At 41.9% G+C, this 72089-nt stretch overlaps 1 protein-coding gene and 1 non-coding gene across 3 annotated transcripts; both read left to right on the top strand.

Annotated features, from left to right (window-relative positions):
* The first annotated feature begins 24118 nt into the window (after window positions 1-24118).
* Trnas-aga (transfer RNA serine (anticodon AGA)) lies at window positions 24119-24200 on the top strand. Its single transcript has one exon. It is a non-coding gene; the product is annotated as a tRNA-Ser (tRNA).
* A 380-nt stretch (window positions 24201-24580) lies between these two features.
* Cfap418 (cilia and flagella associated protein 418) lies at window positions 24581-48551 on the top strand. 2 transcript variants are annotated; one of them, XM_003479915.5, is made up of 6 exons: window positions 24581-24821; window positions 29356-29440; window positions 32654-32718; window positions 33266-33331; window positions 40270-40365; window positions 45402-48551. In XM_003479915.5, exons 1-6 carry the CDS (start codon window positions 24658-24660, stop codon window positions 45553-45555), a joined length of 630 nt encoding a protein of 209 aa, XP_003479963.1. In that variant the 5' UTR covers window positions 24581-24657; the 3' UTR covers window positions 45556-48551. The 2 variants fall into 2 exon arrangements, with proteins under 2 accessions (XP_003479963.1, XP_005008290.1); XM_005008233.4 differs by having other exon boundaries at window positions 24591-24821; window positions 32651-32718.
* The last annotated feature ends 23538 nt before the right edge of the window (window positions 48552-72089 follow it).

Raw genomic sequence — 72089 nt, 5'->3', positions numbered from 1 at the left:
TTAAGGGCAATAAACTGTTAAAGTAATTAATGCTGTGAAAGTTACAGGATTGAATCAGATGCAAAAGCAAGATCAAGAGTTTGGACAGAACTATACAGGGTTGAGGGAAGCATACTCACAGGAGGTAAGAAGTAAGAATCAAGATATAATCGGCTAATTCATCTCATATTTGTTGGACATCTACAGTATGCTGGACTCTGTGCTGGCAGAATTAAACAAGACAACCAGGGCATGTTGAAACAGTGTGAAAAACAAAACCTCCCAATCTAATCAAAAAGACTCACATGTTGTTAGGGCCATAGAGGTAAACAGGAGGTAACCGCACAACAGTATCAATAAAGTATGAAAAAGGTAAAAGAAACTCTAATCTCCTCTATTTTATCATAACAACATAAACTGATAGTGTGTTCAGGAATAAATTTTTCTTAAAAATAATTCAAGTAGTGGTGAGAGAGTTCTGCACCTTGATTGTATTAGTGGTAAAATTGCACAGAACTATACACACACACACACACACACACACACACACACACAAATGCATTTAAAACTGGTGGATCCTTTAGGTCTTCAGAGTGTACCACTATTAATGTCCTGACTTGGTGGTGTGGTCTAGCTCTAACGAGGTAAGGTGTTGTCACTGGCAGAAACTGAGTGAAGGGTACAGAGAATCCTTCTGGACTACTTTTGTAACTTCCTGTGAATATAGAGTTAATGTGAAAATAAAAAGGTATTTTTAGAAAAAAAACTTAAGAGTAAGGTAAGTTATTGTAATTTATCCACTCAGGACAGATAGTGGCCTGATTCTAGGACCACTGTCAGACACAGCCCTAGAAGGAAGAGGGATAATCATCCAGCAACCTCAGCACCCTAGAAACCAAGCCTCCTCCCCGGAATATCCACACCAGAAGCACACATAAAAAGTCATGGCAAATACTAAACTCCAGCTCAGGAAATTCCTCTGGAGTGGCTCCTCGTAGCCTGCTTAGACCCTTCTCATACCTCACACACAGTTCTCAGTTCTCTTAGCTTCTCATTTTGGTTCCCTTGTTGCTTACTGCCCAGGTTAGAGCTCATCAGACTCTTGGAACTGACCTGAGACTTCATGATGCAAGGTTTGGGCATCTTCCCTGGGCTCCAAGTACTTACGTATCCCTGAAAAGTTAGGCTGAGACCATGTGACCTGGAGCCCAGTAAGAGCCCCCATTGCTGATAAAAGATCACAGTTTCAGAGGTTTCAGTGCACGGTAAGCTGGCTCCAACACAGGGACATCACAGAGCTGGGCCTTGGCAGAGGAGTGCTGCGCACCTCATGGTGACTGAAAGTGGGTCAAGTGCCAGAGAGCAAGGGACCAGGGCCACATATAGTGCCCAAATTCACACCCCCATCATCCACCCAGACACCCCCAGAAATGTGCTTTACCAGTTCCTTAGGTGGCTCTCAGGCCAATCAAATTGACAAAGCAGCTTATCTCATTTCAGGTGGGTTTGCTCATAGAAAGACAGTGACCAGGGGCTGGGGATTTAGCTCAGCGGCATAAGTGCCTGCCTTGCAAGCAGGCAGTCGTGAGTTCGATCCCTGGTACTGATAAAAAGGAAAAAGACAAAAAAAAAAAAAAAAAGAAAGAAAGAAAGAAAGACAGTGACCAGAGAAAATAAACCCATGATTATTATCATAGTTATTACATAGCTCATGGTGAATTAATCAATTTCCACTCTGGTTTTGGCATACATTATGTCAATCTCTCCATAGAATATACAAGCTACAACTCCAGGGCCAGGCTGCCTGGTTTAGATCCTGGCTCTACCCTCCTTAAATCTAAGACTTCAGTTACTGCCGTTTACTTGTGATGGCCCTTGACAAAAACCTGTCTCTGAAGCCCTCTCTGTTTGCCCATCTGTAAAGTGAGCATAATAACAAACCTGTCTCACAGGACTGTTAAGCGAATTAACTGAACTAATATATCTAAAACACAGAGAAATATCTGAATGCAGTAAGGGTCATATACTATCACTGCCTGGAAATTATAAATTTTGAAGCCAGTAAAGCTAAGTGGAAGACCCTGTACTTAACAAGAAGTGGGTCAGCGTTAAGCACTGCCCCCCTCACCAACCCAAACTGAGAAATAAGTAGCTTCAGACCAGTAGGTGGTCTACAAGGTGATAAGTAAGAGACAGTGCTGTTTTCCCCTTCAACTTCAAAACCATCTGGAAAGTGATTCAAGATAGAAAAATAACCTGGTCATCCAAACATGTTCTGCTGCACTGATAACACATGGAATAAAAACTGCAAAAGCAATCCATGCCTGGGTGCCTTTGGACATCTGCACAGCCCAGTGCAGAGGCTGCTTGGTCTGGGGTCTGGGAGATTTATTCTTCTGTCTTTGGGGCTCATTTGAGACAGGAAGAATAACTACAAATCCTGCAACAGACTAGGTTCCAACAATCGACATGAATTCTGCTTAGTGAATGTAGATTACAAATCTTTAAAAAGACTTCCAGACTTCTAGATAAATTACCTATTATAAACTGCTTAGAATGAAGAGATTTCTGAATCTATCAGCCCAGATTTTCCGCTTTACTAGAAAATATTTCTCCTCTAAATGCCTGCGTTATGTTGATTTTGTGGAGATTATTACACTGATTAGTAAACCTCTGGAACACTGTATGTGTCACTGCTTAATGCTGAAAATCTGCTGAACTATTAGGATATAGGATAGAACATATTAGAATTTTAAAAGAAAAAAAGCCAGGCACAGTAGCACACATTGAGGCAGGAAAATCACTGGGAGTTCAAGGCCAACCTGGGCCATACAATGAGTTCAAGGCCAGCCTAAACTGTATATTTAAAAAAAGGATCACAAGCAAGCACTACATTGCACAGACTTAAAATGACTATTTTAGGCTCCATCTTGGTGGTAACGGATCAACTAACTCTTCAAGCAAAGATGACTTTAGTCATCTTTAGGTACTAAAAAAGTACCTTTAGTACCTTTAGGTACAAAAAAATCAGTGATTTTATTCAATTAACTTTCTAGTTCAGTGAAGGATTCAGTTAACTTTATGTTCAATCAAAAGTGTTAAACATGGTTTGCTACAATCACAGCTTTCATGTATTGCTCACTTGCCCCCAAAAAATGGCATTTTAGCCAATGAAAGACACAAAAATTAGAGACTGGTTATCCCATTCATAAATCACCAAGTACAAATCACAATTTAGGAAAAAGATAAGAATACCAAGCTATAGCACCTGCCAATATCATTATAATTATGATTTCCTCAAAATGTAAAACTGGCTAAATTGCATGAGCAAAAAATACCCTGAAGGCCAAGCACAGCCCAATTAACAAGGACCCAAGTGCGCTAAATCAAAGCAAGTAATGGAAGTTATTAAAGCAGGGACACCTGGAGGGTGCTGATTCCTAATGATTGGTTTAATTCAGCTGACAAAGTGATTTGCAGTTGTTTCTCCAGAGTGACACAAACTTTGCCAAACATCTCTTCTGTTTTCCTTGGAGAGGGGCGGATTCCAAAGGCAAAATCTTTCATCCATTCTATGTATAAATGTCAGAAATTGACAAGATAAAATAAGAGATATAGAAGAACAAATGCAGCCTAACAGAACTCTTCTAACTCCAGTTCATGGACTGTTCTGCTATGGTTGATATATTGTGTCCACTTGAGAAATTCAGAAGTTTAAGTAAGTGATTCTGCAGGGAGCCAGCATCCTTCCTTTGTAAATATCCTCATCCTGTACAAGAGCAGGCCACAGAGATTTTGTGAGTGCTACATCTGCCTTGGGGGTTGGGGGGGTGAGTTGCATACAAAATAAGGGAGAAAAGTAGGTTTGTTCTCCCCCTTTTTTGTTCTGGCTGCTTTTTTGCTGACTGCTGCCTTGAAGTGCTTTGGACCCAACTGATAATGACTGAAACCTCCACAAACAGTAAGATAAATAAACCTTTCCTTCCTTCATTTTGGGTATGGGGTATTTTATCCCAGCAACAAGAGAAAAGTAACCAAGATGTGTTCTTAGTTTGAGGGTTTGGAGAATTGAGCTAGATCACAGAAGTGCCTAATAAAAAGGATCATTGTTTGTTGAGAGCTTCCTATGAACTCTTCTAAAGTCTTCTCATGGGAAAACCGTATTACTGAGCTTTTGTTGAATCATTGAACGGAGCTGTCTCTAATCTCACTGTATGAATGTCCACTTTATATGCTTTAATTTTATAATTTGGACAACTGTTTCCAAGATGACAATATGTAACATATTAACTAGTGATTTCTTACTGTATATTTTTTCTTGAAATTGTTTACTTGTACCATTTTACTGCTTTGTTTTTTATTTCCTTTCTTTTTTCTCTTTAAATAAAAATAAATAAATAAAGTCTTCTGTGCCTTGACTCACTTAACTCTCAGCAGACAGGCTTTATCAGCTCCATTTTACAGATGATGAAACTGAGATGCAAAGAGAATAGGTAATTTGCCTAAAATCCACAGTGATTAAGTGGTGGAGCTGCCATATTCCTCCATATCATTAGAATATACTTGGATACTCATTACGAGACCAAACAGAAAAACTTTGCTTAAATAAGGCGATACAGGGCCAAATGATAAGCAAGGAAGCCCATAGGGTCCCCTTCAGCACAGAAGTGCCTCCAACGACAGTATCAGAATAGGGTGGTACCTGCAGATAGTAGAGCATTTGACCTGTGGTACAAACCCACTGACATCATTTTGTTTGTTTGTTTGTTTTCATTTGTTCTCTTGTGGTAAGAACTCTTAACATGCTCTACTCTTTTAACAGCCTTTATGTGTACCATACATTATTGTTAGCTATAAGTTCAATGTTATGCCACAAATCTTAAAGCTTATTCATCTTGCTGAACTAAACTTCCCTGCCTGTTGACTAGTAACTCCCCATTTCCCTTTTTCCCCAGGCCCTGGAATCTACCATTCTATTCTTTAACTATAGGATTTGACTATTCTAGATGTCTTTCATCAGTGGAATTCCATAGTAATTATTTATCTTTCTGTGTCTTGCTTATTTCACTTAGCATAATGTCCCCAAGGTTTATCTGTGTTGCTAAAATTGTACAATTTCCTTGTCCATTCAGGGTGAGCAGTAGTCCATTGCATGTCAACACTACATTCTTTTACCCATTCAGCTCAGGATGGACACTCAGATTATTTCCACATCTTAGTGCTCCAGTGAACATGGGGGTGTAGCTGTCTCTTCAATGTCCTGATTTTAACTATTTTGGATAAGTACCCAGACATAGGACTGCTGGATAATATAGTAGCTCTATTTTTAATTTTTTGAGGCATCTTCTTACCATCCTTCTCAGCAGCTTACCACTTTGTATTCCCACTGACGATGTGGAGTGGTTCCAGTTTGTCCCTGTTCTCCAGACTTGTTACTTTACGTTTTTTAATAACACCCACCTTGACAAGTAGGAGACTTCTGTTTTTTGTTTGTTTCACTTTGTTTTTGTTTTGTTAACATCCTGAGCATTTTATGAGGTGATATCATTGCCTTTCCTGGTGATTAGTGACACTGTCACTGTTTTACAGAACTTGTTAATCCGTATGTCTTGTTTGGAGACTTACATCACATATAAGCAACTGACTCTAAGTGAATTAAAAATTCAAATCTTTAGCCTGAAATTGCAAAACTCCTTAGATGAAAACACGGGAGAAAAAGCTTGATGATATTGAAATGATTTCATAGATATGATACCAAAAGAAAGTCTACAAAAATGACCAAATGGGATTACATCAGACTAAAAGTCTTTTGAACAGGAAAAAATATAATCACGGAAATGAAAAGCAAGCTAAGGAATGGGAGAGAATATTTGTAAACTACGTATCTAATATGAGGCTGATCTGCGATTCAGTAGTGGAAAAATAAAGTAAACACCTATTTAATTGTGGGCTGAGGGACTGGGTGTAGCTCAGGGGTAGAGCACTTGCCTGTCGGGCACAAGGGCCTGTTTGATCCCCAGCACTAAAGAGAAAAATAAAAGACAAAGAATTTAAATAGACATTTCTCCAATGACTTCTTTATGACTGGGAAGGAGAGAAATCAATGCTGTGAACAAACACTTGCCATTCTCTTTTTTATGAGCCTTGGCACAGCCTTTTCAGGCTGACCACATCCATGGGGGTTCCATGCCTACAAGGCACAGCAAATACTAAAGCTGGCAGCGTTATAAGAAAGATTAGAAATCACTATTGAAGTGCCACTCCCTGTGACTGAAACCCTGCCAAACCCTGAGAACTATCCAAGAGCTTCTAGCATGTAAGCATCCCAACCCCAGAGCAAACGGGGTGAGGGGAGGCAGCCACCTCTGCTGCTTCTGAGAGATGTGGAAGGAGGTGAGGATGACAAACCCTCCAGAAAGAAAACATTGTGTGGGAAATATTTCACAGGAAAAAAATCATCATGATGGAAAGATAGAGCCACCTGAAAAGTAGAAGTTATTATTAGTTAGAAATAAAACAGTCTGGCAGCAGAGATCCAGCGACACAGTATGTGTTTCATGGAATTGTCAAAACTGGGCAGAGATCAGAAAAAGAACCAGAAGAGATAAGTGGAGTTATTTCAAAAAAAAAAAAAAAAAGAACAAATGTATCTTTAAAAATCATTAGCTGCAGTTTAAAACAGCTGGAATCTAAGATTGTGTTTGCAAAGGAAATTGACTGGAAAACCAGAGAAGTATCCTCTGCCTACTTTCGTCCTCCTTGGAGCTAAGGAAGAGAGTGGTGTTTTTGTCCCTTATCCCAGGAAGCGATGTCCTGAGCAGGAAAGGGCAGCACCATTCAAGCCATCTGGGCTTTCAAGGAAAGCAGAGCATCATCAAGGCAGGCCAGCTGTTTCTGACTGTTTGGAAAAGCTCCGACAAACCCCACAGAACTTTTTAAATGATGAAGCACTCTGAACACGCCAAAGAAAAGTATCCCATTGGGGTGGAATTGGAGGGTATTTTCCATTTTTACTTACAGTGATTCAAACCCTGATGGATGCCATACAAACATGAGGAAGCAGAGGGGGGCAGGGAGTCCTGATGGAACTCGTGTTGCAACATATGGAACAAGTTATTGAAGAAAGTGGTTCTAACAGGGTTTGTAAAAGTTGAGGAGGGGCATTATACTTCTTCAGAGACAGAGAAGATTGAGGGTGTGGTGAAAAAATAGCAAAACTGGATTAAGATAAACCAAAACAGAGGAGAAATATTGGGCCAAATGAACTTTGACCTTCCCTAAAATGATTTATGTACTTATGAAGAGCTGAACCGGACTTGATTTCTGGGAGTGAAGTTTTCTGGTGAACTTGCACAGATCCATCATTTCTTCAATTCTGGGCAAAGCTACACTTTTGTAGGTAAAGTCAATGTTGACTTTCATAGTTGTAGGGTTTAGTATTTAAGTGGGACAAATCACTGCTATGTCCTGGACTTGAGCACCTCATGCTGAGTGAGATAGAAGGGGCACACGAGGGAGAGGAGGGCACACGAGGGAGAGGAGGGCACACGAGGGAGAGGAGGGCACGGGGGAAGGAAGAAGGAGAAAGAAAAGGAAAAGAAAGAGAGAAATCTAAAGAAGGAAGCAGCTCACTTTTTGTGATGCTCTAGTCTGTTGTTTTTGTTCTAGAAAAGAATAGTTGCTGGTTTATTTATGACATGTAAGTGTAAAAAGTTAAATGACTCAACTGTGACTGAAGGCCCTATGAGAATCCAATCAAGTCCACCACATGGTTTTCATATACTGTAGGCTATGGAGACCCAGGCAGCACAGAGATATTAGCACACCAGAGAGCTAGAAGTCAGGGTACCTGTCACACAGGAAAGCAGGTGCTAGCGTTTTCAGGAGATGAAATACAAGACTGGAAAACTTTCCTGGGTTGTAGGTAGTGGGTAGTGGAAAAAGACAGACTTGCCAAGTCCAAGCTCCAAAGACCTAGCTGAAATTTAACCACAGAAGCTTTACTAAGAGTGGAGAAACTAAGGAAAGGTCATTAAATCAAGTAGTTTTTTCTCCAGAATATTTAAAAATAAAATAGAAAGAATAAGATATATATCAGGATAAGATATCTGACTTGGTCGTTTTCTTTGTTACTGGGGCAAAATACATGGCATGCTCAACCTAAAGCAGGGGAGGTTTATTTTGGCTTCTATTTTAGTTTTGGTCCTTTCATGGTCAGTTGGCTCCAGGCAGAAGTGGCATAGTGGACAGGCCTGAGCAAAAGAAAGTTGCTCGTCTCATGGCAGTCAGGCAGCAGAGGAAGAAAAAAGGGTACAGGGAGCAAATATACAACCTTCTACGTCACACCCCCAATGACTTGCCTCATTCAAACAGATCCACTCCCAAAAGCAAGTCAGCTATTCCACCCCCAGTCACCTTCCAAATCCATAAAGCTTTGAGGGGCATTTTAGATCTAAATCATAACTTTCTGTCTCAGACCCCCAAAAGGCTCACGTTCATCCCTTTATGCAAAATGTGTGTGATCCATCTCAAAGAGTCACCAGTACCCTAACACTTCTGGCATTGCTGAAAAGTCAAAGTCCAAAGTCTCCTTTGAGACATAAAGCAAATTCTTATCTATCGATGAGCCCCCTTAAATATCAAAAGGAAGTTATGACATTTCCAATATACAATGGCATAGGGTAGACATGTTCATTCCAAAAAGGAGGAAGAGGATAGAAAGGAATTGGATGGAAGCAAGGATGAAACCCAATAGGATAAATATTAAATCCATGTCCAGCATACCATGAAAGTTAAAGCCAAATTTTATCACCAACGACTTGGGCAGCCTTGCCCTTATAGGGTTACTAATGGTTGCAGCTCTCATGGCTTGTCTTTTGAGCTGGCCTTCCTCACTCCTTGCAATTTTTCTCAAATATTCCATGTTCTAGCCTTCTCCAACTTTCTGGGGTCTCTACTATACTTCAGGCTTCACTCTCACATCTTCACAGTCTGCCCTCTCAGAGGCCCTTGGACTGGCCTCCTAAGGCTTCTTCTGAAATCTGGATGGAAGTCTCTCTGACCCCATAATGCTTACATTCTGCATGCCATGAAACCAGCACTACATGTATGACGTCAATGTCCTTACCATCTCTAGTACTAGGCAAGCCTTCTGGGGCCTCCAGAGAGCTGCAAGTGCCTGGATGGCTGAGCACTGTGAAATAAATCTCAGGAAACCAATTTTCTAGATGGCCTTTCTTGAACATAACGTCCTTGGGTTCTCTTCTCAAAATAAAGTGTTTCATTTTTGTACCCTTGAGCCTGTGAAGGTGGAGTCCTGCTGATTCCTCAGTACACCCTCAAAGCATCTTTTCTGCAGAGCTACTTTTAATGGCTTGTCTTTAATGCTAATCTTTTCAGCAACCAAAGTCTCCTCCACCAAACTTTTACAAGATCTTCCTTTCTAGGGAAACTGAAACTTTTAAAGTGAATCAGCTGCACCTTTTGTTCTTGATTGTCAATGTAGGGTAGGCTAAAAGCCCCTAACAGAACTCATGGCATAGCCTGAATTTTGGATTGCCTTGATATTTCCTCAGCCAGATTAATTAGTCTGTTGTCTTTCCTTAATCTCAGTCATCTGCTAAGTTGCATGACCAATATATGAACAAACTTTCTGTCATAGAATAACACATGGCCTAGAATCTAAATGCCAATAAAGTCCTTGCTCTCAACTGAAACCTCCTGAGCCTGACCTTTCCTGACTGCATTTCTATCAACATTCTGTTCTAATATCTGACAAGCATTTCTCATCAAGCTCATGTTATAGCAGTCTAGGACTTCTCTAGCTGGGATCTCCAAACCTTTCCAAATTTCTCCTACAAACCAGTTCCAAAGGCTTCTGAACTACATGATCAGGTACAGTCCAAGCATCAACTCCACTTTTCTGGTACTAAAATCTGTTTTAGTTACTTTGCTTGTATCTAGCACAGAATACCCAACACTTGCAACTTATAGGAGTAGAAGTTTTTTTGACTCACATTTTAGAAGTTCTTGCATGGTATGCTGGTTTCAGGAAAAAGCAACATGGTGGAAGAGCCTGGGCAGAAAGAAGTTCCTTACCTTAAGGCAGCCAAAAAGCAGAAGGAGAAAAAAAGGACATGGAATAGGAAATACACCCTTCCAGGTCACACCCTGTGAACTGCCGCTTCTGACCAAACTCCACCTCCTAACAGCAAGTCACCTATTCCACCCCATAATCCAGTCACCTTCCAAACACATGAGGCTTTCTGTTTCATTTCAGATCTAAACCATAACAATACAAAATAGATTATACTAGATTATACTAGAAGAGTGAGTAAAGTTTCATGGGAGTACACATACTCATCTCAATTCTTTAATAAAATACATGTCTTAACCATGACTCAGAAATGTTTGAAGCCACTGACAAGGGAAGATTGCAGAGGAAATAGGAAGAGGATATGAAATTAACAAAAGTTAGTTATTTAGCAAACAATAGTTATATCCCCTCTGTTGAATAATGGAAGCCCAAAGAAATGAAATAATGTTCTTAATGTTCTAGAGTTCGTGACAGTGTAGAAATGTATTATCACACCATTGAAGGTTCTTTCTTCCCTGCATTATAAGGTAAAGTGGATGAGAGAAGACGCAAAGAATAAAATTCTACAGACAAACCTGTTTCACTTCTTGTCTGGGTTGGAATTATTATCTCTAAAGTGGGCCACAGATTTATAATTAGAATTCTCCATTCTACCACCACCTAACAATGAGACCTTGGATAGTTATTTAGGGTTTATAACCCCTGAGTTTTTCCTCTTTAATTTAGTACCATACACTTAGAGAGGATCTTGTGGAGGGCTCCCAATATCTGTTACCCATACTTCTTTCCTAACAAAGTACTGACTTGTTTGTTCATCCTTTGCCTCATACAACCCAATAGAAATTGACTCCATTCTCCAGAGATAAGTCTAATCACCTATGCTAAAAATAGTACTCCTACTCTTCCTGGCTACTAACTGGTTAAGGAACCAGCCAACCATTGTCAGTTAATCCCTGTAGGAAGGAAACATTACCTGGACTAACCAGGAGAGGAGAAAGACTTAGAATTGAGACAGTTATATCCTTCTGTATTGTTTAACACAATCTGAATTACATTTTGTATTGCTTCCTGCTGATTGAATAACAATGGAGCAGGGGTGAAGTGAAGACTAAATCAGATGATCTAAATACATTTTGCAAACAACAGACAATTTATATGAATGAGAGCCTTTTTCCAAACTCATAAAGTCCCAACTAACCTAGATGGAAGAGAGTTTTAGGAATCATCCTTAACTGTTGTAAGCTTCTTTTCCTCTCTGCTGGGACACATTTGCCTTCTCTCTTGGCCTCTGAGCAGGGATTACATTCTGTACAACCTTGCACATTATCAACACTTAATAAATGTAAAATAATGTTGTGTTAACTAACAAATTGCCACCAGATGTTCTTAAGGCTTTGAAACTTTCAGGTTAAACTGATTGTACAAATACTAGTTTAATTATTACATCATCTATCTCAGGAATGGTGAGCATCTGTCTTATGACTGATGCCTCAAGTTAGTCCGCTGCTGCTGTACCGTCTGAAATTAAATGCTCAATATGTGGTCCCTAAGGACAGATCTCGGGAAGAGCCAACATTCAGCTTTTCTATACATCATCATCTTGAGTTATTTTGTTCAAAGGCAAAACTCAACATCCAAAAAAGATGTCAAACAAGATGTCAAAAAAAAATTCTGGCTGAAGTGAAGTTTAAGAAGTACTCCCAGCAAGTACAGCTTGGGTAGACAAGCAATGAAAAGCATTATCCATAAGTAGTTAATGAGGAATAAGATGACAAGGCTATTTAGAAGAGCCAAAAGGAACCACTCATTCCTACAAAGGGCACCGGGAAAGGAACCAAATCCTTGCATCCTCAGAGTAAGTGCCTGCTACCCATTGGGACTGGAATTACCTGAGGAGGGTTTGGGGTATTTGGGGGGGTTGTTTGGTTTGATTTTTTTGTAGCACCAAATGCCTAGGCCAATCCTCATCCCCAATTAAATCAGAATTCTCAAAGGAAGAACTTACTCTATTAATCCTAGACCAACAGTATTAACATGACTGAGGAACCTGTTACAGGTGCAAGATCCCCAGCCTCCACTCAAGTCCCCCTGAATTAGGATTTGCTCCCAGTGATTCTTAGATCCATTACATTTGGAGAAATGCAAGCTTAAAGGTTAAAGAAACTTATTTTTCCTCACATGACAGTGTCAGGAGGAGCAGTCCAGGATAACAAGCAAGTCCTGCTACACAAAGTCATTCAGATATCTAGGTTCCTTCCTTTGTGTTGCTCTGTCTCCCCCAGGACATTGCTAGCATCTCAGAGCCCAATGACTATGGGGTTCCATCCAGTAATGGGGGAGGAAAGCATGGAAGAGATTCTTCTGTCATCCGAGGCCTAATCCCAGAAATGCCACACAATGTTTCTCCTCTGAATGCAGTCACATCTAATGCAAAGGAGGTCAGGAATGTAGTCTAGTCACATGTTTAGGGCGTGAACATGTTAGGACAGAACAACATGGATAGACAGTAGTTTTAATGCCAGCCATATAATATCTGCCCAATAAATGATAGCTCTTTGTGTCTTTTTGTTTGTTTGTTTGTTTGTTTTGTTTTGTTTTTTAACTGGGAATCGAACTCAGGACCTTGCACTTACTAGGCAGGTCCTACTATTGAATTGCTGCCAAACAGCTCTTTGTTTTAACCCAAAAGTATATTTCACCAGCTCAAAGTATAAATAGTGTTCCCTTTATCTTATTTTTCTTTGAATTGCTTGAGGCCCAAAGACCTTACAAGGAGGAACTCTAATGTTTCTTCCTTGAGGCCTTTCACAATACTCTATCCTCACAAACCCCAATATCCAGGGACTTTCTTATTCATAAAAAGTTAATACTACCAAATGCCAGATAAGAGAAATAATCAGAAAGGACAACAGACCCACGGGCACCATTGCTTTGATAGTCACCTCAAGCATATTAAACACTGGCCCAACCCTGCCCACTAGCGGTCTATCTTCCTTATGGAACACTTGCTGTTCACAGGTCACAGTTACACTTTGGAAGAGTTCAGCCATTTGCTAGGAAGGAATTAACCCTTCCCCATGAGATCTAGACTTGATCCTGGCACTGAATCCAGATCACAAAAAGACATTCCCAACGATTCTAGGCCCTTTAGTATTCTTTCCAGAAAACTAGTTCAGCCCACCTCAATACACCAGTGTCTAATGACATTAACCCTCAAAAGAGAAGAGTCAAAAGATTTTATCCCTTTCCTCCCAGAGGCCACTGGCAAAATTTCCCAACAGGGGCTGTCTAAACCACAGGCCACGGTGAGGGGGCCACCTTTGTCAGACATAAACAAAAATCCCCTTGCTGGTGCTCCCAGAGGAGTGACAGCCCTACATTTTTACAACTAAGTGATGCATGCAGTATCAGTCACTTCCTATTATGAGAAACTCCTCCAACACTGCTGCTGGATATTAAAGAGGCAGGCACCACTTTTTAAAATGTCATCTCACCACCCGTTCTCAATCACGTCTAATGTCTCTTCAAGGCAAGTATCATTATCTCTGTTTACCATCCTAGCAATGGAAAGTTTAAGAGACTTTCCAGTCTCCAGTATAACCCATTCTGAGAACGGTAGGCTTTATAACACTAAAAAACTTAGTGGCTAATGAAGACATTTAAAGTATATCAATTCCCACCAAACACCTCTTTCGTGCTACTTACTAGTCTTTTTTTTTTTTTTTTTTTTTTTTTGTCTTGTCTTTTTCGTTTTTTACCAGGACCGGGGATCGAACTCATGACTGCCTGCTTGTAAGGCAGGCGCTTATGCCGCTGAGCTAAATCCCCAGCCCCTCATTCTTTAGACTTAGTCATCATCCTAGCTTCCAGTTTTCCCTAGTTTTGAACATTAGATAAATGAAATCACACAGTATTTACTCTTCTGTACTTTCATTTCACTTTATGTTTGTGAGTTTCAACCATGATATTACATGTATAATTTTTTCATATTCATTGTAGTTTAGTATTATGTAAATATATAAGCAATTTAAGTTTTCTACTTTCAAAGGGCATTTGGAGAGCTTCAGATTTGGAGATGTTATAAATCCTATTACAATAAATAGTCTAATATCTGTCCTTTTAAAAATATATACTCGGCTGGGGATTTAGCTCAGCGGCATAAGCACTTTCCTTGCAAGTGTGCAGTCATGAGTTCGATCCCTGGTACCAATAAAAATGAAAAAGACAAAAAAAAAAAAAATATATATATATATATATATATATACTCATACCTGTTGGATATATGCCTAGGGTAGAAAAACTGGTCATAGTATGTGTATTTTTTCTCACTGATAGGTTCTGACAAGGTACTGTTTGAATGTTTTGCATGTACCAACTCATTTAATCCCCTTAGTAGTCTTATAGTAGAAATACTATCATTAGCCTTCATTTTTACAGACAAGGGAATAGAGGAACAGAGAGACTAAGTAGCAAACCAGCCAATAAATGAACAGGGTTTTACACTCGAGAAGACTATGCCCAAAGCCTGCCTCATAACCACCACCCTATAGTCTTAAACCAGGTTTTATTCTACAACTATACCATTCTTTTTGCTAACTCATTTCTCTTGTTATGCACTGAAACAAGAAATAGTGTACAAACACACACACACACACACGCACACGTACAAGAATTAACAGTGTCCCCACACATGCAGTTGTACACATATATACTTAACAATTGTGAAAACGACAATTACTAACCCTTCAAAGATTGCAGCTGTTCTGAGAGATACCAACAGACCGCCTCTACAGATTCCACAAAATAGATGTCAGTGATACAAAATCAGCTCAGCTTAACCAAGGATTATTTTTATTTATTTATTTCCAGAAGAATTAAAAATATATGAGATGAGGTTTGGAGAAGCCGGTGTGAGAAGCACCAGGATCCTATCCTCCCACCTAACAACTCTAACCTGGCACAATGTCTGCCTTAACTGTTTGGAACTCTTGGCATCCACTAAGGCTAACAACTTCCAGGGAAGGCCTGGGTGGTGAAGCATGGGTAATTTTGGTCAGTTTCAGCTGTTAGCACAAGAGTAGCTGCCTCCCCACACAGCCGCAGCCTGCCAGCAGGCACCTGTGCCTGGAGCCTAGGTGCACAAAAAGGCCCCATTGTCCACATGTTGGGAATCTGTGCTCTGATTGCTGATTACTGACTCTAGTCAGAGAGGCACAGACAAGAGGTGCATAGTCATGGTTGGTGCAGCCACCCACGGTGTTACGGGTCCCACTCCTCTCAGGCAGAAGTGACTCCTGGAGGATCAAAGGAATGGCACCCTTTTCTTTTCATCTCTTTTTCCCTTTTGGAGTTACATACCAAAGATGAAGATATTCAAAACAACACTATATACAGGAGAACAAGTCAGTGTCTCCTGAGAATCAGCCATGCTGGAACTTGGGGGACCAACCAAGAGAGCAAAGAGCTAGTCTTTCTGATAAGTGGCACAAGCAGTGGGGTGTCAGGGAGAGAATAAGTCAGTGTCTCCCCTGAACCTACTGCTGTGCAGACTGAGAATCAAACATCTTGTCCTCTCCCCGTCCCACCTCGTTAGCAACTGGATGGTTTCAAGGTCAGCCGGAGTTGATGGCAACTAAGGCACATAAAGCAACTAGATGCTTATATCGTTTGGTTGATTTTGCTGAGCTGGGGCCAGAGGTCTGAGCATCTCTCTGGAGGATGACAGTATGCAATATAGCAAATATGGGGGATTTCCTTCTATCTTGTCTTTGAAGGCCAATATCATTTTCACTGTTTGGCTTTGTTCAATTGTTTTGCTATATTCAATATTGTTTTGATTAGTTTTATAGTGTTCTGCTTTTGGTTCGATTTTCCTATACCTGACTGAATGGACAACTCTTGTGAAGATAACAAGATATACTATTGTACCTATTATTGTTATCCCAGTATCCTGCTCTGAATTTCTGTACCAATTTCACTTCATTGTCTTGATTGGCTTTGTTCTGTATTGTTTTGTTGTATTTTACTATCTTTAAAATAAATAAATATATATATTTTAAAAACTACATACAGAAAAATATTAAAAAGTGACACATCAGGGAAAGATGCAGGCTAAGGGAAGACCTGAGAAGACTTTTAAGTTTACAACTCAGGATCTGTATTGGCACAGAGAAAATCCACCACCATCACACAAATATAACAAACAAAAACAATCACACAAATATAACAAACAAATCAAAGAGCAGCAAACTCTGGGGAATGGAGAGAATCTGAGTTCCAGAGTTACCACTTTAGAGTCAAATGTCCCGTTTTCAACAATATAAAAAGCGTGAGGTGTTCAAAGAAACAGGAAATTATAGCACATTCAAAAGAAAAAAAGAAATCAACAAAAGCTGTCCCTGAAAAACACTTGACGGAATATATATTAGACAAGGACTTTAAAATAAGTATCTGAAAGACACACAAAAAACAAAAGAAATAATGTGGAGAAAATCAACAAAATGGTGTATAAACAAATTGGAAATGTTAATAAAGAGAAAAAATTGGACCAGGGATATAGTTCAGTGGCACAAGCCCCTGCTTGGCAAGCATAAAGTCCTGAGTTTGATTCTTGGTACCTAAATAAATAAATAAACAGAAAAAAATTTTTTAAATGTGCAGCTGAAAATTTCAATAACTGGAATTAAAACATCACTAGAGAGATTCAAAGGCACATTTGAGTAGGAAACAATCAATAACTTGAAAATAGATGAAATCTGCAGAACAGAAAGAAAAAAGATTGAAGCAAAACTTAAGAACCAAAAGGACTAGTCAGACATTATAAAATGGATCATCATATGCATCATGGATGTCCACAAGAACAACAAGACACAGAAAGAAAATTTAAAGAAATACCGGCTGAAATGTGCCACATTTGATGAAAACACATCAGTGTAAACATCTGAGATGCTTAATGAACTCCAAGTCAGATGAAGTCAAAGGATCCCACACCAAGACATACCATCAAACTTTCAAAAGACACATCTTAAAAGCAGCAAAACAAAAGTAACATGTCGCTTATGAGTAAGCCTCAAAAAAATTATCAGCAGATTTTTATCAGAAACTTTAAAAGCCAGAAGGCAACCCAGCCAGAAAATTGACAAATAACTTGAATAGTTATTTTTCCAAAGTAGATATACAAATAGCCAATAAATGTATACACAGATGCCTAGCATTTTTGAAGAACCGCAAATTGAATCTATGAGATGCTGCCTCACAACCATTAGCATAGATACATTAAAAGAACCAACCAACCAGCATTGCTGAGGAATACAGGAAAATTGGAGCCTTTGTGTACTGTTGTAATGTGAAATGCTTTAATTTGGGTTTTTTGTTTGTTTGTTTGTTTGTTTAGGTTTGTTTTGGTTTTTTGCTTTGTTTTTGAGACAGGGTCTCACTAGGTAATTCAGCTTGACCTTGAACTCACCTTGTAGCCCAGTTTGGCCAACTCATTGTGATCCTCTTGCCTCAGCCTCCAGAACACTGGATTACAGAGCTATACTGAGACAGAACAGGAGGTCCTCAGAAATTTAAAAACCTAATTACCTTGTAACCAAGGAATTCCACTTCTGGAGATAGATAGATAGATAGATAGATAGATAGATAGATAGATAGATAGATAAGTTAGATAATCAACAGGCAGGATAGATAGCAGAGAGACATGTGTATAAACCAGGTTGTGATCTGAAAAGCATTTCACACGGTGGGTTGCAGCTGGAAAGCACTGAAGCCTCTAAGACGCCGCCAGGAGTCCGACTGAAGGAGGATGTCTGCGGGCAGGGAAATCAGTTAAAGGACATTTCAGATGCTGGTAGTGGATGAGAGTTCCAACTCAGTATCAGTGAAATTCAGATTTGTGCAACAGATTTCTGTTTTCTCTGACTTGATGTACAGTGAAGCATCATCTTCGTGTTCTCTCTCCCAGCAGGGATCCCCGAAGGTCTCTTCTGACTCACCCACTTATTATTAGAACCTATAATATAACCTTATTTGGAAAAATAGTCTTTGAAGATGAGCCTACGGATGATACTTAAGTTTAAAAGGAGAGCGTCTCCTAAATAATCTGGGTGGGTACTAAATGCAGTTCCTTGTATCCCTATGAAATAGATACACGGACAAAGCTAGAGCATGGAGTGATGTGTCTACCAGCCCGGGGCACCAAGGGCTTCTAATAGCCACCAGAAGCTGAAAAAGGAAAGGAACAGATTCTCCCTTGAAGCCTTCTGAAAGAGTACAGCCCTGCCCACACCTTGATTTCAGACTTCTAGCCTCAAGCACTGAGAGGATAAATTTCTGCTGTTTCTAGTCGGGATTTGTTAGGACAGCCCTAGGAAACTGCTATACCCCTCGACAAAGGAGTGGGTTCAGAGAAACCAGTCCTTGTGTACTTCCACAGTCCGCCAGTCCACCAGTCCCTGTGTACTACTCACAAGTAGAGAAGGACACAGGGACTGGTGGAAAAGACAGCACTGTGGCCTTTTGCTTGCTGGGTACCAGACTTAGGTGGTCCAGATCTAACCAGGATGGGGAAACACAAGCCCTGGTTTGCCTCAGGAGCTGGGGGGTTCACTCTACTCTTGGAAAATAGTTTAGTAGCCACAGACAGACAGGGCATATAAATGACAAATGCCTTCTAGAATCTGGTCACATGTAGTCAGAGATAATATGAATTTCACAACAAAGAAACCAAAGTCCAGAAAATATGCTGTGGGTGCTGTGGAAGGATTCAGTTCATGGTTCTGCAATGCTAGTTCCCTTCATTGACAGCATCACCTATAATCTTTCTTTTGGAAGCTGTGTCTGCGTACATAGTATGAGATCTAGATTGTAGCCATTAATTTACAGAGCTGTGGACATATCAGAGGGGCACAAGCCATTAGAATTGGAATTGGGAAGAGAACTTTTTATTAATATGTTCATTCAAACCTGAAAAGATTCCAAAATATGGCAATCTAGCATTAAATTTATATGGTAAATCTTATATGGAAAATCTTAAAGACACTAAAAATAGTATGAGCCAGAATAACTAGAATAATGATATTAGATGACACAATGAATGGTACAATGAAACTCTCCAAAGAATCAAAGAATTTCTAAATGATTTCACCTCTTTAGCCTTAATTGCCTTGTTTATAAAATCAAATAGTTTTACACACGATTACAAAAGTCCTTCCTAGACCCCAACTATTCCTTGGGCAGTTCACTGTAAGGTAGGTACTAATGTTACAGGCAGCTGAGTTAGAAACATTAAAGGCAGTCAGATAGGGCTGGACCCTGAAAGAAACGAGCACAGAAAGCCAGACACCTTGTAACTGTGGGGGAGACAGTTACCTCCTGCTGTGGGCCAGACTTCAAAAGATCAAACAATTGTACCCACATCCTAAGGATAAAACATCAGGGACTGATATTTGAAATTGGTCTCTATCACCATGAGGAAGCCAAAAGGAGCCCCTAATCTAACCGTTTAAGGCAGAGTCACTGCTCTCTATGCATTCCCACTTGCTATGTGACTTGCTTTCCCATTTGTCTTCGATTTAATCAATTTTACCTGAGCAATTATAATCTTACTGATTAACCATAGTTCTGTCCCACTTCACGCCCACCTTGCAAGTTCCCAACTTGGATCCACCTGGCCTCATTGTTTTGCTCTATAAAAGTCCCTAGAAAGACAGAGTCTGTGGCAAGCCACTTGGGACCCCTTCTGTCTCTCTCGGACAAAAGCTTTCTTTCTCTCAATAAATATTTCTGCTCTCAACCTCCATTGTTCCTAAAATTTGCTATTCAATTTTAGAGACCACGAACCCATACTGGACACCTAGCAGGTTGGGAGTTTGTTTCCCTATATCATTTTCAGGTGCCTTTAGGAAAGCCCTAAAAATTCACTGGAATGCGGAAAGGTGACTCAGGAACAGGGCAAATGGATCTGCTTAGAACTCTGGGTTCCTCCTAGGGGTAAATGGCCAGTGGAGGGAAATGGAAGCTTCACCAGCACCAACACCAAGCTCTAACTGTGAGATATTTAGATCACAACCACCAATTTGGTTCCCACTTAACATTTTAATGCCCAGCTGAAACACCCCTTATATTCCCCCAGCTGATCCTATTTTTTTCTTGAATCAGGTTTAATTTTCTCCTGGTTAAATATATATATATATATATATATATATGAAACGCAGAGGAAGAGCAGGCCACATTCATAAAACTGTAGTACTAAAAAAGCCCGCTGACTCCTCAGAGGGTTGATGGTTTGAGGCACATGCATTAGCATTTGCCTCCACAGACTGATCTGTTTGTTGGTTGCTATGCAGATGGTGATAAAATATCCATTTGGGTGGAGTCAAAAATTACATTGCAGTCTTCTAGCACATCTGTGAATCCTGGCCTTTTGAACAAATGGCTGTGGTTCACTAGGCCTCTGCGCTGTCAGAAACTGCTTCCCAAATACCAGGTCTGAACCAAGCCCTACCATATGGGTGCACAGGATCAATGAAAAATGGTGTCTGAGGGGCCCCAAAGCATGAGAAGATCTGGCAAAATGTGACAGGCTTTATCCCAGCTGCTGAAGAGAAATGTACTGAGACTAGAAAGACTAAGGGGTGCATGCCTTCAGAACGTGTCTGTGGCTCAAAATACACCCTAACAGATCCTTGAGAGAGCCCCTGGCGGCCGTGCTAACCTTGGCATTGTTATCATTAGAGGCTAGGCTCATTTCTGGCACCTAACATTGGACACATTGACAGCAACGAGGTTGATGGAAGAGGAAAGAATCTGTTTTGCAGTGAGGAAAAAAAAAGTTCTCAGATTTCTCAAACCATTTGAAATCATGCCAGAGAAATTCTTGATTTCAGCATTTTTAAGCGCTCTGCGATGATACAGCAAGCGGTGTCCCCCACATGTGATGATGTATTTCAGAGCCAGAGTTTTCTCAAGATGTTCCAAGCCTGCAGGCTCCTGATCCTTTTTCAAATTACCAAGATGATAGTATCCCAGTGAGAGTTGTGATTAGTCTAAACTCTCCACAGCTGTGAGAGATGAACGTACAAATTCCAATAAAGATTCTGCATGTTCTGGACTGAATTTACCTACATGACATTGAAGCCTAACTCAGAGACTGCTTAAAAGAGCTGGAGCTGCTGCAGTGCTATTCCATTTCTGCCACAGCATCAGGTGTCAGGAGGCTTATGACTGTACCGGAGGATGCCTCTGATACACCGATGTCACCGCCCAGCAAGGGTATTTGCTTAGCAGGCCTGCGGCTGTGGGGAGAAGAGCAGGGCAGGGAAAATTACACCTGAAGGCATGGGAATTCAAAGAGATCCTGCAATTCATGATAGGAAGAGTCAGGAGGATCATAAAACACCCAGAAACTGAAGGGGTTGGCCTGGAGTTACAGGGGACAACAGAACCAGCTGTGTCATCACCTCTGCTTCATTTATTAAAAAGCAGGTTTAGAGCATTTTTCAATTACTTCGAAAAGCACACAGGGCTTTTGTTTTCTTAATTCAGATACCTTTTCCATAAAACACTTCTTTGATGTCTTTCTTCTCATCGTGGAGACACAATATCCAACACTCACAACTCTAAGGAAGAAATGTTTACTTTGACTTGCAGTTTGTAGAGGTTTCATTCTACAGACAGCTGGCTCCAAAGCAGAGTGGCATTACAAGGATAATCAGATGGCCTTACAGTCAGGAAGCAGAGAGAGATCAAGGGAGGAGGGAAACACATAAACCCTTCTAAACCATTCCCCCGTGGGCCACCTCCACCAGCCAGGCCATAAGCTCATCAATGGGCTAATCCATTGATAAAGATCACAGCCTATGATCCAATCACCTCCCTAAAGCCCCACCTATAAATCCATAAGGCTTTGGGGGAACCTCTAGATATAAACCACAATGCTTAGAATACTAAGTACTGTATGAATAATAACAGATGGCATGCTTCTTTTACTTATTTAATAACTGTATCTGAAGGTACTCACCTGTACTCTTTTCTGAAACATCTAATGTTTATCATGCTTCCTAAAACTGGGAAAAATTTAAGGGAGAAGGATTCACAAATTGTGTAAACACATTAACAATTACAGAAGAAAAAAAGATTGCTCACTTTAAAGAATGAATCGCATGAATTTTTAAAAATTATCTTCTAATATGACTTGCATAAATGTGGTAGAGTTTTGGAAAGCCATGTCTAGATTCATCTTGCAAATCCACCTCCATAGTTTGGAGTCCATTGATGTGCTCCTTGGTATCACTTCTGACATCTGAAGATTTTAATAATATGTTAATTGCTGTAGATTGTATCACACAGCTGTACACATCTGCAACCCACATATGTAATATGTGGCATTTCTCCTTGTGGACATTGAACTTGATTTTTCCCTCAGAGGCAAATCAAAAAAAGAGAACATGATAAAGGTCAGGAGATTCATTGAAGAGTTGAAACTCTGGGTGATCTACACATGGTCTTTTATTAAAATGAAGGAAAGAAAGAACAAGCTTAATTGTTTTCTAATATTCACACAAACAAAACATAAACCAGAAACATTTCCTCTCTTATTTTTCCACAATGGCATATTGCAAATCTATCTGTCACCTCAGAATTCATTTTTTTAAAAGAAAACCAAATCAGTACTGTAAGCCTGTCAAATGGGACAGCAGCAATGCATTTCTCGCCTGGAACCAGGCTGCAAGCACAGCTTTTCAAGAGGTTTTTTCCTGGTTTTCTGCGGGAGGTCAGTGCCAGGTACAATCACATGGCAAGGCAACTTGGGAAAAAAATTTTTTTAACTGATGAATGGATAAACCAGAATTCTAATAGCCAAAACAAAGCTGCAGGGGATATAACCAGAGCAAGCCCACAGGAAAGGGAATTGCTGCATTCCTGAGAATGTTCAAAATTGATCCAATAACAGTAGTGGTGTGATAATAAATGATAACCCGCTCTTAGAGGATAAAAATAATGCTTTGTATCATGTGCAATTTCCCTGGGGTAAGTCCATTCTCTGTGGCTAATACCAAGCTTCCCAAGCAACATCACTAAATTAAGGTGAAGTAAAATACACATCACCTATTGTATAGACTTTCAGATACACTAGATGCAAATAATCTCTAATGTAATAGTAAAATGGACTGAAATAATTAGAAATTGGTGACTTTTTTAGTTTTAACCTTAGTTTTAATATAATTTAACTGTAAGTTTTCATAATTTAATTTTAATAGTAGTTGCATTTAATAATTGGCTCCCGAAATTCATCAAAAAGTTAAAGGTGGGTTCCAGTCAGTAAGTACCATTAGCTCCAGCATGCACTGTATGCTGCTCTTCCGGGACATTAAAGCTACTTTGAACAAACAACAAATCAAATAAATGAAACTGGTAATAAACATCTGGATCAAACCATCTCCAAAGTTTCCAAGAAAACCAATCCCTTTGTTAGTCTCAGAAACCATTCAAAGCACAGGCTAGACCAGAGTGTATTTCTACGAAAATCATCATTGATCATACTGTAGTTTGTATCACGCGTTACACTTTTTTCAAAGTAGTATTTTTTGTCACAATGGGGCAGTCTTACCATGCAAAATAATTTTAAACTTGCAGGTAACAGTATTTTAATTCCTAGTGGGTGAAAAGAAAGTCCTGGGAGCTGTTCCTTCAAAAGATCACCAAAGGGGTGCTCAGCCCTGCAGTTTCCTGTCCCTGTGCAAACAGGTAGATGTAACAAAGATCCTGAGCTAGCTGGTTCTGGCGCTCGCGGTCTCCTCTCTCTTCCTCCCCTTCTCTCCAGGAATTCGACTAGAACTCCTTTTCTGATGCATCAGAAGGCGTTGGGATACGTTCTAAGAGTTCTCTGAAGAGCTAAATCTATTGGAGCTGTAACACTGGAACCTGCCCGTAACAGGCGAAGAGCTGAACAACGTCTTTCCTCCGATCCAAAGGCAAGTTACTGCAGCTGACGTTTCTGTGCGGAGCCTACATAGAATGTTCCAGCTAAAATTAACAGCAGCAGTAGTCGTGGCCGAGTGGTTAAGGCGATGGACTAGAAATCCATTGGGGTCTCCCCGCGCAGGTTCGAATCCTGCCGACTACGTCTGCTTCAGTTTTGCTGTCTCTCTTTTAGAGTGCATTCCCCGCACTTCTTCGGCAGGTAATCTAAGACATTTATGAGTGGCCGACACAATTTAAGAAAGGAGACCTCAAAGGAGGAGTAAATAAGGAAACAAGGAATCCTGCTTGTGATCATGGCTTGGGCCCGGGAGGGAAAGATGGGACGAGATAACACTGCAAGAAAAGTGAAGTGCCAAAGATGTCCTGGGACCTGGCCGCTCCGACCACCGGCCACGCGAATGGCCTCAGCCTTGCCAGCGTACGGAATCCTCCAGCGCGAGACCCCAGCGTCTCCGCGCTGCGGGCCTAACAGGCCGCCGCAGGGCTCGCGCATGCGCGAAGTTAGGCTGGCAGGCGCGCCTGCGACAAATCCTTGCGTTGCCCTGGAAACCACCTGGCGTCGCGGCCCTGGGAGCTAGAAAAAGACGTTACGATTCAAAATGGCGGAGGACTTGGATGATCTCTTGGATGAAGTCGAATCCAAGTTTATCAGACCCGACCCACTGAAACTAGACAAGGACAAACGGTCCAAAGGCGGCGGCGGCAGCGGCGGGACCACCCAGAGCAACGACTGGAACCGAATCCAAGCGAAAGAGAATCTCAGGTTAACGGGCGGGCGGGTGGCCTGTTCTAGTAAAGCCCTACCCTAAGTCCCAAGACCGCCCCTCCGCTGCCGCCCCAAAGGAAAGTGCCCGAGATCTCCAGGCTCCTCCGTGTTAAGCTCAGTGCCTCCAGCCGTTGCTCCTGGGACAGCGCACGCTCAGTCGCCGTCAGCGAGCCTCCCGGCGTCGCTCCGCCAGGCGCAGAATTCGCGCCGGGCTGGCCGACTCTGCTTCCGAGAGCCCGGGGCCCTGCTGCCGGCCTAAGCCCTAATCGGGCAGGAGCACAGCTCGATCCTCCTGCCTCAGCCAGGAGAGGCCCAGCTTTGGGCAGTGCCTAGAGCCGTTCTTTACAGTCCTTCTGCTGCTGAGCTCATTACCCAGCCCAATCCCTAGACTGGTCGTTAAGGAAGGAGAAAAATACTATGTTCTATTCCGTGGTGGCCTGGAATTTTTTTTTTTTTTTAACTCATAGTGTTAGATAAGATTAGATTCAGGACAGAAGCATCAGTTGTTGTGAACTTTTATCTCTAATTAGCTCACCTAATACCTTTCTTAGCGTGGCCTCAGGTTAAGGGACCCAGCGGAGACCACGCATCCACGTGGAAATTTGACATTTCTTAAGCATTTGGGTGTTTCGTTCTTTTGTTTTGAAACAAGGTCTCTCTCGATTGCCTGGGCTGGCCTTAAACTCCTGGGCTTAAACTATCCTCTTGCTTCTGTCTCCCTTCTAGCAGAGACAGCAGGTACACAACAACCTTTTGGTTTTGGTTTTTGACCCTAAAAAATTACCTTTCAGATTTACCAGTCTTTTTTCCTCCATATAATCATTAATAGGACTTACTAGTTTCATCTCCTTATTTCCTCCTCAACTTGAAAAAATCAAAATGTTTACATCCTGTCCTTCAAAATGTTGACTTGGGAGACTCAGCAATAACTTCCTGAATGTTTTGGGAAGTGCTTCTTACCTAGAATATTTGGGAAAGGCTTGTGAAATTGGCTTTGGATCCGTCCAAAAATCTGTCATTCTTTTTAATTTTATAGCTGGGTCGGTAGCTTGGTGTGCGTGATTTCTCAGATCCAGTTCCACTGCCACCCAGTTCACCAGACTGACTTACTAATGTAAGAGGTAAAAACATGCAATTTATTGAAAAAAGATTTGGAAGAGATATTTGGAAACAAAAATTCTTAAAAAAAATTAGTTGAGTACTAAGCAGCATTTTAAAAAAAAATAGAACTAAAATGACTACTTTGAGCAGGCCAGCTCCCATTCAGCTAAATGTTTATCACACTGTCAGTCTCCTTATATGCTATTACCTTGTGTGCCAGCACATTTACATGTACTGTTGGTACATGTAAGCAGCATTATTTTGCAATTTGTTTTGTTATTTTTAGGTTCCTTTAGGAGATAGAATTTATCAGAGCTTTCCAGAGCGTGTTCATTTTAAGTAGCACACAGAATATTCGATGTGTTGTGGCAGGCAGCTCAGATGGAAAAGACTGTAGTATTGCTGCTTACAGGAATCCTCCCAACACAGATTCTTTTATGCTAGTTTTACCTTCTAAAAATCTGTTAAAAAATTAAAAAGCCATCAGGGGTGGTGGTGCACATCTGTAATCCCAGCACTCAGAAGACTGAAGCAGGAGGATTATTGTGAGTTCAAGGCCAGCCTGGGTTACAAAGTGAGCTCAAGACCAGCCTGAACTACATAGATGCTGTCTCAAAAAAAAAAAAAAAAGTCAGAAAGCACTTTATTAATAGACTACCTGCTGATTGCACAGCAGTAGAACCTGTGTCTTTTATTAGTTAAAATACTGAAATTGCCTCTTAAAATAATGAATTAGCAGATAATATAGTAAATGATCATGCTACATCTGGATACCAGAAACAAATGCTAATGTAAAAGATAAAAAACATTCAATTTGTTGAAATGCTCAAAATGATAGAAATTATAATTTTTAAAAACAGACTGATATGAGTTGAGTAAAACTACAAGATGAGACAGAAATAAAGATAATATAATCTCTAGATAATAGCTACAATAATAATAGCTAATATTTATTGAATCCTTTTTGTATATTAAGTATTTTATGTTTTATTTAATCTCCACAGCTCCAAGAAGTGAATACTATTACAGTATCCTCATTTCACTGACCAAATTGGGCTTAAAAAATAGTTACCTAAGTGTGCTTGTTCACACGCAATCCTAGCAACTCAGAAGGCTGATGCAGGAGTTTTGAGTTCAGGAGCCACTTTGGTTACATAGCAAGACCCTGTCTCAAAAAAGAATACATACCCAAAGTCCTACTGCCAAGTCTATTAGGACATCATATATCTAAATTTAAACTTCAAGGAAATGCTGGCATTTTTTTTTAATTATTATAACTGTAGCAATGTTTAGGCAAATGCAGACACCATGAAATTGTGTGATCTAATAACAGATCAGAATCTTATGTTAGAATTTGGATCTCTGGACCAGTGATACGGCTAAGCAGCACAAGCACGTACGTTGCAAGCACAAAATCCTGAGTTTGATTTCCGGTACCAGAAAAAAAAAAGAATTTGGATCTCTGAGAGTACAAATTAGTTTGGTAGAGTTTGCATGCATATGACTCTTGAAATTGTGGAATTGCGTGAGAGAAGAGAACCCAGACAATATGTCATCACAACCAGAGGAAGATAGAACGTCCAACAATAGCACATGCTTCTGAAAATTTAAAAAGGAGTACAACTGAGAAAGACCACAGTGTTGTGATTTGGGAAATAATGACCTTTCAGAAGGAAGAGTTCCACTGTATTGAGAGATATAGAAGCCCGAGATGGACTATACTGGGGAGTCCTTTTAAGTAGTCCCCTAGATAGAATATCTAAAGTTCAATGAGATTAAATAACAAGGACAGTAGCTCTGGGCTCATAGTGATTTTACCACCTGAAGGGCATTTGGTAATGAGCAGACATTTTTAGCTGTTCACTAAAAGGTGAATGTTTAGACGTTTAAACCTGGGTAAAGATGTGCTCCTGGTATCTAGAGGGTGGAGGCTGTGGATGCTGTGGAGCACCCTACAATATACAGCAGCCCCTAACCACCCCCACATACCCCTCAAAGAATTATCTGGCCCAAAGTAGTAATTCCAAGGCTGAGAACCCCTCTGCCTGGGTTACCAGCAGGTACAAGTCAAGCCTACTTGTAAGGAAACAGAAAAAGATGATTATGGATCACTCTTCAGTTGGCAAGAAAGGGTGGTAGCTTCAAGAGGTTTTTCAAGTGGTTTGTTTTTCAGGTTTATTTTTGTTTGAGAAATTCTTTGCATTGAATGGGGTTGGGTTAGGTTTGGCTTGGTTTGGTCTTGAGCATACTTGAAGGCAAAGGGAGAAGCCAATGTAGAGATATTAAGATGTGAAAAACATTAAGAATAAAGGAAACAACTAAAGAGGCAAAGCCTGGAGGTAAATGGAAAAATATTGGGCAGCTGTCTGTGGGTTTTTTATATCCGGTTAAATTATCTTATTCCAAGCAGAAACAAAGAAGAGCCACATTGCTGATGTTAAGAAATTTCGAAGTAAGAATACATTCCTAGGGCCCAGCAGTTAGCTCAGTGGCATAAGTACTTACCTAGCGAGCATGAGATCATAAGTTCGATTCCTGGTTAAAAAAAAAAAATTCCTAAAATTAGAGATTTTGATCAAAAATACTTGTCTTCTAAAACCGGAGCGTTTAACAGTCCAGTGAAGTTATGAAATTGATACACAGTACCCATAGCGTGTTTTCCTAAAGAGCCAGTTTTATGTAGTGTTAGATATGTGGACTGTTTTAGTTTCAATTCCAAGCCTTTCCTGTCACAATTGCTATGCCTTTGGCAAGCTTGTGAATGTCAGTGCCTTTCTTGACCTAAAAATTGGGATAATAAAGTTATCCTCATGTAAGATGTTAGGACAGTGCCTGCCTGCTGCCAGTAGATCCTCAGTGTTTGCTTTGCTTTGTTTTGTTTTGTGTTGGAGACAGACCTGCTGTGTAGTTCAGACTGGCCTTGAACTCACTATGTAGCCTAGGCTGGCCTCTCCTGCCTCAACCTCCAAGCATTAGGATTACAGGCATGCACCTCCATACCTTGCCAGCGTTTGCTTTTAAATTGAGATTCTGGGCAGGAACCCTTTGTATTAACAGCCCAGTAATGTTTTTGCCTGTGAAAATAAAGAAATACTTGAAATATTCCAACATTTGGCTTTTGATTCTGTGACCTGTTTGGCTCCTCTAGTAAAGAATTATGGTTCAAGTGTTTGATGTAACTTAGAAAGGAGCGATTTTAGTTTCCTCTCAAATACAATATATGAATTTATACCTTATTTTAAAGTATATAATAGTAAAGTATATATGTGAATTTGTACTGATGACTTGCCTTAGGAGAACTCTTACTTAAATATTATGTTTATCCTTTGGTTTTCAGTGCTAATGGTGGACTTTAAACAAAACTTTGTTCATACTATCTGCTTCAAGCCTCAGGCAAGGTTTTTGTATGTATGTGTCTTTTTCTTTTCAGATCAACAGATACCTTTAAAAAAGAAGATCTTGATAGTCTTATTAATGAAATATTTGAAGAGCCCAGCTTTGACCAAAAACCTCTCGTAAGTGATATAATGTGCAGTAATGTATGCATTGTCCCGAGACGTGGAGAGTGGCCTTAAAATATGAAGGAGGCACGGTGGCTCTCTGCAGTCCTCTGAATTCTAAGAAATACAGTTACTTAAGTGATTATGCTTAAAGAATTATGGAGGAAATAAAAATACTCAGAACTCACATGATATGTTTCCTTGTTCATTTCTCAGCAAGAATAAAAGACTGGAAAAGCTGTTAATGTAAAAATCAATTCACAGGTCAAGTTGATCACTTGTAGGCCCTAAAAGGTCCTTTCTACAAGACCAAAAGCAGCTTTTGTTACAGGAATGTGTTTAGCGTCTCAGACAGGATGTTACTGTAATTGTCCTAGGAACCAACAACTAAATTAATAATATTTTAATTTTTTAAATGTTTTTCTATGTTTATATTTAAAATGTACTTACATTTCTATATTTATACTTATAAAAAAATTCATAAAATAGCCAGGTGTGGTGGCCCATATCTGTAATCCCAGCTACTCAGGTAACTCAGGCAGGAGGATGACAAGTTTGAGGCCAACCTGAACAACTCAGGTTTGTTTTTGGTCTGGGGATTTTTTGTTTGTTTGTTTGTTTGTTTGTTTTTAAGACAGGATCTCACTACGTAATCCAGGCTGGCCTCGAACCTGCAGTGATCCTCTGGCCTCAGCTTCCCAAATGCTGTGACTTTTGGCATGCATTAGCACAGCTGGCCTTCAGCTGAAGATATTCACTAGCAGTTGGAAGGCCCTGGGTTCAGTACCAAGAAAACTTGGCAAATAATGAAACAGCCCCCTATATACTGAACTTACGACACCTACCCATACTAAACCTATCTTAATATTCTGCTGTGTCTGCTCCTCTGGATTGGTTTTTTTTTTAAAGAAATAAAAATTAGAGATACAATTTAAGACCTCCACAAATCCTTCTGTACTGCCTTCTTTCCCGGAAGTAGCTATCATCCTTTTCATCTACATTGTACTGAACAGATAATGTTTCATCAGTTATCTGTACAGTCATCTTTTAGCCATGTACAAGGGTTTCTTTCTCTAGGATGCATAAACCTAGAAGAGGAATTCTTAAATCATAAGGTGCGTTCATCTTCACCTTATTGCTACACATTGGCAAATTATTTCCCAAAGGGACTTGTCATTTATATTTTTCTATATATTAGGTTGTTTATTGGCATGCTGTGTGTGAAATTTATTTTTTAGATGTAGAAGAATAAGGTTAAATAGATGTCTAATTTACAAAGACCACTGAAAAAGTCTTAAGTATAATACCTAGAAAAACCTGTTCTAGTTTTTTCGGTTTGGCTTGATGTGGTCTGGTGTTTTGAGACAGGCCTTTAGTTCAAGCTGGGCTCGAACTCACTGTGTAGCCTACGCTGGCCTCAAGCTCACAGATCGCCTGCCTCAACCTCACTAAGTGCTGGGATTACAGGTGTGCGACACCAGACTTAGCTTTATTTTTTGTTTTTGAAGATGGAGAACATTAAGGAAGGTGTGGTAGTGTTATGGATAGGAGCCACTGGTATTCTTGTCAACCATACAAAATCAAGTGACTAATACGGATTATAGGATCTAAATTTAACATTTTAAGTTCCTACGAGATAAATTAAAAAGCTGAGGCCTATAGCTTATGACATAAAGAGAAGCAATGTTAAACCCAATACAGTATACTCGGTAAGTCCCAAATAAGTGTACCATAAATGCTAGCTAGAATACTATGGTACCAGCAACTAGCATGTTCATGTTATTAAATATCTGAGCAGTTTTGTTTCTTTTTCTTTTCTTTTTTGGCTATAAAGCACATACATGTATGTGAGACACTGTCTTCACTTCATGTTATTCAGACACAGACAAAGCTTACCTTGTGTCGATTTAAGATATACTATGGAGGGTACCGGTATAGTTCCAGAGTAGAGTACTTGTTAGCATGTCCAAGACCCTGGATTTAATACCTAACACTACCAAAAGAGTGTTAATACCTACAAAACAAAACCCCACTAATTTGAAATAAAAACAGCTCTTACATTTATGAAGAAATAAATTTCTCTTCATTCCTATGTGTTTCCTCTTTGTTGTAATTATATCCAGTTTTGCAGCCTTCCACGCAAAGTAGGTCTGTGTAAACAGCGAGTGAGGGAAAGCAATGCCTGTGACAGACAGAATGGTTCCTGGCCAGGTTGTCCTGCGGGACCGCAGCATGCCCTGAAGGTGCTGCTCTTCACCCCACCACTACTCTCCCAGTCTGGTGCATTTCTACCTGCCTCAGATCCATCCCAGAAAGTCAGGGAACAGATGTCACAGCATCCCACCTTAGAGTCACAATTGTGAGCCCGGTTGCTGCGTGAAACATGCTCTGCAAGGCAGACTTATGCACGTTATTATCTTTGAGAGATGTATCAGAAAATTTTCCACTTCTGTTTAACATCAAATAAAAGACTTCCGAAGTAATAAAATGTTTTTGGCATCAAACTTCCTCGTGCAGTAGAGAAAATGAAGACTTGTCCTTGCATAGTTTAAACTGCCCTCTCTCCATCTCACTTCCCCTCTTTGGTGGTGGTCCTAGGACGCAATTGGTTTATGTTCAGTATCATACACCGGTTAACACTTAATAAATGCTTGCTAATGATGGTGATGTTATATAACCATAGAGGCACTACTGTGGGGTTCTGACTAAATAGATCTACATTTCCCTTGAACATCTATTGGGTAATACCATTCCATTCAATCAAAATTAATATTCCTGAAGTTACACAGGAGTTTGGTTATGTATTTTTAGCTCAGATAAGTACCATTCACAGCCTCTAAAAATGAGTCTGAGGCTTTTTTCCTCCACAAGTTGAATTTTTCCAGAATGCTGTTTTAAATAGCAGGCCCTTCATATTAAATCATTTAACTCTGGTATTAACTGAAGAGTTATAAAGTGACTGAATCTTAGCATACTAATAATGGCAATATATCAATTACCCAAAGTAAAATTTAGCATAGTAATTTACAAATTCCTTAGAGAATTCTTCATCTCTGTTGCTTTCAAAAGGTTTTGATCATTGTTTTCATTTCAGGTACTTCCCAAACGATGCCACCAAAAGTTTTGCTATTTCTAAAATACTCTCATTATGAAATAAAGTCTATTACTTTTCAGGTTATAATTCTCCAAGTTACCCATGGCCTTTTATTGTTTTGTGTTTTTTAGCAGAAATTAAAATCTAAATCATCTGGTCACACATCTGTCAGAGCTTCTCTTCAAGATCCCCATAAAAGGTAAGTTGAGATTGCTTTGGTGAATTGCACACTCTAGTGAGCAAACACTATGAGCATAGTCTAGTAGATTTTGTTACCATTTAAGCAACAGTGACATTGCGGAACAAAGCCCTGGCCAGCCTTCAAGAGAAAGACCAATAGTAATATCTTTAGTGTTCTTATTGTCTCTGACCCCTTACTATAAGGGAAATTAAGTGGGAGACTATTACTATTGTAAATAATTTTCTGCCATTTTTTTAAAAAGTGTGAACAGTTCTGCAAAATGAATGTTCTGTTATAGTCTTTAGTATTTACTTTGTCCCTTACATTATTTGGCAAACACATTTTTCTGTGACTCATTTTAACTCCTTGAGTGTTTCTGAACAAACAGGTGATATCTAATAAAGCAGTGATCCTGTAATAAATACCTCTTGTTTGAAATCACTGGCCTGCCGGGGAAAATATACAATTTGATTACAAGGACATGGAGTCAGTGTGGCCAAATTAACGTCTCGTATTTCTTTTTTATTGAAATTTTCATTTTTCTCCTTCTGTTGAACACGTCTAGTTGCAGCCCAGTGTACCTCGGTGGAAGCACAGTTCTGAGTGGGATTGGAACACATACTTCACAGAGGTAGGAGGATATCGCAGATGTGTTACACTTTCTTAGGTTTTTATGACTTGATACCCTGTTGCTAAAAGATGGTTCTTACCATCTTGGCATCAGCCTGTGTTACAATGGCAGATGTATAAAACTGGCCAACCTAAAAACACTTGGTTAATGTGCTTCTTCCTGGGAAGTTGCTGTTGAAGGCTGTGCTGCTGGGGTATATTGCTCGCATGTTGATATCCTTTTCCAAGTCCCAGCTTGGTGTCCATAGGACATCACAGGAGTGAACCTCCTTGCAGACAGTGGTAGCCATGAGTGGCAAAGCTGGCGAAACAGTGGGGCTGGGCAGCTTGCCTGATCCCGTGCCACACTGACAACCAAGCAGCATGAGTCTGCATTTCCCAAAATTTCGCACACATAGTTGGTTGATTTTGCACATTTCAAAAGCGAAAAGCCACCTTTCTTTGCCTTCTCTGCTTGCTCCCAACCCGACCGCCTTCTCACTGTATCCAGGCAGCCTTCGGTAGTGATGGTGCCGCATGACACCAAGCTCCTGTCAGCTCCTGCAGTAGCACAGGATGTTACCATTTTGTTAATTTAGGGAGAGAGACTGGTTCGAAACAAAGTTTTCTGCCAGCCTGCTACTTTGGAATCTGTTTTTTGGCAGAGGCCTGTTTGTATAGATCACTTTATTTTTTCTCTTTACTTCTAAAACTTGTTATTTTGTTCATTTTTCAAGGAAGAAAATACTAGGTTATATGATTATGCATAGGCACATTTCTGGAGGACTGTTATAATAATAATGAAAGTGAAATCTAAAAAAACATTGGTGGAGGATTGTGCTGGTGCAAAGTTAGATCCTAAGAAGCTGAGAAGGAAAGTCTGTGGGCCCAAAGTGAAACTGGGAGTCTCTCATTCTGGCTTTACTGAGGAAACCAGGCAGCACACAGGCTAGTGCACTAGGGTGTTGCCCGCTGCAAGTGCTGTTAAGAATCGACCAGCAGTCGAGTCATCATGTGTGGAGGAAAGCCTGAAGAAATAATTAGCCGTATAATACAGTCTTGTTGTTACCATTCCTGAATTACCGGGACCAACTCAGTTGGACCTGTCCAGGTCGTTTCCAGAGCTATGCCACTTCTAATTGAGGGATCTACCAAGTCACCCAGGAGCTACAGCTGCGGCTCCCAAGTTTGCACTTCCAGTTCCCCCACATGCAGCATTCAAGGCAGCACACCTGAAGTGTGAGCTTTGAGTGCTCCTCTCCTGTTCAGGAAGCCAGTGAGAGCTTCCATTTGTCTCACATTGTCTTTGAACTTGGTATGATCTTTACCAAATTATTATCCCTATTCTTCTTCTTTTCTGTTTAGTTCCTTCACCTGCAATTAAGGCCTGGGTCAGGTTCTCAACTCCCACTGGAAAGTTGTCATTTCTACTCTTCATTTAGACTTTTCAGCCTCTTGAGTATTCTAACATTGTATTCCCTATCTAGGGTGACGCTCATTTCTGCCATGTCCCCTACTATCTCACCTGTTTAATTTACATACTGTAGATTCATTTAAACTTTCATTGTTCGTTTTTCGAAATGCATTAAATGTGCACCCTAAGCCTTGGGGTAGTGACCAGAACAAATAAAGAGCAAAGGATTCCATTGGGGCTTGAAGAGGGAGGGCGCTCATGACCGAACAACTGCGTCAGTCTGCCGCTCACAAGCTGCCACGACTGGAAATGTTGTCTTCTAAAATCTCACTTTCCTTTTCCATAAAAACCAGTCATACTTCATGGAGATACTGTGAGGATGAATGAACCAATACAATGCACAGTAACTGTGCCGTGGCACAGAAGACGGCCGGCTGTGTCCGGAACCCTGACTTCTTGTCATCCTGTCTTCCCTAGCAGCTCATCTGCTCTCTCCTTTTGTTCTGTCTCAGAACAAGAACCCTCTATTCTATTGTTTCCATCTTATCTCAGGACTACATCAGTGATTATCGGTGCTTCTGATTTTAAATATAGTCTTTAAAAAATTTTTTCTTGCATATAGTATTTTTTTATATGTGTACTTTTAATTCTACCATAGAGTATTATTTTTAGATGGAATTTCAATAGACAGAACAGCCTGAGCCAGGCATGGTGCTCCATGCCCAGCTCTCTGCAGGCCACAGCAGAAGGATTGCTGTGGGCTACATAGCAAGACACTTTGTTTTAAAAAAAAAAAACAGCCTCTTTCTATGTTTGAGGGTCCTATTACATAGTATTGATGCATGAGCATACCAGAATCTATCAACCCCGTTCCTACCTTATACGCAGCTACAACAGGAAATACCATTTGCTATATATGCACAGCTAAAAGTGTGTATTCCCAGACCTTCCTCACCCAGCACAGAGATAGTCACCAGCTGCCCCTTTCAGGACCCAGAACCTGCACACATAAGACAAACACATATATTTGAGTGCAAATAAAACAATTCATGTGTAAGTTTTTTATGCTGTTCAGAGCAGTTTTTTGCACACTCGTTGGTTCACCTGGACTGGAGGGGGTGGCAGATCAGATGGAGCAAGAATTTTTAACTCCATTTTATAATGCAGCTACTAGGTCACAAGGGTACTGCTAAGCTGTGGTGTTTGTAGGTTAGGAGTATTAAATATGCTGGACATGACAGCACACGCCTGTAATCCCAGCAATCGGAAGTTTGAGGCCAGCCTGGGCTACGTTGTAAATTCAAAGCCAGCCTGAAGTACATAGCAAGACTCTGTCTCAGAAGATAAAAAAAAAAAAAAATGCTAAATACATTTTTTATTTAGGATAGATTTATCAAAATGTAGCCTGTTGTAAGTTGGAAGTGTCTACATGAAAGAGAAAAATATTTAAGCCCTGAAAATGAAGTTTTTTATATGCTAAGGACATAAATTGAGTCTTTCCTGCCTGTTGGTTTTCTTTATTTGATTACCGGACAAACCTGTGGTTTGTAAGTAATGATGAATGTTTAACAGTAGAAGGACTTGAGGGTTTTTTCCCACTGTGCCAAAGGAGAAAGATTTTCTGGTTTGTGAAAAGAGAAAGCATAGGAAATGTGTTGGCATCGATAAGTAATGTAGATAAAACCAAGATGTTCTTTTCAAGCCAATCAAATGTTACTCTTCTTAAACTACTTGCAAGACTGAATTATTCCATAGACTCATACTAATTATGATCTAATAGAGTGAATTGTAGCAGTGGAATGATTTGTTAGCTGCAAGTTAGTTTTATTTTTCTCATAGGACAGTGTAGGAAAATGTGGTAGTGTGAATAGATTTGAATAAACTACTAAATTTTTAAATTAAATTAAAATGTTGTACTTAACATCGTGGTTGAGATTTTTCACATAAAAAATGTCAGGAAATTCTAAGTTATAGTTCCCACAACAGCAATATTTCAGCTGAATTGCACACATGTATTAACGCATTAAAGTTAACACTTTGCGCAATAGTGTAATAAACTACATATGCATAAGAAAGCAAGTTATAGTAGCTTTGGGAACCATCATTCTGCATTTCCTGACTTACACATTCAAAATCTGAGTTCAAATGTGTACCAGTATCATTGTGTTGAATCTCCATATCTTACAAATATAGCTTCATTGTGTTGAATCTCCATATCTACAAATATAGCTTTCTAACAGTTACATAGAAAATACAGAATTGCTTATGAAACTCATCTGAACTCTTAAATATTTAGTTATTGTAATGGTAATATTTTTAGAAATATAAAGGATTCATCATAAAAACTGTCAGGGCAAAAAATATTTAGTTTTGAAGTTATCTGAGTTTTGGAGGGAAATATGTGAAAAAAATCTTATGATGGAAATACTTTATTATTTTCTGTTATAGAAATACTATATGCCTATTAAATTATCTGTCTATTTTCTTTGGTACCAGAGATCAAACTCATAACCTCATGCTTGCAAGACAGGCGCTTATGCCTCTGAGCTAAATCCCCAGCCCCTTATATGCCCATTAAAAATGAAAAATATATACAGAAAAACATAATCTCTCTCCCTCTTCATTTCCGCCACTCCTAAGCAACCAGTGTTAGCTGCGTACTATATAACCTTCTGCATCTTGCTGCATTTTCCTTCTAATTTAAAACTATCCATTCAAGAATTTTCAATTGTTTTTACAAAAATAGAATAATGCTACAGTGTACAATGAATCTCCAGAATTTGCGAGGATTATGTTTCTAGAACACCTGTAAACTGTGAAAAACCACAAATGTAAGATATGGTCAGAGAAATAAATGTCTATTATGCTATTTTGGCCTAACTTTTTAGTTCCTGGAGCAAATCCAGTAGTTCAGCCTTCTGGAGTATCTTAAACTTCTCTGGCACTTAATTTCATGCCAGAAGCCTTAAATGGTGATGGTGTTTTGGTGGCATGTTAGGGATCTTAAAGCTTTAAGGAAAACGAATCTGAGAACACTAGAAACAACTATACTAACTACTGGCTGTACAGCAACCTGTTACAAGGTGGGAATGCTGGCGCATGTGCCCCGAGGGGTTCCAGGGCAGCAGCCAGACAACAGCAAGAACTGTGCTTTTGGACTGGCTGCTTGCAAACCTCCCACCAAAAAAACATTTGCAGAAGACATTTGCAGTTTCCACAAAATTAAGAGAGTTTCCAATGAACTACTACTAGTAGTTATATTCTAAGGAAACACCAGTGAACTCAGAACCACAGCTTCACAGGGATGCTGTGTTTTACTAGGTAACCTGCTCTGGCTATCCCTCCAAGGCCGGAGGTATATCTAACTTAATTTTCCTTATCAACTGCCTACTGTTGCACAGTGTACAGAGGCTATATGTTATTCAGGGTTTTGCCTTTTTGAAGATACTCAAGAGGTATCTTTTTTTTTTTTTTTGTCACTTTAGCAATACTGTATTAAAAGTTCACGAGATACATTCTTATATGTTGCTGCTTTTACTTATAGGTAATGTTTCCCAAAACAGAATTGCCAATACAATGACTGATTCAAAAATATGTAATGCTGCCTGGCCTGGTGGTACATGTCTGTAATCTCAGCCTGGAGACTGAGGCAGGAGGATCACAAGGCCAATCTGGGCAACTTAGCAAGACTCTGGGTCAAAATAAAAACCAGTGGGAGTATAGTTCTAGTGTAGAATGCCAGGGAGTTAGATCCCTGGTGCCTCAAATGATGATGATGCCAAGTTTTTCTCAAAATATACTAGTGTACAAGAATGCTAATTTTAACTTAATTAATGAAGCAATTTCATGTCTGAAATTTTAATTCTTTATATAACCTTTTAACAAACACTCTGTGCTGGGTACTTTACCAGCATGAATTCATTAGACCCTCATAGTAATTCTATGAGATGTAAGTACTCTTACTTATCCCATTTTATAAACGGCAGAACTGAGTTATAAAAATTGTAAGTTACTTAGCTACAGTCACACAGCTAATAAATATTGGAACAACATTTGAATGTAGGTGCTGTATACTTAAACTCATGCTCTTGAATATTATTTGCTGCCTGTACTAGTGCGATTATTATTTTTATATTTTTTTTCTCTCATTTGTAAGCACGTTTTTATGTAGTATAAATGTTTGACCATGTGTTAAAAAAGGTTTTCTACTCTATTACTGATCTTTTTTTGAGGGGAGGGTATCCTAAAAATTCTTATCACTTCCTTTTAAATTTTAGATGGTTGACTATATCTGTGTTGATCCTGGTTTTTAAATACTTCAAACAATTGAGGATGTTTCTTTAAATCGTAATTACTACACAAGTGAGATTATTTGCAGCAATGATTCATGATTCTTTTTTAGTGTGTCATATGCTGTCATGTCACTAAGGTTCTTACTGGTGTTTGCATAATTACGCTTTGAGAATCGTTTGGCCTTTCAGTTGCTCAGCTGTTGAGTGCCATTATAAGCTGTGTCACCCCGGCTCCCCCGCCCTCCTGTCCAGCGTCCCCTGCGCTTCACTCTTCACTGCATCCTTGTCTCAGCATACAAGCTTGCACTTCTCCCCGCTCCTTAGGCATAACCGTCTCTGAACCCCTGAGTAGTTTTTGATGAAACTACTCAATGAGGCCTGTGTAAATACCCTGTTCAAAACTTGACCCTTTCCCTCCTGGTGCGCCCAGTCTTTTTATTTGTTGTTTTGTTTTATCTTACTCTCCTTATTACAGCGGTGCCTCAGTTCTTAAGTTCAATTCTTTCTATGATTCTGTTCGCAAATCTGAATCAAATTTCCCCAGAAGGTCAACATTGACCCTAACCATTGAATTTGATTCAGTTCTTATGTATTTCGATTTGTAGCCAAGATTGTGGAAAGAGTTAAGTTCATGAACTGAGGTACCACTGTACTTCATTAACAGCATTTTTCACCTTCTAAAATACCATATAATTTAGTTGCTCTTAGTACTGCTTTTTAGCTCATCATTCACTAGACTCTTAATTCCCCACAAAAACAAGGGTCTCACAAGCACATAATATGTCCTAGTAAAATTTTTTTAAGTGAGTAATTGAATGCATCTATGCCAACTAGTGGGAAACAGAAACAAAAAAGATACTGCCCCAGCACTGAAATAGTTTATGGAAGAGACAGATTCATTTCAGTACGGAAAGTTTGGTGAGAAGGGCAGCATTTCAAAGAAGTTATCTCGCTGAAGAGCTCAGTTTGAAAACCATCAAATTAAAAGACCTGCAAACCCATTTTGTGTCTCTTTAAAGTGTATATATGCATGTATGTGTCAGGATGCAAGATGTTAGGAGTGTACAAAATAACTAACCTGAAAGTTGAGATATATAGACAGTCCTTAACATCTATAAGCAGAAGCAGATTAATCTGTACTTTTTTATTATTCAGTAAACTATAGTGTCTGGTGTATTCAATGAATAAATCACTATGTTTTCATATTTAAGCATACCAATCATCTCTAACGTACATTTCGTTTTCTCTCAACAGGGCATGTGACCATCTACGTTGTATAGCCTGTGATTTCAGAGTAGTGAGCTACAATGATTATATGTGGGACAAGTCATGTGATTATCTGTTTTTCAGGTATGTTTCTAAAGAACTTCACTCTGTGAAAAATGTACCAAGGACTTTACAGTTTTTCTTTTGCTGTGTTCTCTCTGGTGAACTTGAGCAGATTGTGTGACCTTTACCTGTTCAATATTCTCTCGTCCATCTTTTCTTTCCTTTCTTTTCTGTCGGCTGGATATACAAGTAGCCTTTTCACTGATTTTTTGCCTAAACGCTTTTCTTTCCATGCTCAGAATTAAAGCATAGCTCTGAGTGGCCATTCTCCTGCCCATTACCCTTCTGCTCACAGAAGAGACCAGATTCCGTAGCATGGTATTCAGGATCCATCGTGGTCCAGCTTTGCCCCCTACAATATGCTTTCACCCTCGTAAGATCCTAGCTGTATTATCATTCTTGATGCCACCATTCCCTCTGCCTGCAAGCTCCCCACCTGCTGGAACACCTTGCCCACTGCTGTACCTACCTGAGCCTTCTCTGTCCCCAAGTACACTCTTCCTTCCCTGTGTGTCCTTAGCACTTCGGTCATATAGCGAAGCACTTAAGTCATATAGTGTTGAAGATCTTAAGTTGTTTCACAGTTACCTTCCTCATCATCAGGGTAGTGGCTTACTCATATTTTTATAATTTGTGCATTCTTATATACTTACAAAACAACATTGTTACAGTGTTACAAGTTGCAAAACTGTATTTGAAGAAAACATTCACATTTTTATTGTTAAAAGTTAAACACTAACCCAGGAATGGTGGTGCACACCTGTAATCCCAGCACTTGGGAGGCTGAGGCAGGAGGATCATTGCAAGTTTGAGACCAGCCTGGGCTATAAAATGAGCTCAAGTCCAGCCTGAACTGCGTATGCATAGCAAGACCTTGTCTCAAAAAGATGGAAAAAAAAAGAGTTAAACATTAATAAAGTACATGTTATCATGTGTTTTGGCCTGCTAGACCTATGCCTAAACAAAGATTGTTTTCAGCTACAAGTTAACTCCAGTACATCACAGCACTTTTCAGTAAAGGATAACATGAGAGAGCTGGAGAGTGGCTCGGGTAGAACCCAGTGTGTAACACACATGGGAGGCCATGGTTTGAGCCCCAACTACCAACAAGAAGGAAAAAAATGTGAGGCTTAGTTCTTTGTGGTCATTGTCAGGTAAACCTATTGAAGTCTCTCCTAATTTATAATTTCTTTTTACAGCAAGAACCACTCCTAAAATCTTACAAATGCTCTGAATCCTTTTCATTCACACACATACACATTCAAATATACAGATACAAAGAAAAATTAGTTTCCAGGTTTGACAATTTCCAACCCAAATAAAGCCTGCCACAGTCCACAAGTCCTGGTTTAGAAGCCCTGCTCTGAAATTTAGTCACTTTTTATTCCAGTAGTTGGAAAAGTTAGCTTTTAGTTTCAGTTTTGTTTCCCCTTTTGTGACTCCTCTGAATCCTCCACTGTTTACTGTCTTCTGGCTTATCTCGTAAGTGTTACTAATCTCCACGTGTCACAACATGGACCTTACATTTTATAAAACTGACTTAGGGTAGTAAGGTGTGTGTGATGAGTACAGGCTTACAGTCAGCTTGTGGTGACTCGGTTGGTACTTGCAAATGTCGCAGGCATCAAGAGCGCCATTTGGGGTTGGGAGTGTAGCTCAGGGGAAAAGCGCTTCCCGAGCATTACTGAAGCCACAGCTTCAGTCCCTAGCCCTGCATTATAAAAGGAAACCTGCTGCTTTACTCCAGGTCTGGGACCCTCTCTGAAAACATGTAGTTATATTTTTAGGTGAAACGGGCGATTAGTAAAAATAAAGCAGTTATTATTATTTAAGTCAGTATGAAAATAGCATCCCAACCTGGGAGATGCTTAGGAATATATTTGGGACATAAGAGAATGATACAACTAGAGAATAAGGCTGTCTCCACAATCAACATAAATTGTTGATATGACACTAATTTCATAGAGCTTAATGGTGTTCCCTTATGCAGCAGACATTACTTAGCACCTAGTTTTGAGCTATAAATTCGTAAGGTAGAGAGGACTCAGTTTCTCCTTTTAAGTAACCACAGTTCCCAAAGATGGAGACACATCATGCCCTCAGTGTGACAGGAGAGCAAGATTAAAAGAAAGATTATCAAGGGCCAAGTGGAGACCCTTTGCTCTGCAGCTTGAGGGGAGGCCTCTCAGAACCTTGAAAACTGGGCCTGGGAAGTAGGATTTGCCTAGAATACGGTGTGGTGGTGTTTTAGGTGATGCACCCATTTTTGTAGCAGCACAGATCATAATAGCCGAATCTTGGAAGCAACCTATGTGTTCATCAGCAGATGAGTGAATAAAAAAAATGTGGTATTTTTACACAGTGGAGCACTACACTACTGTGCCATAAAGAAGATAAGCTTGTGGATAAAAGGATGTACTGAGCTCATAATGTTAAGTGAAATGCATCAAACACTCAAGCTTAAATACTGTGTGATTTTACTTACATGAGAAACCCAGAGCAACCCAGAGCATAAATAAAGACCAAAGTAAGATATGAATGACAGTGAATAGGGAGCTAGGTCTTTCTCAGATAGGAAAAGGATCAAGAGATGGAGGGAGAGAAAGAGAAGAGGGAAGGGAGGGAGAGGGAATGAAAAAAGAATTAAAATGTGTCATGCACGTGTGTCAACTCCCCACAGAGAAGTAATCATCATGTACTACAAGCATGCACTAACAAAAAATGAAAACTAAAAATATAAAGACAGAGAAGGAGGCCATGCGCCGTGTGTGGGGAGCTGACAAGTCATTGGAACTGGATACAGGGGCAAGAGAGAAAGTCATGGAAAGAGATCAGAAAGACCCGAGGAAGCTGTCCTGGGGAATTCGGGCTTGATTCTTTAGGCCGAGGGTCACCGCTGAAGTTTTTAACCAGGAGGGAAATCTGAATAGATTTAAATTCTTAAACGGTAACTGAATATTATGTGGGACCCAGGCCAGTGCGGAGTCACGGGTAATGCATCTGAGCTGTGACGGGGAGAAGGACAGAGAGGAAAAGGTGTATTTCAGAGGTCGTCCTGGCTGTGGAAGGCGAGAGACAGACTTCATGGGACGCGACCCAGGCCTCTGTCTAGCTCACGTGGATGGACGATGATGGAGCCCATGGGTCCTCGAGGGAGTTTAAGAACAAATGTAAGGGAAGAGCCCTTGTGTTCTTCGATGGGAGTGTTGAAGCTGCCTCTGCAGCCCAGGAAGGAAAGTGATCTGTGGAGCGGGGTGGATGGCATGGGATGCAGTTTGGAAGATTGAGCAGGGCCAGGGGTCCTTCAGCTGAGACGCGCCGAGGCTTAGGTCCTGAGTGGGAGCGTGGACACGGCAGGGACTCGGGTGCGCTGGTGGAGGCTCAGCCCTGGACAAGAAGAGGAAGAGCAGCTCCCCTGCCCGGAGGGAAGGCGGTCAGACACTGATGTGTTAGGGAGAGCCTGCTAGAAAGCGGAAGGCTTCACGTGGCTGCTCACTTGGTTTGAAGAGTAAGAGTATGATCTGCTCCCAGTGAGGTACGAGGGAAGTCGAAACACCAGGAGGATGCAGTCTCGGCACCGAGGTTAAACCCGAAGGAGGGGTGAGCAGAGGGCGAATTGAAAGGCCTGCAGAGAGCCTCCCACTGCCTGCCCCACAGCTCGGCAAGCTGTCTGTTAGTGATGTCAGTCTGCGCATTTGTCACCACATGGAATGTTGTGCAGTTGGTTATTGTCCTTATTTCACAGACAGGGGAAGTAAGTGTGTCCTAGCTTTTGTCTTTCTAGAAAAACATAAACCGTATTTGCTGAGCACCTGTCATTGTGGCCAAATAAGATATCTTTACTTTTCTATTAAGTGTTTTAAAGAAAAATAATGGAATAATTTCTAAGATTTAAAAATATTTGAGATATATTAGTCTCCTGGCTACTCAAGATTCCTATTCCTAAAGTCTCTAGGAATTCAGTCATCTATCAAAGTATTTGTCAAAACATATTGGAGATTGAATAAAAGATGTTTCATTTAACCAATTTAGTTTTACTATTTTTATTTTTTCTGATAAAGCAAATTGTTCAGAGTCTCATTTTCCTAGAATCAGACATTTGACAGGAATTCTCTCAAGTGTTGGTCAGCTGTAACCTAACAAGTGCAGCAGTAGTGGACACGATGCCCACTGGCCAGCAGAGGGCACTTGGGAGCCTACTTTCCGTTAAGTGACTCCCGCAAGGAAAAGATAAAGCACAGTCTTTTTATTGTCATTTATACTGTCTTTCATCATTTTACTTTATATTTTTCATTTTTTATTATGTCTATTTTTCTTTGTCATTTAATGTTTGCATGAGCTCAGTATATGAATTGTAAAAATCATAATTCATTTCCTTAAGTAAATGTATAGTAACTTCCGTATTACCTTCTTATAATGGCACCAGGTCCAATGATTGTTATCATTTTCATGAAGGTCTTGGTGATTTAGTTACTGAACTATATTAACTTTTTTTCAGTTTTTATTCTTGTATTAATCTACATTTGCAGTACGTACTGATCACATTGCTAGTGGGAAGTTGGCACGTGTGGGTCACACATCTTCAATTCTTTTTCATCCCCTTCTCTTTCCTCCCACCCAACCCCACACTGGCAAGATTATTAACATTGGTTTCAGGGTAGGCATTTACTTTGTCTTTGATGATACCAGTAAATAAGCAAATCATTGAAACAAATGAATTCAACATACAGACATACCAAGCATTTTCTCCCTGTGAGTGTGGATTTTCTGTGGTTAATCCATCTGAATCCCCTAGTTCACCATAGCCTTAGAACAAATCACTTTTTTTCAGAGTCTCATTTTCCTAGAATCAGACATTTGACAGGAATTCTCTCAGGTGTTGGTCAGCTGTAGTGAACCTCAGAAAGACCATCAAGGCACATATTCTACTGTTAGTGTGGAGGGACCAAGGTCATTTGATGTTCAGATGCTGTAAGAAACAAGTAGAACCTTTTTTTTTTACTTCATTAAGTACTGGACAAAGCCACTAAGCTAAAACCTTCCTGTTTTGCTAATAGGAACAACATGCCAGAATTCCACAAGTTAAAAACAAAGCTGGTGAAGAAGAAAGGAACACGGGCGTATGCCTGCCAGTGTAGCTGGAGAACCATTGAAGACCTGACTGACCTACAGGCAGACCACCAGCTTCGCTGGGTTTGCGGAAAACATTAGGAATGCAGCCTTTCCACACTGGACAGAAGCATCCATGAAGCCAGGCTCCAGTCATCATCCTGTTTATGTAAAGTAAAAAGCTGGTGATTTTTATGCAGCTACACATATTTTTTGAAGACCAATGAACTGAGGAAGATTGTACTCTCTTAACACTTTGGAATCGCTGTGTTCTGGTGTATGGATGTTGATAAGGTTAACACACACCCAAATTCTTTGCCAGCCTCTTTCTCCCATTAAGTGGAAGTCTAATGATGGAGTTCGGTCCGTATATCTAGCCTGTCCATAGCACCTGCAACCTTGCTTGTAGTGCAGTTAGTGTGAGCTTCCTCATGGATGGAGGGGAAGGGGAAGAGGCTGGCCAAGCCAGGGAGGTCATCACAGGAGAGTTACACCACCTCCTCCGGTCAGCTCTGTGGTTCCCAGAGATCCTAATTCAGACAGGGCAAAAGCCAAATGATCGTGTCTGGCTGAAACATTGTCAGGTGTACATTTGAGAACACTGCCTTGTATCTCATCTTACCTCAACTCACAGCAGTGTTATACACAATGATAAGGATGGGTTATCCATTTTATTTCACCTTTTATTGGTCTAGATATGAAAAGCTATTTAGTTTTCCATCTGAACATATACCCTTATATATAAAAAGTTTCTTTGACATATAAACAGTCCTACTACAATGTGTTGGATTTTTCAGTACTCTAGCCTGTAATGCTTAAGATCCATGTAGTGAAAGTAAGTAAGATCATGTTTCAGGCAGCCTGAGTCTCTTCGGGTAGGATCAGGCTGATGCATTATTTACGAAATGAATACATGAAAAGAGAAGGTGTAACAGTTAGCCTCCTGGAATTCTCCTTGACTGAGGAAGGAAAGCAGTCCCCTCAGCTCCCAGCCCCACTGAGACACCCTGGGGGACTGTGCAGTCTGCCAGAACTCCACCACATGTGTCTGTAATTTGGTTCAAGTGTCTGACATGGGTGCACAGCAAAGGAGTAATTTTTAGCAAAGTAGTGATCTGCTTGGTCTTATGCCAGTTCCGTTCCAGTACCCTACAAAATAAGGAATATCTGATATTAAAATCCTTTTCCTGGTGGTAAGACACACCTATATTCCCAGCACTGGGAAGATGAAGCAAGAGGATCCCAAATATGACTCCCGCTCTGGCAACTTAGATGCTGCCTTAAAACTTTTTGGCTCAGTGCAAAGGCCACGGGTTCAGTCCACAGTATCGGGAAAAATAAATACGTTCACAGCTATAGTTAAGTACGGCACTACAACAAAACAAAGCTCGTGGTGGCTGAGGCTTACATTTTTGTATTAAAAAAATGTTTACAGGTTTTATCCATGCAAAAATATTTTAATTCCTAAATTCGTATCTCTCTGAAGTTGTGTCAGAAACATTGGAGATTCAGATTAAATTAATTCCTTGAAAAAAATAGCAGATCGTCAAGATCCACATTCAGGACCTCATGAATTTGTGTATTCATCATATGATTTCTTTTATATCAATGAGAAAATTCTGTAAATCATTCATTTGAAAATATTTTAGCCAATGTTGCATCTAAAGGGACAACATTGCCTTGTTCTGTTATTTCAGTTACTTCTGTCCTGAATTCTGGACATGTTATATGTGACATTCCATAACATTATAATAATAATTCTCTGTCAGAAATGCATAGCTGAGTTTTCATTTTTATTGGCAACTTACAAGGTTTTCAGTATTGTACTATTTTTAAATAAAATGTAGAAAGAATATTGCTTATGTATAAATAGATAAATTATTACCTGCTATAATTTAAGCTAAAATGCAACTATTTTAGGATCAATATAGAAGAAAAGTTTCAAGTCAACTATAGTTTAAATATACAAAGTGTGTAACACTTATAGGATGTTTTCCTTATCTTCAATATTTATAATATTTGTCTACAGTTACCAAAGTACTGTCAAGCCAGACTTTACTTGGACTGTTATTCTACTTTCAGAACCTTATCTTTAGAAATGAGAAAATAATAAATAGCACCTTAGTTTTTATTATTTTTTTATTCTGTAGTAAAATATTCTTGTGAGCATTAATTTGGAGTAACTTCGATTTTTTTCAGTTTCAATATAAACATTTCTAATTATACAATTGACCAGAGGATTTATTTACATTGCAGAGAGGCAGGCCACAAGTTTGAGAAAGGCACGTGTAGTACACACCTGTGCGTGTGCCACACACTTGCATGTGGAAAGAGCACAGGGATGAGAGGAGTAGGTCCAGGTTCAACACATACAGACCAGGGCTGGGGATTTAGCTCAGTGGTAGAAGTGCTTGCCTGGCAAGCACAAGGTTGTGAGTTCAATGCCTGGTTACCCGCCCCCCCCCCCCCGGAAAAAAAGGAAGTACAGGCCATGTTGACATGGCCGTACATATCCAGATATCCATAACTCAGAATCCTTTTCTTGAACCAAAGAAAATGTCATCAGACTGTGAATCTGAATTGTTTTACTCATTTTCTTAATACTTAAAAATACAAAAAAAAAAAGTCTTTATATTCAAAGTACTCTTAAAAAACTTAGCAGCTCTCAGGTACTTAATTTTTCTCACCTCTTTTAACAGCTTATCAGCCAACATGAGGTCGCAGTAATGAGCCATATCTGTTGCTAAAATAGTTCTCAAAGAAAAAATTCAAAATGTACAAATCTCTGTAGAGGTTTCACATCCTTCTTTGGGTTTGTGCCATTACAGAAGATTGCCTTCGACATTCAGATCGAGGATAATTAAATGTGTCTTTCCTCCAATGCTGTGAAACTGGATGACAGAATGCTACAGAGTGGAAGCTGAGAGCCGTGTTCTTCCAGGGCCTTGACCTCTGGGACCGTGTGTAGGGATGGTGGGATCTCCTGCGAGCCACTGTGAGGAGTGGATCGGAGACTGTGATTAGCATGGCGTTCCGTTCAGTCCGTGCTTACCAAGTGCTCTCACTTTTTCCTTCCAAAATAAATACTGTCTCAAGTAGCAGAGTAGCACGTGTCTTAAAACAGATCACTTGACTACATTTTGTTCATTCTCCCACGAGAAAAGCAGCAGCACTGGCATTTTTATCTTGTGTCTAGGAAGTGTAAACGTGGCCACCTTAATTTTAGGTATGTTAGAGCTCCGGGTTGCCAGGAGAAAGAGGACCACTGCCCTTCCTACACTGTGTTCCCTCCTGCGGTAGGCCCAGCGGGCCGTCTGTCTCCTCAGCTCCCTCTGCCCCTGCTGTCCTCCTCTGGCCACAGCACTGCTCCTCAGCTGGGCCTCCCTCTTACCCGCTCCCCCAATCCTAAGCCATTATCTTCCACACCTCCGCTCCTCAAAGCAAGGTCCTGTCTCAGAGGAGTTTTCAGTCTGCAGGGAGGCTCCGAGGCCATGTGTACTCTCACAGCACTCAGATGTGGATTCCTGTTTTCACCAGGACAGGTACACTGAAGTTGCACACACTGAAGTTGGTCACACTGCTGGCTGCTTGCTTAGCACTTTTGGGAGCGGTAACACCATCCTCTTACAGTTTAAAAAAAATAAAAAGCCAGTTTCATATAAGGATGTTCTCGATAAAGAAAGAAAAAATTATTAATCTCAGCCTTCAAAAACAAAACATCCTTTTAATAGTCCATGTGGCTAGAGGCAAAGTGTGCATAAAACACTACACAGCTATAAGCTGAAAAACTGCTTTCCTCACAGAATCCATTTTTGCTTGAAAGAACAATTGACAGATTATTGGAATTCAAAAAACCCATAAAGTGATTCATTCCAGGAAAAGGAATAACAATACTCTGAGCCAAAAGTAAAATTTTGGAAAACTTATACCTACCAAATGAAGCATGACAGCTTCCCCAATACTTAAATTCTTTCCCGATGACAGTAGTGGTGATAACAAGTCCTTTTTGATACTATATAATGAAATGTGACAATATTTGGAAGATCTATTTAATTCAGCAACTGCCAAACGACCAATGCATGTTATAACAAAAGTATGCACTGAACTGGAAAAGACCAATGAGGATCAGCGTAACAGTACTCAGAGGTTTACTTGATAGCATTTGATCTTCTGCACTGTAGCTAACTTTGAAGAACTTCCTATAAGTATTGCAGAATAGCCACGATCAGCTGAAAAGACTATTAAAATATTCTTCCTTTTTCCAACTAATGTCTGCATGAAGCCAAATGTTCTTCTAAGGCCGCCACTAAACCTACCTCAAGAGAATGAGTGTAACAATAGACATGAAAACCCAGCTGTTTTCTATTAAGCCAGAGCTCAGAGATTAGCAAAAATGCAAAACAAATGCCACTCTTCTCATTATATTTGTTTTTGGAATATATGGTTTATATTTGTATAAAAATTTGATAATCTATAATGGTTTATTATTTTAAGTTTGTGTAGTATCAATGTATTGTCAATGCTCTGTTTTGATTTCTAATATCATTACATATAATTACTCCAAAAAAAGCTGGTTAGCACACACAACCACTTAAGAGTGCATGAGTCATGAGACCAAAAAGGTTGAGAACTGTTTTACACAACCCTGATTCCCCTCCTGCTCATACCCCTAGCCCAGCCTGAAGTTCTGATTTCTCACCTTCTTCCCTCTTAAAACTTTGTATTTCCCATAAAATACCTCATATTGCAGTTATTTGTTGTGTTTGTTATACTCTTCTTGAAGATGAGATGTCAACTCATAACGTCTCACAGGAGAAACTGAGGCGACGGTGCCCGTAATTTCCAGGCCACTGTGAACCACTGTGTCTTTGGGTTTATCCATAATAAAGATTGGATATAATGACATATAAATTTTCCAAATGGTATGAACACTTTTTAAAGAGCCACTTTGGTGGGCCCAGTGTGTGCGAGGCCACACTTTGGTATCTGTGTCACCTTAGCAGGGAAGAGCCTCGAGTCTGGGGTTCCAGACACAGGTTTCAAAATGATGTCATCTGTGTCCTGTCAGCCTTCTGTCAGTGGTGGGAAGAAGGGAACCACTTAGTACTGAAGTGACTACATGTCTCAGGGAAATGTCAGTGGCTGCTTAACAGATGGCAGCCATTAACTGAGCGGGACAGAAGTTGCTTCCTCCTAGATGGTTCTGAAGGTGTCCTAACAGAGGCTAGATAGAGGGGTCCGTGAGGAGTGAGGCCGCAGACACCTTGGGTTTGAGGAAGTGCGAGTGAGCTTGATTCTCTCAGAGGATGTGGGCAGACAGAGTAGCAAGAGCTGAGGCTGCTCCAGTGAGTAAGTCAGACCGAACCGAACCTCCTCCGCGAAGTCCCAGGGACACCAAGCAGTGGAGACAGAGGTGACAAGCACTTTGTCAGGTCACAGGCACTCTGCAGCAGTCTTGTTCTGGAGCATGGCTGTGGGACTCAGGATGATGTCCCATTGTCTGACCAGTGACAGCCACGTCCTTCAGGGCAGGGCAGGCGGAGTTCCGGTGAGACCAGCACCCCAGAAGGCGTGCACATGGAGTTGGTCAGCAGCACCAATGGGGGAGGCTGGGGCCTGGAAGGAGCTCCGGGGACAGCGCCCTGCCCAGAGACCTGAGGAAGCCGATCTCTGCCAGAAAGCAGGGGTTTTCCAGATGTCCCCCGGAGGTCTGACCCTGGCCTTGGGTGGAGGCTCAGGATGCTGGGTTTTTGTTTTCTTTTGTGTATTTTGCATCCAGGTCAGCAGTTTATACCCTTTATTCTCAGTTTTGAATAGAATTGATTTAAATAAAATCTGAATTAAGAGGCTGCAGAGTTCATCTCCGGCTCCAGGAGTACACAGTACTCAAGAGAAAGTTCTGCTAACGCGTGGCCACCGCCTCCGATAGCCACACAGGCCGTGAGTACATGAGAGTGAAGCCTAAGGCCATTTCCCCCACACACAATATGTGTTTTTTATTAGAGCCTATTTTACAGCTTCGGGCTTCGGTGCATAGATTCCGATCATATCCCACACCCGCTGTCTTGCCTTCCATCCTCTTCCCCTTCCCTGCATCTTTCCTCATGTCTAATAATACTCTCACTTCTGCTTTCATGTCATCTTTCTTAACACTCCGCAAATTAAGGAGAACATGTAATATTTGTCTCTTTTTTTAGATTTTTTTTTATTTTAAAGAAGATAAAACCAAGGAAAATAAAACAAAACCAATCAAAAACCAGTATAAGTGATACAGGACTTCAAAACCTTACGAAACCAACAACAGTTACCATACTGCCTCTTGTTGTCTTCAAAATAGCTGCAGATACCTTTGGACATAGTAAAACCCGAATAGAACAGGTTAGAATACAAACAATAAAAACAAAACAATGAATGCAAAGAAGGACTTCAAAACAAGCCACTAGTAAATCCAGAAGGCTACCATAGTATGTCTTGCTATCTTATAAATAGCTGCGCCTGCCCATCCAATTTAACATAATCAAACAAAACAAAGGAGAATAAAACCCAACCCAACAAAACAATCGAAAAGATATGGTTTCCGAGCCGGATCACTTCCTGGTGGGGCCTGGTTCTCTTCTCCCAGTGCAGTCCGGGAATGGGGGAATGGCGCAGACTGGCTGAGAGGCTTGGGTGTGGCTGTCCCCACTGGGGCAGCAGCCGGTGCATGCCGCTGCTTCCTTTGTCTTTTCTAAGTGGGGCTTATTTACTTAACGATGATCTCCGATCCATCCATTTTTCTGAAAGTAGCACAATTTCATTCTTCAGTACAGCTGAAGAAGGCTCCTCATTTTCTTTATCCGTTCATCTGCTGATGAGCACGTGAAGCCCTCCCCCCCTGGGCTGTTGTGAATGGTGCTGCCATAAACATGGATTTGCCAGTACCCCCGCAGTGTGCTGACCGCATTTTCCTGCTCAGAGACCCAAGAGTGGGGAAGTTGGATCAGGCAAGTGGCTCTACTTTTAGTTTTTTGAGGAACCTTCATGCTAATTTCCATCGGGGTTGTACTAATACCTACCCCCACTAGCAGTGTAGAAGAGTTCCTTTTTCTCCACATCCTCACCAGCATTTATTGTTTTTTGTACTTTTGATGACTGGGGGGATGTGGAATCTCAGTGTAGTTTTGATTTGCATTTTCCTAATGGCTAAAGATGTTTAATATGTTTTCATACACTAATTGACCATTTGTACTTCTTTTGAGAACTGCCAATTAATTAATTTGCCCATTTATTGACTATTTGATTTTTTTGGCTGTTGTTTTTTTGAATTATTAGTATACTCTAGATTTTTTAAATTTTGTTTTTATTAGTATATGTTTGCAGTTCATAGTAATTGCATTCTTCATGGGGAGTTGGTACATGCACATAACTCACCCTAATTCTTTTTGCATCCTCCTTCCCCCACCCTCCTCTTCTAGATATTAGTCATCTGCCAGAAGAGTAGATCATAAAGATTTTCTCACATTCTGGAGGTCATTGCTTTACTCTGTTGGTTGTTTTCCTTGCTGTACAGAAACTTCAATTTTGATATAGTCCCATTTGTTGATTTTTGTTGTTGTTTGTTTTTTATGAGACATGGTCTTGCTATGTACCCAGGCTGGCCTTGAACTCACCTCAATCCTCCTGCCTCTGTCTCCTGAGTGCTGAGGTTACAGATGTGCCCCTCTGTGCCCAGCGACTCTCACTATTATTTACTCTATTATTGGAGTCCTAGTCAGCAAGTCTTCACCTGTGTCTGTGGCTTCAAACATTTCCCCTACGTTTCCTTCTAACAAGCTCAAAACTTCAGGTCTCATTCTTATGTCTTTGACCCATTTTAAGTTGATATTTGCACAAGGTGAAGACAGTGGATCTGGATTCAGTCTTCTCAATGCGGATATCTAGTGTTTTCAACACTTTTTTTCCTAGCACTTTAGAAACTGTCTTTTTTCCAATATGTTTTGAGACTGAGGGCCCTGGTCTCCGTTTTGCTAGAGAGTAAAACCAGAGGCCAAGCAAGAAAGATGGACCCATGAGGTAGTTTCATGTGATTCTTATTTACACGTAAGAAAACAGGCACAAAGAACCAGCCCAGAATCTCACGGTTCGTACATAGCTCAGCATTCAAACCTGGACCCACCAACTCTGACCAGTGTCCACAGGGCAGAGGTGGGTTGCTGTGACAAGCTAGACCACAACCTCAGTTGCGTAACAGGCTTTTACCCTGGAGTTCCCCACGGAGCCCTAATGGGCTGAGAGACAAGTGTACCAGACTGAGAACTACGGTCTCAGTGCTGCCAGAATAATAATCTCAGAAAGTTTATATGCTTTTGTTTAAAGGAAACAAGAAGATACCAGGCCCAAGGGGCCAGATTTCAGTTTGTCTCCCAGGACTCAGGAAGAGGTGTGTGCATTAGCTTCCCCATTGCTGGGACACAACACTCACACCCACAATTTAAAGGAACAGAGGTTTAATTTGTCTCGTGGTTTCAATGTGTTCACTCAATGGTCAGCAGCCTCCAAGGCAGAGCAGCAGGGCAGACAGGCTTCACAGAGCAAAGAGCTTACTTGGGAGTCAGCCGGGAAGCAGAGCCACGAGCAGTGCCAGAGGAAGGGCCAGGGTTTATATGTGCAGTACCCAAAATCAGGGCTCGTGACCCCACAGACATGGAGAGGGCTTTGCTAGTCTGTGAGGAGTTTCCTAATCCAATCAAGTTGAACTATCAGGATTAATGATCACAAGATAGTAGATTCTAGGAAGAGCATGAGAAGCCGGCTAGGCACGGCACAACAGGAAAGAAGTTGGTAACCCACTGGTCAGGTTTACCATGGTTTTGACCACCATGGGACAGGGTTAGAGCTTGGGCTTTGTCCAGCTCAGTAGTTCTCAACCCTGACTTTAGATTGGGTCAAGAGGAGAGCTTTAAAAAGAACTTTAAAATGTACAGTACCCAGGCCCTAGACGGTCCTCTGCAGTGAGCCCCACACGTCAGCACTGTTTAAAAACTTTCTTGTAGGAAGAACACGTTCAGATGGGAAAGGGGAGAGGGGATGAGGGAGGGAAGAAAGGGAAGGAAGGGAAAAAAAGACAGATGGAAAAAGTGGAAACATCTTGAGTAAATGGGGAGGAGAAGAAGGGTTGAGGAAGGGGAGCAGAATGGGAAAGGAGTTAAGATATATACAGGGACAAATTTGTTATGGTAAGTGTGATTATTCTGTTTAAGAATATACAGACAAGAAAAATAAAGTTTAAATAAAGCCTTTTCCAGTTATTTTGGGGTACAGCCAAGGTTGAAAGTCACTAACAATAAGACCTTGGGCCTGTCACTATCCTCTTTGGGTTTTGGTGTCCTCATCTGTATAAAATATATGGGGTTTCCCCCACCCCAGGAGCTCTTATGCCTGAATAAAAATGTGAGCTTATACTAAATGATTGTAATATCCCTTCCAAGGTCAACCTTGTATGAATCTCTTGTCTTGACATAAGTTTTCAAAAACGGTCACTTCTTTTAGGGTCCAGGACATATTGTCACCAGTGTTTCCCTAGGTTCCAGTTGGAGTCCCATAATGACCTATCAACCTTCCCTGAAAAGAAAAGCTGCAAATCTGGGCAGCACAAAGCTTTGCCCACAAGGAGGAGAATTTCAGAGCGTGAGGCCCTCGAGACGGTGGGTCCCCAGGACCATCTTCATAGCAAGGAGCAGCTCCAGATGGCAATGTTAGGTAGAAAGCTGGATCATGGAAAGTGGCTAGAAAATTTTTAAGTCAGTAGAGAAATATTGCTTAAATTAGAAGCCAACATAAGTGCTGATATTCAAGATTTTTTACTTTTAACATTCACAAGGCATGTAGGGAAATTTATCAAAGATTTCCTTGCAAAAATACAGTATTATGTTTACATTTTTCTTGTAGGACAGGAGATTAAACAAGATTTTTTCCCCCAGGAAAGTAAGGTGTCCTGGCCTTAGTATCCAGCACCGGCAGAATTTGGCAGATGCCTGTCAGGCCTGTTTCCCCATGTGACCAACTACCCACTGAAGACCGCTCGGACTTCTTTTTACTCTGTTTTAGGGGAAGCGTTTTCGAGGGGTTAATGTTGGTTTGCTCTTTTTCCTTTAAGGTGTATTGTGCTCGGGGAGCGGGCTCAGTGCTCAGCAGGTGCTTTCCTTGTGGCAGCCAGGACATTGCTGAACTCCTCACACTTGGTCTTGTCCCCACCCTTTAGTGATGGATTTGAGTTTGTGTTTGTCCTTGGAGCCCTGGAGCAGCAGGTGGGGCACTGCTCCAAAGAGACAAAGCCACGCGCCACTCAGATCCTGTCCCACACCTATGTGGTCTGCTCAACGAGGCCCCACAGTGGTGGCTGTGCATGACCCTCAGTGAGGCCTGTGACTGAGGCACAGAGCTGAGGCTGCTGCTCTCCGGGCACTGCTGCAGTGAACCGGCTGCCCCCACACGGTGAATTTTAGGTATTTAACTTGGTCACCAGCACGTTTCTTCAGGCACATCACAGGTCCAGCAATAAACCCAGGAAGTAGGATAGATCTATGATCTGTGGCAACACCCAGGAAGGCATAGATAGCGTGAGATTCGTGAGGTCCAGCCGCATCCTCAGCAAAGGACACTGTGCTGCTTCTGCCTTCCCTGTTATAACTAGCGCAGTCTGCCACCCTAAATAAGCTGCCCACGTCGGAACCCTGGCTCTCCGCTTTATGTGGCGGGAATACTCTGCAGGTTCCTTATCCTACATGCCCCCGAGCACAAGGGACTGTAGGAATGGTCACCTCACAGATGGTAACACTGGGACAAAATGGATACAGTGATTCATGGAATGCGCTGAGCAAGCCTGTTGGCACATGGTCATGGCTAAGAGTGAATTCCTACTTGCTAAGCGTTCTGATCAGTGTAAAGCCGCATGCCTCAAAGACAGCTCCCTTCCATGATTGTCGGTAGGCTTTCTTCTTTAGCATTCTCGTTTTGTCTTTAAACATCTTTCAGTGCCACCAAGCTCCATCTTGCAGCAACTCGACCTGACCCGTGGAAGGGAGCGGTGGAAAGCACGGGTACAGCTCTCTCAGACGCTGCAGAGCCCAGGAGCACCAGTGACCCCACAGGAGCCGGGATTGGTGAAAGTGGGTCATTTCCTATGAAATGGTCACCAATGGCTTTTACTGCAGGTGTCTTTGATACGGCAGCTTTGGTGCACTGATTCTATTTCACAACGGAGTGGGACTCAGCACTGGGCATCTCTTTGTCGCTCATCCTTGATTGATTATAGAGTGACCAAACTGGAAAGTGCTAAGTTATGTGTCAGTACTTATGCTAGAAACATACACTGCACCCAGACAGGAAAATGGAAAGCACATCACTTCAACTTCCCCTTTGATAGTCTGAAGTTTTGCTGCAATTCCTGTTAGCTGTTGAGACATCAAGCCACACTGGAGCCCATCCCTGAGGCCTGGCTCAGCAAAGCAGCCTAAACAATCTGAACAGGCAGGGAACTTGTCAGAGATAGAAGAAAGGGACAGTGCGGCTGCAGGGACTCGGATTGGAAAAGACCCACCATGGCAAGCCCTAGAGAACGTAATGAAGCTGAGAAGTTGAGCCTCTAGCCCATAGAGGGCAGGCCTGCACCGAGGACCACATTCTGCCCGTGGCTTTGGTCTCTGGGGAAAAGTGCGCGGCACACCCTCCTGAAAAATAGCCCTTTTTGTTTTGCATCAAAACTTGCCTCCTGCTATTAACAATATCCCAGAGGGAGTGGTGGAGTTATGTATTTCTCTGGCTGAGAGTGAAAGTCCTCCCCAGTCAGATCCACAGGTCTTTGTTTTCTTGGAACAAGAATAGACAGCAGATGGCTGTGCCTTGCCAGGGAAGCTCAGCAGCCCTTGCTCCCCAGAAGAACCTGTCGCCTGGAGTGTGCAGCCCCGCCTCAGGAAAAAAACCGGACCGTGAAACAGATCGATGAATTGGTCACTTAAGCACATCACGGAATCTAAATGGATCCAAAGTCTAAAAGGAGCAGTAAATGATTGGAGGTGAAGGGGACAGCCTTGGCAGAGAGCAGCAAGGAAATCGCCACGGTGAGGGGGTTTGTGCTGACAGGGTTCTGAGACCGGGAAACCGTATCTTCATGACCTTTGAACATGATGGTTCAGCATAAATCTTCCCGGAATCCAGTGATTTGGGTTTTTGAACCACTTACCAGTCCTGTTATTTAAATACAGCATGACCAAAAGTTGCATATCTTTTTATTAAAAATTTTTATAATGTAACAGGAAATATTGAAAACACTTTATCACATTTATTCAGTATTTTTTCTGTGTATGGGCTATCTTTGAACATTTAATATACAACACAACATTATAACCTGAACAGAAGTGTCAGTGAAGACACTGCCATGGACATCCTGGTTGGCATTTTATTATCCCATATTTTCAATTATTTGGTCTATTAGACCTAATCAAAATTGTGAGCAACTTTGTGAACCCCTTTGTTTTGAATAAATAACAAGTGCAATATTGTTTGATCCAGGATGTGCAGAAATATTTTATAATAATATTTTTCTTGCTATTTGATTACAGGATAGTTTGTTAGATGTCCGTTCACTCTGTCAACAGCACCCACAGGATTATAATCATTGACCAGTGTTAGAACTTTTAAATTTTGTTTCTTCATTCAAGTTCTATCATATCTGTATTATGAATAACTGACAGTAAGTAAATGTCTTTTTTTGTCTTTCTGTTTCACAACACGGACCTCTCTCTGACATGCTAAAATTTCTCCCTTTTTCAGTTTTTCTTTCGCAGATCAGGTCCCAGGTATGTGTGTGTGTTTTGTGCTGCAAAAACTACCACTGAGTTCTGGAGACATATAAAAATTGTATCTGATGAACCTACACTAGGAGTTTTTGTAGACTGTAGCACAAAATTATGCAAATAAACATGAATTAGTAACAGAAAATAACCAAAACTCTATCAGAATTCACTAGACACAAACATCAAAGGTGAGTACAACAGTCCAAATTTTAAAAGTTTTCAAAAATATTCATATAAAACAAATAAACAGATCTACACATGTATCTCAGGCAAACAACAATCAGCTGGTGAAATGGTGCCAGCCTGATCCATGGTTGGGATGGTCAGTATGTAAAGTGATGCTCTGGGTAAACTGATAGGTGGTTCAGAGTATTTTTTGTACAGAAAAATAAAATAAATTATTTCACACTCTCACTTCTTTGTGCGTAAGAATCTAATGTATATAGAAGCAGAAATCTGTCCACCTCCTAAATGATAAACACCACTCATGTGGTGTCCATCCCTCCGGCTCTCTGGATGGACAGACGGATGGCAGAGATTCCGCAAGAACCGAAAGGCCTCTTTACCCTGCTCTGCTCTCCACCGGGAGGGAGCGGCTGGGCCTGTCCTTGCCCTGCCATGGGACCAGATGGCGGGAGCTGACGGTTGTGAGAGGTATCGAGCATCCTTCAGCCCTGTCACTGTACCCTGGGCCTGTACTTCACTGCCTCATTTACCCTGAAGATCAGAGCCTAAATCTGAGCCCTTGGCGACTGCTGCACCTGCGCCTCCTGCCCGCCATCCAGCCTCACACCCAGGCCAGTCTGGGAGCTTCTGGTCATCCTCAAGTGCTGGCCCTCCCTGTGACCACAGCCTACTGCTGCCGCTGATTCTAAGCTGGGACTCCCTGCCCGGTGAGGGTGTCAGGTAAGGGGCAGCAGCCTTGCTGGGGCACAGTCACCAGCACAGGTTTTCAGCTGGAGAGGAAGCCACTGTGCAGGGAACCGCCGAGGTGCAGGTGAGTGAGCCGGAAATGTCAGCTGAGGCTGGGCCAGCTCACCACCTGAAGCTCTTCTGCCTAACCTCGATGAGGGATAGCTACACACAGGAAGGAACAGAGTGCCCTTGAAAGATGTTTTGACTCAAACATTCATCAGTGTTTAAGCATGGCATGTCCTGGAGGTGAATGCTGTGTACCCCAGTTCTCTCTGTGTCGTTTTGAACAAGGCAGGGGCTTCCGAGTAGGGAGATGGAAGAGGATAGTATCTCTGAATAACAGCATTGGAACTGGAGAGACTAGCCATCAGCTGCCAGGCTCAGCCATGAAGGGATTGCCTATGGACATAAAGATAGTTGGTATAAAGACCTTTTATAGATGGGAGCTCGCTATGTAGTTCACCTGGCCTTGAACTCCTGGCAGCCCTCCTGCCTCGGTCTCTTGAGTGCTAGGATACTAGGTATGGGCTACCACACCTAGTTAAGGACCCATCAAGGCCATCCAGGGGACAGGTGGGCCTCTAAGAAAGAGTAATTTTGATGCCTGCCCCTCTTTTTAGCCTACCTGATTCTCAGTTTTTCAAGAATGGTGAGTTGTGCAAGCCACACCTCATCAGAGGGTCCCTTAGACTCTTTCCACTTCTCCCTTAACAGAGACGAACCACTTCAGCTGGTCTACTGGGACTCGACCTCCAGCACCAGCTGCCCCAGTGGAAAACCAGGCTGACGGTAAATGTCCTTCCCCACGGCTATGGAGAACTGACGATGGCTCCTAGTGCTTCTGCACTCTTAATGCTAACCTTTTTCTTTTTCTAACTTCATTTTTTAAAAGGCAATATATTCCCATGGCTCTAAATTCTAACAATATGAAAATTCTGAATTCTGTGCCCTCCCTTGAGATACTACCATTCCAGCTCTGCAGTAATCAGTTTTTAATTGTGTATCATGTAAGAGTTTCTCCCTCTGCCTACATAAGGTCTTGCTAATTTTCCCAGGCTGTCTGTGAACTCTTGGTCATCCTGCCTCAGCTTCCCAAGGCAGCTGGGATTACAGGTGTATCTTCTCACACTGGATTTCTTCATGCTTTTTATGCAGTGGCAGGGATCGAACCCAGAACTTCATGCATTCTAGGCAAGTGCTTTACCACTGAGCTGCATCCCAAGCTTTGAGTTTTTTTGGTTTGGGGTTGGTTTTTTTTTAGACAAGACTTTGATAAATTTTTTGAGGCTGGCCTCAAAGTTGTGGTCCTCCTGCCTCAGCCTCAAGAGCAGCAGAAATTACAGGAATATGGTACCACACCTAGCTTCTTTATACTGGTATAAGCAAAACAGACTCTCAAACTGAGAAGAAATTCTTTTTTTTTTAATTTATTTTTTTGGTATCAGGGATCAAACTGACGACTTTGAGCTTGCCAAGCAGGTGCTTATGCCACTGAGCTAAGTCCTCAGCCCTCAGAGAGAGAATTCTTAAGCATTCTCAGAAACATAACTCAAAAGAATCGTGCTAACAGAACTTTAGGTGCTCTGAGAATTCCAGTAAGTCTTTCCTAGGGCCTCTTGTCACAACTTACAAGTGACTGGCTACCTTCTTGTAGTTGAAATTCCTTGTTCTAAAGAAAACTGAAGCCTGGTATGCTAGTGCATGCATCTATAATCCCAGCCTTCAGAACGCTGAGGCAGGAAGATCACTGTGCGTTCAAGGACAGCATGGGCTACACAGTGAGTTCAAAGCCAGCCTGAATTACATAGCCAGACTTTGTCTCACAAAAAGCAAACTGGTTTCCATTTCCAGGTCTGAAAAAGAGAAAGAGTGGAACCGAAGAAGATTCGAGATTCCCCTCTTCATTTGTCATTCACCTGTTGAACATTCCTATTTGCAGACAGTGAGCCAGGTCTTGGGGACACAAACACAGTCCCCACATTCATGGCAAAAGGAAAGCAGCCTAGACCAAGGTTATCACTTACTCAATTGCACCTGGCAACAAACTGAAGCCACGTAGGTCTATGTTTAAAAAAGGGATTGCTCGGTCCCTGGAGTTCTTATGCTCCTCATGGTGGCCTGGGTGGCTTCAGGCCACATCATCACACCTTAGACTGTCATTTGAAAGTGTCCACGGGGGTTTTCCCAAAGAGGAATGGAAGCCTCAGCTTGCAACCCCCCAACTATGGTGGAGTAGGTTCATAGGCTTTCATGACAGAAAATCATTCAGGATACACTGAGCAGAACATGAACTCGTACCGGACATATCATAGTTCGTGAGTTTCACTCTCCTTTATCAATCCTGACTCCAGCTATGACTCCTGGAGGGATGTTTCACAACATCTTTGGTGGAACTCGGGACTTACTTCTTCATCAGTGTCATATATACAGGAAAATGGGGAAGGCGAGACAGGAGAGGGTCAAACTACATTACTGCCTCTTTCTTTCTCTGGGCAGAGTTTTCTCTCCTGATGTCTCCATGGCTTTTGATCTCCTGATTTATATCCAAGCCTACCAATGCACATGTGTGTTTTAAATTCAAAGTTGCCTCCATTCTTTTCTGGAAGTAGATCAACAAATGAAAGAACATTATACAAATGTTCTCTCCTCCCACAGAATTGCCATAAATACAACTAATTCAATATCTCCAGTCCTCACGTGGCTTAGAGCATTTCCTTTATCTTCCGTGTCTTCTGTCCAGGTGGAATTGCGGCCACCGCTGGTGGCCAGGCAGTTTCCTGTCTTATCAGTTGCTCATTAGCAAAGATGGTTTCCTGCTGACATCGCGGCAGGTGCAGGCCAGCTGCAGGCGCACATCTGTGTCCAGCCAGCAAAGCAGCCCCACTCACACGGCTCACCCCAATCAAGCAAGAGAACCAAAGAGGAGGACGAAGCCTCATGGGGCTGATGACCTCGTGAGTGTGGTTTACACACACTAACCCCCACCTGCACTTTCTCATTTGTCAGCTGGAAAGTTACTGAACTCCTCCAGATCTGCTCAGAGTCACACCTGAGCCATCAGCCTCGCTAACCCCTGACAGCCGGTCTCCAGCCACAGCTCAATACTCTCAGCACGGGTCCTCCTTCCTTCATTTCCCACAATTTTTTAAATGTTAACTTTCTGTTTCTTGACATTAGAACTGTGAAGCCAGTTTTTGCTGATGTGGCTGACGGGAGGCCATGCCAGCAGAGGCCAGGCCTGTGTGGGGCCCAGACTGCAAGAAATGATTTGAGTGACTCCCCTTGATTGCAGAACAATTGCTACAGCTTTGATTATATCGAGATTCACTTCCTTATGCTGATACGTACAGAGCTGGCTATGGTATTTTCTTCTAACTTTAATTGGCTCTAAGCATTACAAATAAGGCTAGCCAGGTACTGGTATGTAATCTCTAAAGCCATGAGACAGTCTCCTGTTTCCTCACATAGTGCTCTCCCTAAAATATATAAGCACAATGGGATGGTAGAGCCATCAGCTCCAGGAATGTCAACTGAGTATGAGCCTCGAGGTAAGGAGGCTATGACTCCCCAGAGCAGGGTTACATATCAGAAACTGAAGCAACAGCCTCCAAAACCAATTCAGTTGCTACCTTAATTGAATTGTGCAAATTGATCCTTCTGCATATCTTTATCTCTGCATCCTGCAGAGATGCTTTTCTCTCTACCTGGCTAGCCAGTTCAAGTTACTCATGTAATTCCCACCATCCTCACTGTCACTCATCCTCAAGCCACCCTCTTCTTCACAAGATAATAAATGCTGGGAGAGGGCTAGGATCAGGGCCTTTGTCTGCACATCCTCACGGGGATTGGACTCAGGATCCCTTGGCTGCTCTTAACCTGGAACATGTCTTGGTGTCTTCAGCCAAGGTTGGAGGTGGTAAATTGAAATTAACTTGCTGGGATTCCAATAACATCTCAATGGGATTATAAATATAACGTTTTGGATTGTGAGGAGACTGGAAAAGGGATTACAATACTTGAATGACTATGCTCCATATTTGGGATTACAATACCAGCCCCGCGTTGCTGGGAGCCACTCCAAGGTACACCGTGGCTCTGCCCATTTTCCCTTATTCTCCAGGTGTCTCTGGGCTCTTTGAAGCCGGACATAATCTACCTGACCAGCTGACACTGGTTTCTGAGGTAGGAGAGCCGAAGTAGCCCTTTTTCACTCACCACACCCCGACTCTGGGCTGAGCAGGGATGAGCAGGTAGGACACAGGAGGGTGGCACTGGGCCCTTCATCCCAGCCTCCTCCGCACCTTCTCCCTGACAGTTGATAGATAGAGCAGGGACCCAGGGACCTGCTGAGCCCTCTCAATAGAGAAACAGCACAGCAAAGCGTCTAAGGATCACCATCCACCACACAGGGGTCGAGTCTTCAGCAGTCACCTTCCTATTAAGCTTCTTATTAAGTTTCAGCTTACTCAAGCCCCTGTAAGAACAAACCCTGGCAGGGTGTGGTACACACCTGGAATCCCAGCACTCCGAAAGGCTGAGGCAGGAGAATCACAAATTTGGGTCCCACCTGGGCAACTAAATAAGACTCTGTCTCAAAATAAAAAATCAAATAAGATGAGGTGGTCCCTGGGTGTGAAGACGGTGGGCTCAAACCCCAGAATCACAAAACAAAAGCAACAACCTGGGTGTCTCACCTCCCACACTGCTGGCCCCTCGATGCTTGGGCAGCCTGGGGGGGGGAGAGTGGAGTTCTCCTCCCTCCTCCACAGAGCAGAGCTCCACACTTGTGATCTTCTGCACCTCAGGCAGAGTCGTCCCACCCTGGAGGTGAGGACACAGTGGTGGGGATGGGCAGGCACAAGAACACTGTGAGGAGTGGGAGCCCACAAGAGGAGTGGGGACAGAGAAGGAGCTATGCAACCATAGTCAACCAGCAGCCATGGGTGGACCCACTGATGCTATAATAAAAATATTTTAAGAAGCTTTATTATATACATTATTGTATGTATTTAATATGCAGCACAAGACAATTCCTCTTCTCTCATGCAGCCCAGGCAATCCAGGCATGACCCACTGGCTGGCCATAGGAGAGACACTTCTGAGAGCTTTGTCGACCTGGGCTCTGGGCAGTGCAGCCTGGGCATCGCCTGGAAGATCATTGGAAATGTAGCTTCTCAGGTTCCACCCAGGCCCACTGGCCCAGAGCTTCATATCCCTGGTATGCAAGTGGAGAAGCTGAATCTGAAGGACTCTGTGATTACTTAGATCAGAGGCGAGAGCCTGGCTCATTTCCATCAGTCCTCCCACCAGACCACCATGAAGATTTTCACTATGGTACAGAGTGAATTCTGCCAGCAGCCCTGGGACATGGGCCTTATCATCCCCATTTTACAGAGGAAAGAACTAGGCCTAAAGAGGCGAGGCATCTAAGCCAAGGTCAAAAATAAAAGGGGCTGGGACTTTATCCTTGAGGCAGGACACACAGCTGCTTTGCTTTAGGTCTGCCAGCTGTAAAGCAGGTGCCTTGAAGAGCACATCCCTGCACAGACCTAAGCTGAGACTCACTGGAGCAATCTAAGCACAGGGCTGGAAGGGCCAGGAAGGGCAGAAACAGCTCCAAGCTCCTTCCAGGAGGCAGAGCTGGACGTGAAATCCCAGCCTCCAGGGACTTTGTCCAGACCTGCCCTGCAGCTAAAAGCTCCCTTGATCAAACAGAGCCCTGTGGACCTGGGCCTGACTCAGCAGCCTCTAGGGTGAGGGCAAGGAGCAAGCAACAGCACCTCAGCTTCTCCGCTCAAAGTGTAGAGAATCCGGAGGCAGAGTCCCAGGGAAGCCTGTCTCCAAGAGCCCTCTCCAGAAATGCAATTTCTGGCTGCTTTCAATGAATCCATTGCCAATGTCACTCCTCTGTGAAGTTTGCCCAACAGCCCCAAGCAAACTCAAAGGGTCTGGGTTCTGTGCTGCCACCAAATGGGACACATTCAACTCTACAGACATCTATTGGGCATGTTCACCTGCTCGGTAATGTGGGTGCTTTTACATAATCTCATTTTATCCTTAGCCCATGGGAAAGACACCATTATTACTGGTGCAGTCATAATATAGTCAGGGGCCACTACCGAGATAGAAACCAGTAGGCTCCTGGGCCCTTCCCTGTTGCTCACTATCACCATGATTTCTGTTTTATTCTAGGATAATCAGGAATTTGAGAGCCACTTTTGCTATGAACAGTGTCTCTTCACTTGGGCTTACTGGTGTGCAGCAGGTAATAGAAAGCAAGACAAGCTTCTCCTTCATTTTGTGTCCTTTGCTGCTATAAATCTTGAGTCAAGTCCTTCTGGACTCCATAAGGGGTATGTAGATCATTTAGGGGTGTCTGTCTAGGAGCCAGGCAGAGAAGGTTCATCACTTGTGAATTCAGAGGATCTCCACAGCCTGCAAGACCAGGAACACCAGCAGAAGAGGTTTAGAGGCCTCCAGCTGTTGTCCTGAGCCTGTGAGCACCTGGATTCCAGGAAAGGTGGAACCCAGGTGACTGAGATGGCCACAGGCAGAGACAGTGCTTTCCTAGGAGATTCTAGGACTGTGACACCAGGACTGAGGAGATGGTCAACCAGACCCCAGCCCACCAGGGAATCTTTGAAAATTGGCTTTCTGCCTTTGTGGATGGGTCAGTCTGAATCCCTGTATCAGAAGTGAACCTGGCAGCTGGACAATCTTTAGTCCTCTCCTATCTTCTCTCTAACATTCCAATGAAAGCTTTTTTTATGTAAATGTGTACTTTAACTTTAATTCCCATTGCTATTCAGACAAAGACCTGTACTAGGCAGCAACATTCTCACTTGCTATTAAAACAACTAGTGGTTTATGGAGCTGGGATTTAACTCCAGATCCATTACTTCTTAATCACATGAGAGCAGCATCCTTCATAAATGTAGGACTCACTAGATCAGGTGGTAATTATTTGTTTGCAAGTGTGCCTTAGCCACTGGACCGTACACCTCCAGGAATTCTCAAGTATCCTGCTCCCTCCTGCAGCCCAGTGCACAATGCCTAGAACAAAACGTATACTCGGTAGACTACACTGAACGTGTGACAGACCCTGTACAAATCACAACTACGAAGATGAAAATGTGCTTCCCCAGAAGAAACTTTTTGCATTAGGAATAGGGACCTCCACTGGAGTCAGCCCTCGGAACTATGAAAGAATGTACAAAGTATGGAGGAAGAATGCCCAAGGTGTAGAGGTACAGGTTTCCTGAAGGGTCCCCGATAAATTGAACAACTTGCACCCCCTAAACTGCAAGCCTCCTTCCACTTCCCAAGATTGAGCCCACCCAGTCGGTGACCATTAGAAAACACCTGCAGGACAAGAAGGGGGAGGTTACCAGCTGGGCAGGCACAGTGCCTGCTCCCAAGTCATCAGTCAGAGGGCCCATTTCCAACCTGAGAAGAACAGGGAGTGGCTATGGAAAGTGCCAAGTGTTTCTTCAGGTGTTTCCTCCAGAAAGTGAAATTTCTTCCATTCTGTTAGAACAGAGACACTGGGATAAAGTGTCTCCCACCACCCGACCCTGCCAGGGTACAGGACTCAGGGTTCAGCATGGCTGGCACTGGGCTGGGAATACTTCAGCAGTACAGCTCTTGCCTAGAATGTGAGGAGCCCTGGATTCCAGCCCCAGCACCATGAAAAACCAAGCAGAACTGCTGGCACCAGAGGGTGACAGGCTGGCAGGTATCCTGGGCCAAACTAACATGAGCCTGGCCCACTTTGGTCATCTCCCAAAGGCAACAGAGGCCACTGAAGAATGGCTCCTATGAATCTCTTGTCATTTTGGAAACTAGTCTGCTTAGAGGTAAGAAGCAGGAACTGACAGCACCAGGAAGGTCACTCTGAGCTATGCTATCTAAGTAAGACACCTAGGAGGTACGGTTGTCAGGAAAGAATGCCGATCTAGAAGGAGAGACTAGAAGTCAGATAACCAAAAAGGTGTATTGCCCAGGCAACAGGAATCTGGAGTAAAAATAGGTGATGACTCACCCAGGACTGACTCTCTGTGCCTCTGCTTCCTCCCACTCTTAGGGAACTCCAGCCCCTCTCAAGCACACTGCAGGGAATTCTGGAGAATCTGGGTAAAGAACATGTATGTACCGGGAGGAGGTTGATGATACACTTCTGTTTGAACTAGACTTCTGCTACACGTGGTATCCCTGTGTCACCCTTCACTGATCCTTCTCACTGAAGTGATGTCTTGGACTACTTGGGGCTCAGAGGATGCCAGACCCAACCCCATTGCCTTGACCCACTGGGACCAGCACACACTATCAAGACAATTGCTGTCTCAGGTGAAGAAAACAAATGCCCAACATCCAGATGAAGTATGGCCATGGTTAGAAGTGGCTTCTCTGGAACCAGTAGGATCCAACCCCACTCTACTCTCCTAGCAGCCAAGCTCCACCTAGGTCCTGATTGGGCTCCAGGTCAGGCTGCCTCACCTTGCCTCCTCCACCCCACCATCACCACCACCATCACCACCACCACCACCACCACCACCACAGCCACTGCTATGGTTTGAATGTCTCTAAAGCTCACATTGGAATGTAACTGCCATCCGGCAATGTAGAGGTAGGACTTTGAAGGGGTGACTAAAATGAATTAATGCCATTATCGTGAAAGCAAGTCAGGTATCACAATGCCCATCTGCCTGCCTGCCTGTCTCTCCCTGAAACTCACTATGTAGTCTAGACTAGCCTTGAACACTAGGTGATCTGCCTGCCTTTACCTCCCAGGTGCTGGGATTATACGCATGGGCCACCATGCTGGGCTCTCAGCCACTTTCCACCTACAATGACAACACATGAAGGCCCATGCCAGATAGCAGTGCCATACTCTTGGACTTCCCATCCTCCAATCTGTTACCCAAATAAATCTCCTTTCTCTATAAATTACCCAGTATATGTTGTTTTTGTTTTTGTTTTCCATACTGGGCATTGAATCCAGGGCCTTCACATGGAACATTCCCAGCCCCTTTTAACTTTTATTTTGAAAAAGGGACTCAAGATAGACAATTCTTTTTAAGGAAACAAGAGACATTATGGTAACCATTGTTGATAACCTTGTACTCTGTTCTTGCATCATGTGCTATGTCTATCATTGGTTTTGACTGACAGCTTTGTTTTGCCATATTTGACTTTATTCTCTTCCAAAAAAAAAGTAATAAGAACTAAGGAGTAATAAAACCCAAAATGTGTAAATTTTGTTGTAAAAAAGAGAGGGAAAAAAAGTGCTCTAAAGGATACAATTGCAAGTGTGTTTAGGGGTGCTAAGTAGCTGACCATATTAATGTTTTTGGTTGGATCATTGAACACAACTGTTTGCAGTCTCTCTGCTTGAATGTTCACTTTGTATGCTTTGATACTGTGACTTGAGCAACTATCTCTAAGACGATAATGTGTAATCTGTTAACTGGTGATTTCTTACTGTTTTTTTTTTTTTTTTTTTGTAGTTCTGTATTACTTGTACCCTTGCACCACTTTGTTTTGTTTTGTTTTTTCTCTTTTTCCTTTTAAATAAAATTTAATAAAAAAAAAAAAGAAAAGAAAAAGGGACTAAGTTGCTGTGTCGCTCAGATTATGCTAGGACTTGTGATCCTCCTGCCTTAGCCTCCCAGAGTGCACAGTTACAGGGATGCATGACCATGACTGGCTCTCAAGTTTTCCTTCATAGCAGCAGAAAATGGGGGAAGACAGGCAATCACCACCACCACATCAAAAATAGCAACAATAGCACTGTCACCAGGAATGGCTCCAATGGCTCCACAGCTGGAGATCCAGACCCCACTGACAGCCAGCCCTGTCTATGGGCTCCCCAAGACAGGCATCCGACCCCAGGGAAAATATCCTTTTTTATTTTGAAGGGAATAAACAGAACAATAAAATGATATAAAACAAAAGAGTGGTAAGGCAGTAGGAAATTCACTATAGTTACTATCTGTAGAGTTCTCTAAATAGTTGCTCAAACTACCAGCTTTCAGTTTGCAAAGTCAATCAAACAATACAAGCATTAGGTTTTTTCTTTACTTCAGTTGTTATCATCTCTGCCTGTGTTCCTCTGAATCAGTCGGTCGCTTACAGGCAGTGGGGAGAGTGTTTCTCTCTCTCAGTGCACTCACTGGCTGTCTCACAGGGCTGCATAGCTTCCTTCCTGTTTCTCCCCAGCTGGCAGGGCCAACACTCAAACATCTGTGAACAGTGACTGACATTAGGACATCAATTTGCTTCAGGGAAAAAGACTCACTAACCCCACCCACACTGTGCTTATCTGAAGGCATAGTCCAAGTAAAGTGTCTTAAACCATCTACCATTAACAAGTTCATGGTGCTTGTGATATTAATTGTGACATGTCACCCTGAATTAGGTAAGAACCATTTAGCAGATTAGTGAAGTTCTGAGTGTGTCTGTGGGTGGTGCATGTGTGATGGGGGAGACCCACTCTGGGTATGGGTGGCACCGATTAATAGGTTTACAGCCTGGAAGAATATGAAGGAAGAGAGGAAAGGCTACTTTAGCTCTGCTGCTGTTTCTTGCTGCCTTCTTCCTGCCACACTGCTTCTCCTCTGTGACACCTGTCTGCCACTGCCACCTTGCCGTCCAGCTTCGGACTGAAATCTCTGCTAATCAGAGCCAAATAAAGCTTTCCTCTTTTAACTTGGTTGCTGGATATTTCGTCTCAGCAACAAGAAACGTAACTAAGACAGGTGTGATGGCTGACATAAGGGCTATCTCTTAACCCATGAGGACAAAGGTCCCACCTTAAATGAGCAGGAAGACATTTTGGTCACTGAGGACTGAATGAAGCCAACTTACCTGCTCTGGACATTTTACCTCGGAGCTCAAAGATTTATTTTTCCCGGGAGTTAACCCAGGGCTTCACATATGTTAGGCAAGTATTATACCACTGAATTCCATCCTGGTTTGGTTTGGTTTGGTTTGGTTTAATCTGGTCTGGTCTGGTCTGGTCTGGTCTGGTTTAGTTTGGTTTTTGGAAAAATTCTTGTTGAATTGCACAAGCTAGTCTCAAACTTACATTTTTCCTGCCTCAACCTCCTGAGAAGCTGCATTACAGGCATGGACCACCACACTTGGTGTGCTAAGACTTCTTTAATTGATAGATAAAATGTTGAGTTTTGAGACACTGTTATTTTGGGTTCTCTGTTGGCAAAGGGACTAGTCCTAAACATTAAGATAGTATAGGAGGATGGCATAGATCACAAAGAAGGAGCGTTTTCTGGAGAAGGTTAGACAAGTGCGTGCTCATAGCAGCATTTAGTAGCAACAAGAAGGGTGACAATGGCGTCCACACCGCAGGTAAATTGGGGTGAGAGCAGCCTCCACTCAGGACTGTCGGCTGTCATGATCTCTTTTCAGGCACAAAGGAAGGAGAAAGCTCTGCAAAGGGCTGGAGGCACGGTGTCACTGGATGGAGGGCCTCGGGGGAGATGTTCCAGTATCCCAAAGAAAGAAGCAAGCAGGACACGCAGGAGGAGTCACAGGAATATGATTTAGTAAAAGCAAAAGCACCTGAGGACACTCCACAGAGACAGGCTCTGGATCTCTTAATCCCGGGGTTACAGAAGGATTCACTACTGAACTCAACAGGAATCATGGCTCAACAGGGTGCGTGACTTGGGCCACATGTGTGGAGGAGATTTTGATTACACAAGGTTTTTAGAAGGGTCAGGTAGTCCAAAGGGTGGCAGCTGGGGGATGAGGTGTCAAAGCCACAATGCAAATGAGATTGACCCAAGCCAGGGTCATACACTTCATTTTGCACATACTTTGGTGTGGTGGGGGTAGGAGGCCTAGGGAAGGTAGGATGATTTTGTCTGTTGGTTTTCCATCCTTGCTGTTTTGTTTTTCAGTTCTTGCCACATGCCACTCTGTTGTTTATTTATCCTTTACCTTCTACCTTACTTAATTGGAGGGTCTTGTCAATGGAACAGGTTTCTCTTTTCCTCCTGGTACTGGTGATTGAAACTGAGTCTTCAGACTACTTCCCAGTGTTTTTTATTTTATATTTTGAGACAGAGTCTTACTAAATTGCTAAATTGCCCAGGCAGGACTCAAACTCACAACTGTCCTGTCTCAGCCTTCTAAAGTGCCGGGATCATTGGTGTGTGTCACCACACCCAGCTGCGGGAACAGGTTTCTGAAGGACAGAACCAAAAGCCTTGAGAGAGAGGCAGCAGCACGAAGATGAGCTGGGTGCAGCCAAGTGGGTCAGAGCGCTGAGGGGCGAGCTCTGTGGTTAGGACTGAGGTCAGAAATGAGAAGCCAGAGTCCAGACTTGCAGTGCTGCGTGGTTGTTCTCCTGCTGCCATGTCAGGCTGGAGGAGATCCTGGCTCCCTCTCGAAGCTAACGCAGGAAGGGCTGAATGCCAGCCCAGGGTCAGAGGGCAGCAGGAAGAGGAGTGGCTCAGAGCTGAGTGTCTGCAGGTGGGGACATCTGCTCCTTTCCATGTGTTCTGATTTTGTCCCTGGGTTCCCATTTTTTTCCTCCACTATTTTAATCTTGTCTTTCTGAGTTAATATATATGTCAACTTTGGACGGCTCTACTATACACCTCTGTTTTAAAGGGCAGATCTTATTTAAGTGTTGAACATGCAGATGGGCAAGATTGGGCTTCAAGGGGAAGTTTTCTTAGGAATCAGCCTGCTGGGGGCTTCAGTGCAAAGCCAGCCAGAGGGAAGCAGCCTGCCCAGGGTGGTGGAAAGGCAGCTTAGGACAATAAACTACAAAGGGGCAGCCACTGTGATCAAAGACCTCAAGAAATCAAGTAACAAGTGCAGGAGGGAATTGAGGAAGGGGAATCCCTTCTACACTGTTGG

Source organism: Cavia porcellus, unplaced genomic scaffold (assembly GCF_034190915.1).
Source record: "Cavia porcellus strain 051 isolate PalLab524CR breed Dunkin Hartley unplaced genomic scaffold, mCavPor4.1 scaffold_10, whole genome shotgun sequence".
In the NCBI taxonomy this organism is placed as follows: domain Eukaryota; kingdom Metazoa; phylum Chordata; class Mammalia; order Rodentia; family Caviidae; genus Cavia; species Cavia porcellus.
Note: the sequence above shows the minus strand (reverse complement) of the source record. Positions and strands in the feature narration are given on the sequence as shown.

What these genes read in the sequence shown, in the direction of transcription:
- Cfap418 (XM_005008233.4), top strand. Translation starts at nt 24,658, where the DNA reads ATGGCGGAGGACTTGGATGATCTCTTGGATGAAGTCGAATCCAAGTTT. An exon ending in GCTTTGACCAAAAACCTCTC is followed by an intron (nt 29,441 to 32,650) that starts GTAAGTGATATA and finishes TGTGTTTTTTAG; the next exon opens with CAGAAATTAAAATCTAAATC. An exon ending in CTTCAAGATCCCCATAAAAG is followed by an intron (nt 32,719 to 33,265) that starts GTAAGTTGAGAT and finishes GAACACGTCTAG; the next exon opens with TTGCAGCCCAGTGTACCTCG.